The 72,089-nt window shown below is 31.6% G+C and overlaps 2 protein-coding genes across 3 annotated transcripts; one reads left to right on the top strand and one right to left on the bottom strand.

The window, feature by feature from the left end:
• The first annotated feature begins 22,630 nt into the window (after positions 1-22,630).
• LOC115875610 (protein NDNF-like) lies at positions 22,631-56,971 on the top strand. Its single transcript, XM_030891112.1, has 10 exons — positions 22,631-22,885; positions 32,138-32,328; positions 47,621-47,736; positions 49,373-49,610; positions 49,762-49,904; positions 51,916-52,154; positions 52,268-52,480; positions 54,165-54,291; positions 56,599-56,758; positions 56,817-56,971. The coding sequence occupies exons 2-10, from the start codon at positions 32,138-32,140 to the stop codon at positions 56,962-56,964; spliced, it is 1,575 nt and encodes a 524-aa protein (XP_030746972.1). The 5' UTR covers positions 22,631-22,885; the 3' UTR covers positions 56,965-56,971.
• A 5,599-nt stretch (positions 56,972-62,570) lies between these two features.
• On the bottom strand, positions 62,571-71,583 carry LOC115875609 (alpha-1A adrenergic receptor-like). Of its 2 annotated transcripts, XM_030891111.1 has the most exons (6): positions 71,479-71,583; positions 65,958-66,103; positions 65,780-65,897; positions 63,951-64,140; positions 63,102-63,531; positions 62,571-63,048 (listed from the first exon to the last, which is right to left on the bottom strand). In XM_030891111.1, exons 1-6 carry the CDS (start codon positions 71,497-71,499, stop codon positions 62,952-62,954), a joined length of 1,002 nt encoding a protein of 333 aa, XP_030746971.1. In that variant the 5' UTR covers positions 71,500-71,583; the 3' UTR covers positions 62,571-62,951. The 2 variants fall into 2 exon arrangements, with proteins under 2 accessions (XP_030746971.1, XP_030746970.1); XM_030891110.1 differs by having other exon boundaries at positions 62,571-63,531.
• Between the last annotated feature and the right edge of the window lie 506 nt (positions 71,584-72,089).

The raw sequence follows: 72,089 nt of genomic DNA, 5'->3' as shown, positions 1-72,089 counted from the left end.
GTTACGTTATGAGATTCATAACACAACTAATGGTGTTATGAATCTATAACACAACTAGTTGCTATAATAATGAAAAACAACTACGAACATCTAAATATATTAACTTTTCCGGCAATAATGATTCCGTGGCACGTACTGCGGCAAGTTCTACATCTGAAGGGAGACTTTCGGAATCGGTCATCGTAATTTTTAAAATGATTTTTCTGGGCAAATAGTGCTCGCGTTTACTTGACAGGTCAAACTGACTTTTCAGCATAAATGTGACAAATGTCATAGTTAAAGGTGTTAAAGGTGGGCGACTAATAAACGAAAATTAAAACAGCAGTTTCTTATTTTTCGGTTATAGATAAAACGTTGTACATGACACGTGCGTTTAAATATGATTACAACACTCGTGTGATTAGAACGACTCGGTCTACGACCTCGATTCGACGTACGACTCTAATCGATCACACTCGTTGTTGTAATCATGTTCATAAACACACTTAGACTGTAAATAACTATTATGGGATAACAGTCATTTTTATTCACGGGTTTGAAAATTATTGAATTACTGCTATTAAAAAATAGGGGTTGATGGTAGAAGGGTGAAAATTTAGGGTTGTATGTATTTTTTAATGCCACATCGATAAAAAAAAATGGGGTTGACCACCCTTATCACTTGAGGTGTAAAAAATAGATAACAACGTATTCTCAGACCTACTGAATATGCATATAAAATTTCATCTGTGTCTAGCCGTCAGACTGTGTCTAGCCGTTTCGCAGGACTATGGTAACTAAAACTAAAACTGTGATTTACTTGAACAAATCCTGATGTATGAGTAAAAAAAACGAAAAGTTGAATATTTAATAAAACGAAAATTGTTTTATTGAATTTAATTTAATTAATTTCTACATTCTTCCCTCCCATTCACTTTTATACTTCTGCATGTTTAAATTTAAGTGACAGGCGTACCTTGAAAGGAGCAATTATTTAATGTTGCTTGTTGGTTGAACTTTCTGTTCAAACAAAGTATCTATTTTGTAGATTTTAACTCAATGATTCTTAAGCCTAAAAAATATTTTGTGAACAATTAGGTATTTTAATTTATTTTTAACGTTTCTTTTTTGCTTACATAATTACAATTACTTGCTTACTAGTCCTTCTACCCAGATGGTTGAATTTCTTCTGTGAAGTTGAGGGGTATTAGCTATTGTATTTTCAGAATTCTCTCCATTGTTTTCAGTCTCTGTAGTTTTCTTGATCTGTTTTCCATTCCCTGTTTTTTTTTATTTGCTGATTTAATATTTATTCTTACAATTATTATCGTTTTACTTTAAAAGTTGTTTTCTCCCCTCTGCTTGTATTTTGTATGTAATTTCTTTTTTATTTCTTTCTAACAATGTGTTTATTGATTTATTTAGATAAGTTTTCAGGTCTGTTTTGCTCCAAACCAAAGCTCTATTCATAATAACTTATCTTTATATATAATTATATATCTTCTTAGGCGCCAAATAGCACATAGATACTAACGCCGCCTTTCAATATTAACTTACTACTAATACTTGTTCTTCATTTTTTTCATGAGAACTTTTCAACTCATTTAACAATAATTATTGTTATTGATCTCTTATTTATTATTGAGTTTTAGGTTTAATTTACGTTTTTTCATAATCTTTTATTACTTTTCTCAACTATTTTTTTCCTATATATCATTTTCATTTTATTTTCATCTTATATTCTACTTTTGATCCTAGATATTTGAATGTTTGTAAAAATCTTTTCAACCTTTGGATGCACTGTAATTTCTTTCACCTTTCGGGGCTTTGTTATTTTTCTATAACCTTGTCTTCTTTGTCGATTAATCTATTTTTTTACTTTAATATATATTTTTATGATTGTTTTTGTTTATAAATTTGTTATAGTAATTTTTCAACTCCTTTATCTATTTTTATTGCCTTTTTTCGCTTTACAATACTCCAAGATATTGATTTCGAAAATAGGTATTCTTTAACTTAAAGTGACCTCCACAAATTAATGTTTTTTTCTTTTAATAAAGTATATTGAATGTGTTTTTATGATTTTTTCTCTTCTTAGACTCTTGTTTAAGTTTTAAGTCATTTATAACTCTTAAGTTGTTTGAAGTTTTTGCCTTAACTCACTTGTTTACAAATAAAAAACATCTCAAACTTCCTTGCAACTTCCTTGCAATGATACTCACTCCCCGCCGGCATGTGATAGGTACCTCGTACCTTTTATCTTCTTGTTTCGACGAAAGCTCTCCCGTTGTAGCACCGACTGTGAACAGGACCGAAAACGAAGGCCGATCATAAAACTTTTGATTTATTTGAAAACATTTTACAGCGAACGTGACTTCGGGACTAAGTTCTTCTCTTCGGTAATTTAACTCGCGATTTGTACCGGGTGTCTTCATTGTTTATTAGAAACAATACAATGCAGGTCTTTACCGTTGTTCGACATTACTTTACTTACACTCTGCTATTTACTGTACTATACTGAGTGGTGCATCGTCGTTGGACACATAGGAAATCGCCTGCAAATTTTGAACTGCCCAAATATTATACCCCCTGTTGATTTTCCAGCAAAGTAGTAAATAGTTTTCTTAAAGCGTATGCCAAAGTTGAATAATTTTGAAGAATGCAACTAGTTGAATAATTTTGAACAACATGCCAAAGTTGAGTAATGTTGAACAAGCCTATTTTAACTAATTTAAGAAAAACTGCATCTAGTTTTAAATTAAAATTGAACAGGTAACAAATGCAAAACCATGTAAATGCCAACAGACCTTAAATTGACAACCTATGAATGTCAAATTGTATTTTCTATACGTTAGGCTTTTGCCTAATTTGAACAAGTTTTAAATTACCAAAATGTGTGTCGGGGACACTAACCGTAGATACTATAACATAGTAGTAAAAGTAAAGTAAAGATTTCAGTTAACGTCTGCTGCCAGAGCTAATCTGAACGGGGCCTACTTTGTTTACGCGGAATCCGAACCGCGGTCCTCAGCCATATCACGGTCAATGGCCTACTGACTTGGCAAGTGTCTAAATCGACTCTTACTCACGAGATATCCGATCTCATCCGGCCTCGAACCGGCGTGAATGAGCAGTGTGTGTCAATAGATTTTACATTTTTGCCTTTTTTTTTGGACAACAGCACATTACAGAGTTTCGAACCGGTCACCCATCCATCCACTAGTATCGCCTTATTTCGCTTAACTTTGGTATTCTAATGGGAACCGGTGTTCCGACATAGCTAGGCCGTTGCTTTAACATAGTAGTGTAGAAAAGTAGTAACAAATGACATTTGACAATGATAAAATCATAGGTTGACAACTTAAGAGTTGTTGACATTTGCCTGGTTTTACATTGTGACCTGATCAGTTTGAATTTAAAAAAATTGTGTGTAAGACAACTATTAAATTGAAGGATTTTAAGGATATACAATATACAGGGTGGTCCGAACTGTATTCCAAAAACTCCGGCAGCATATTCTACAGATCAAAATAAGTAAAAAAGTTCGTATAAATGTATGTCCTAAAATGCTTAGTTTCGGAGATACAGGGTCTAGAAGTTTGATTTTTATTTCGATTTTTCCAAATAATTTCTGAAGTAACGTCAATATTTGGATGAAAATTGGTATCTGGGAGTCTTGTGACACGAGAAATTTGATTTTGATGTCAAAATTACTCCTATTTGTAGGGGGTGCCACCTACATGTGTTTTAACTGTTTTGAAGAGTAATAACTTTTCGACCGTACCTGTATAGAACCACTGACTAAAAAAATATACATTTCCGTGACTTTTTATGTAAAAAATGTCTCTTGATAAAAATCACTACGAGCAACCGTTCTCAAGATATTTAGAATGGAAATAGTCAATACATGTCATTATTGACAAAAAATAAGCACACGTTGAAATAATAAATTTTTATTTTTTTAAATTAATCATACGCTTTTCTGCGAAAAAATGATGATTAAACAGTTTCTTTTAAACTTTTGACACAAAAAGATTTCAAAATTATGATTTCAGTCTAATTACTATTTAGTCAACATCTTTAATTGATGTCAATGATGACAAGTATTGACAATTTCGATGCCAAATATCTCGAGAACTATTACTCGTAGCGATTTTTACCAAGAGACCTTTTTTATGTAAAAAAAGTCGTAAATGTATATTTTTTTACTCAGTAGTTTTTACAGGTAAAGACGAAAAGTTATTACTCTTCAAAACAGTTAAAATACATGTAGGTAGCGCCAACTACAAATGGGAGTCATATTGACATCAAAATCAAATTTCTCATGTCAAAAAACACCCATCCACCAATTTTCATCCAAATATTGACGTTGCTTCAGAAATTATTTGGAAAAAATCGAAATAAAAATGAAGCTTCTACACCCTGTATCTCCGAAAATAAGTATTTTAGGACATACATTTGTACGAACTTTTTTACTTATTTTGATCTGTAGAATATGCTGCCAAAGTTTCCGGAATACAGTTCGGACCACCCTGTATATTCTATAGTTTTTTATGAATGCTTTTTATAAATTTAAAAAAAATAGGGTTAATATAAAACCGTTGAATAAAACCGTATACTATTCTACTTTTATAATTTTTTTTTATTTTTATTAAAAAACGATAATTCTATCACTCGGCCGGATAACGTGGCAGCTGTGGCCATTAAACCAAAATACTACTACATCTATATCTCTGACTACTACTAACTGCTACTAACCAACGATTTGTTTCGTGTGGTCTGTGGTCTGTTTTTGTTTAAATGTTTCTTTATTTTATTATTCATGTTGGGAATTTATTTTTAAATTAATGTTAATCGTTAGGCAACCTCATAAAATATGTATTTCTTTTGCATAATCAAAATTGTCACTCTAAATTTAACATAGGTAACCAAATTGTCACTCTAAATCGCTGTCTTATTTAGACAGATGTCACTTGTCTTGTCATTATTCAATTCATTATTTGAATTCTCAGAATGTTGTTAAGAAAAATTTCATCTTAAAATAAAATTTTAATCAATCACAATTGTTTATCTCCATCATTTACCGGATTAATAATACAGAAATTACAGTTCATTATTTATACAGGGTCCGGCAATAGTGAGTCGGACATCTGTAGATCCAAGAATAAAAAACTTGAGAATTTTGTTTAAGTGCAAACCTAAAATATGTACGAGCCCTAACAACTATATGTTGGGACAATGTCATATTATGGAATTATTGCCCTGGTTTTTCAAAATGACTGAAAAATATATGTTTAATTTTTTAAATATAAACATAGCCATATATCCTAAACAACTTGACAGTATTTTTATGAATTTGTAAATCAATCCATATTTACAGTAGCGGATTTTGTTCATAAAAGTACAAATTTGCTGACAACTAAATGTTGGGACAAGTATTTTTAAATAATTAATATCATCATAGGCGGCTTTGCTATAAACGTCACAAATGTCGTAAACTGTTTACTTCAGCATTGACAGCTTGTAAGTGACTCGATACTTTGAGTAATGAGATTTACTGTAAGACATTTTAATTTCTTTAATTTTCAATTTTGTTAATTTAATCCAAAGTAATGGTCCGTGGAAAAGCTACAAATCAAAAACTACGCGAAATTATCATTCGTCAATACAGTACGGGAAAAAACAATTCGAAAAGTTTTTGATGATTTAAGTATTCCAAAAACCACGGTCTTTAATATAATAAAAAAATACGGCGAATATACCAACGTAGACGTTAGAGATAAAAGTTCGGGAAGGCCAAAAGTTGTATCTCAGAGAGATTTACGAAATTTAGTAAAAATTTGCAAGTCTGCGTGAAAAAGTACTCATCGCGAAGTAACAGTTAAATGGAATACTGTAACTGGTTTAAATACATATATCAATAGAATGTTGCCGAAAATATATCCACAAATGCGGTCTGGGGTTTTACAAGGTAAACTTTATTTTGTGTGGATAATCAATTACCTGAAGATTATTGATATCTTCTTATTTAGGCCAAAGAAAAACCGCTACTGACAGAAATTCAAGAGAAAGATCGCTACAATTGGGCAAAATCTAAATTTTTGTGGACAGAAAATGATTGGAATAAGGTCATATTTAGCGATGAGTCTAAATTTGATGTTTGCGTTGGAGATCATCGAAAACAAATAATACGAAATAACGCAGAAGAATTTCATAAAGAATTCTTAAAGAGGGTTGTTAAATTTCCTAAGGGGATTATGGTTTGGGGTTGCATGTCAGCAAGAGGTTTAGTGCTCAAGAATTATTTCCAAACGAAGACTATATTTTCCAACAAGATCAAAAATATCAACATATTCTTGAGACTCACTTTTGCCTAGTGCTCAAGAATTGTTTCCAAACGAAGACTATATTTTCCAACAAGATGGAGCATCGTGCCATTCAGCAAGATCAACTAAAAATTGGTTCGGTAATAATAATATAAAACTTCTATCCCATCCTTCAAGTAGTCCGGACCTCAATGTTATAGAAACTGTGTGGCAAATGAAGCAATATTTAAGAAACCACCCTCAACGAACAATTTTTGATTTGCGGACAAAACTGCAGGAAATTTAGGATAATTTTTCTCCTCAAATGTGCTAATCTTTGGTAAATACAATGCCATTAAGAGTTCAGGCAATTGTTAAGGCGAAAGGTGATGTAACTCCGTATTAAACAAATTTCTTGTTGTGCTGTCCTAATATATAGTTGTCAGCAAATTTGGCTTGATTTTGTCAAAATAAGCTATTATCAAAAGTGATTTGTTTGCAAAGTTATAAAAATATAGTAAAATTGTCTAGATCATATTGTAATGTTTGAATTTAGTATAATAAACAAAATAAAATTGAGTCGTTTTAACAAATTACTATTTTTATTGCAAAAAAAGGCCTTGTCCCAACATATAGTTGTTAGGGCTCGTATTAGGATGTATTTCAGTTTAGAATCTTTTTATGCTACTTTAACGACGTTTCGTGCACTAAGAAACTCCAACATCAATGGTGAAAAAATCGTCATTTAATAGCTGTTAGTAAGAAGTTTCACTACAAATATGCGCACAAAGTGCACACACAATTTTTTAACAAGAATTTAAACTTTTTTTGTTTGAAAAACAATCTATTTTATCGGAAAACACTGCGGCTAATTGTGTTTGATCCACCCCAGTGCACCAGTAGGGACATATCAATCAAAAGAAAGGCTTTTTAATAAATAAAACATTGGCGGGCCCTCAGAAGCGACATAATCAGCAAAACCAAACGAAAAGGACCACACACGATCCGGACAACGTAATATGTAAAAGAGGAAATTTCTTTTGTATTCGAATTAATTATTGCTATCGAATTTTAAGCAGGATTGGTGTCGCGCTTTACCAAGTTGCACATCTTACATGCTCAATTTCTGACATACATAAATCGTTTTATTCTAGCCACCGCTAGATCGTATTTATTGCAGATAGGTATGTCACTTTTTATTATAGCAAACGTCTATTAAAAAAATATATTACTACAGAAACAATATGTTCAAACTATAACGAAAATAAATACCATATAAAAGAGCATTAAATGAAAAATATTACACCCAATTTCATTGACAAAACATTATAAGAAATCCAAAACACAAAACACTAACAGAATACACACAATAAAGAGTAGCAATGCCGTCTTTAATAGAACAGCCTTGGGGCGAGATTTATGACGTCACGCTAGTTAGATACTACAGATTAATAAATATGTTGTAGAATACATGGAAAACATAATTATTCCTCAGATTTTTGGTTTGTATTTTAAAAATGATATAGTTTACATGAAATATACATAATATACAGTTAATAACGACAACATATATACCTATTTATATTAATAAATATACTTTGGCAAATAAACTATGAACATACAAATGCAGCAATGTTTGTTTTACTAATATACAAATAATGTATTACATAAGATATTGGGTAAAATGTAAATATATTTAAATTTTGGGGTTTGAAAATCGATCTAATTTAACAAAAAACATTCATATCTACTAATAGTGATGTATTATTATTTGCATTCACAAAATTTATATGTATATTTTGCAAGTATCAATGTTCGAAAAATTATATTTTTCAAATAATACAATATCATCTAAAAAGATCGTCAGCGATGGCTGGTAAAATGAAGATCGCTGGCATTTATATGTAAAATTATTCTAAAAATTTTTGATTTTCTTGGGAATTTTAGGTTCGGGAAAACGCTGATTTAAGTTTTCATTTGTTTTCATTATTTTTATTTGGTTTAAAAAAACGTTTCGGCTAACTATAGCCTTCATCAGTGTTGTGTCATATGAAAAAAATAGTGTCGAATATAATCCAAAAAATTACATATAAAATATTCACACCACATAATGTTTACTGCAATTAATAAACTAATATAAACTTATCAAAAGATTACCACATATTTTTTAGAATTATTATTCTTAACACTAAAACTATCTACATTGACTATAGAGTACGCAGTAAACATTTACGTAATAATTAACATCAGAATATCTGTTGCTATACCGGGTGCGTCTCAAAAGTGGCTCGCCCCTATAACTTTTTTCTTTTTTCAGATAAAAAAAACGAGATTTAGTTTGTTAGGTATATTACATAAATTAGGATTAATTGACGTATTCAATTGTGTTTGGTCACTTTCTGTTTCACCGGAAATGCGTACAATTTTTGATTTTTAAATAGCACTCTCTGTATATTTCTACTTTATTCGATAGACAAATGACGCTCTGAATAGAACTATTAGAGCTACAATTTAAAAATATTTTTACAAGTTACAGAGTGTCCCAAATAAATAAAAAATATCAAAGTTGTATTTTTTTAAATGGAACACCCTGTATATTATTACATTTTTAGTTTCTTCGATTAAAGTAAAGGTAAATTTGATTAAGGTTTATTACACTTAAACCTTACCGTTTTTGAAATATTTTCAATTTTATGAAGTAGTTCCAGAATCGCAGTATAAATTTTAAGGCTTCATTTCTCCGAGGGTATCAAAGTTTTAAATACTAAATATTTACTGAAGTTTATTTATTGATCAGTTATTGTGTTGCAATAATAAAAATTTTATTACCTTATACAGAGTGTCTAAATATTTATTTTAAATAATTATTAGCTTTAAACGGCAATAACTTGTTTAATTTAAATGGAACACTCTGTATATTTTATAGGAATCAGATGCACAATTTAATTGTCTATCAAATTGTATTATACCATTTTTTATCTATCTCTTCAAGTTTCCGTAGAAAATGCATTTTCTTGTAATTTAGAACTCATTTATCAATATACCCATGGAATACTGACATTTTAGATTATTTTTAAAGATGTACCAAATTTTTAAAGAGTACAGATACTAATATTGTCAATATAGCTCGTTTATTTCATTAAAAAATAAAAAAAACTGTTTAAATATTTGTTAAAGAGGACCAATTAATATGATTCCAGTATTCAAACTACATTAATTGACTGTTTGCGTTGATTAATAATAATTGCTCCAAATACTAAAAAACTGAATTATTTATGTTATTTATGTTATATTATTTATGTTATTTATTATTTATTTTATACAGCTGTGTATTAGACAGTGTGGTAAAAAAACTAACACCTTAAAAATGATATTTCATTTTTTGACAAATGCTTATTTATAACAGAGACGTTCATTTTCATAACTTATTATTATATTGATTTCTGATTCAAATCCACATTTATTTAGAATAATTTATTAACGAACACAATTAAGTATGTAATTAATTAGTATTTGGGCGGAAATACTGGTGGTATATTTAATTAATGGTATACTATTTTATAAAGATTTAAATAGTTTTCTTTTTGCATACAAATGGGCTAGTAATATCATCATTTTACTAAAAACAATAATATTACTAGCCTGTACATTTTGTACATTTGTTGTTTTAAAAACAATCTAAAATGTCAATATTTCATGGGTATATTGATAAATGAGGTCTAAATTATAAGAAAATGCATTTTCTATGAAAACTTGAAGGGATAGGTAAAAAGTGGTATATTACAATTTGATATACAATTAAATTGTGCATCTGATTCTCATAAAATATAGGGTATTCCATTTAAATTAAACAAGTTATTGCCGTTTAAAGCTAGTAATTATTTAAAATAAATTTTTAGACACTCTGTATAAAATAGTAATATTTTTATTATTGCAACACAATAACTGATCAATAAATAAACTTCAGTAAATATTTATTATTAAAAACTTTGATACCCTCGGAGAAATGAAGCCTTAAAATTTATACTGCAATTTTACAAAATTGATAATATTTCAACAGCGTTAAGGTTTAAGTGTAATAAACCTTAATCAAATTTACCTTTATTTTAATCGTAGAAACTAAAAATGCAATAATATACAGGGTGTTCCATTTAAAAAAATATACAACTTTAATATTTTTTATTTATTTGGGACACTCTGTATCTTGTAAAAAAAAATTTAAATTGTAGATCTAATAGTCCTTCAACGAACCCAAAACTTACAATTTGTAAAAATCTAATCGTTCAGCTACAATACTCCGTGTCGTATGGGGTGAACAACCCTGTATATTATAGGATTTAACAGTTTATTACACTGCAGAGTTTATACATTTTGTAGGGTCCAGTTAGACCTACTATAATATTGTAAAACCCTAAAATAAAGAAATTGGCGCTTATCATGTTTTTCCCCTGTATTCTTCAAATCAAATTAAGAGGCATTTAGGTGTTTACGTGCACATGTACCCTTATTAATCTCCCCTAATTGATATATTATTCGTCACTTAAAAACTGAATTTCACAAAAATTTCTAATTTAATAATGGTTTCATACTCTATCTTCTCAAAGACTCTCGAAATCGAAGCTTTATCAAAAAAATAAATTAAAAATTGTAATCGTGTCTTCATCGTTTTTTCTTCTTAGAAAGAAATCACGGTAGAGCACGACCCGTACTCAATACCACTAAAACTTTAATGGCACCACCAAGTCTAAGATTGATTGTGTAGCGGTAAAGACCAAGACAGTTTAATGTTTCTTTCTTGTACATTTCATTTAGAAAGGAAATAGTATCTAATCTAGTTGCTAATGTCAGTTATTTTCTTGTATGGGTAGGCAATAGTTGATAATTTATTTTACTATTCTGTTAAGTACAATTTATTGGAAACTCTTAAAAATGTTAAGTTTTTTTATATATTTCTTTTTAGTGTCGCACTGTAGAAATATATAATTTTAAGTACAAATATTAAATCAAAGCGACTTAAAATAATAATCAAAGTGTTCAAATATTTCTAACTGTCATTGATATAATGAATTGAAACTTGGTTTTCCCAAAGAGTCCAAGTGCCAAAATTCTACTTGCGAGAAAATTAAGAAAAACGAATATATTTAGACTTAACAATGTAAAATGAAGCAAAAAAATTGTGTAAATTTATTTATTAAAGCAACTTTACAATAGTTTTATAATAGTGATTAATGATACAAGTTCGATATGAACATCATAATGAAACGCGTGTAACGGTAAGCCACGAGACGATAGCCGATTGGCTTAGTTGCACAAGTTTCATTAAAAAGTTCGTATCGAACGTGTATCATTCAAAATTTAATCTACGACGCGACACGAGGGACGATCCAAAGAGATTTGATTTAATTTAAAATATCAGAGATAACCTCATAAAAATTAAAATTCAAAATTATCAGGTGCCCATATTAGTCGACGCCGTGGTAACCGTGCTTGTTGATTATTTCCATTTTGACTTTGACAACTCAATTATTGATGTTCAATTTTGTGTTAAACGTTCAGTTTTAGCAAAAAGCATAGAAATAATATTAATATGGGTGATTCTGATTCTGAAAGTGTCCCTTCGGATATTGAAGGCATTGTGCAAAACGTTGTCGATTCCCTACTTCCCGAAAAATACAGACAAACGTACGAGCAAGCCTATGTAAAACTTGAAGATTGGTATAAAGGGAAAGGAATCAAGAATAGTAGTAACGAAAAGGTTCTCCTGGCATATTTTGAACATCTTTCAAAACATAGGAAGGCTTCATCACTTTGGGTATATTATTCCATGCTACGTTCAGTTATATCAGTGAAGAAAAATAGTGACCAAAAACAATTGAATATATCAATTAATCCTAATTTATGTCATATACTAACATACGAAATCTCGTTTTTTTATCTAAAAAAATAAAGAAGTTATAGGGGTGAGCCACTTTTGAGACGCACCCGGTATAACACGGCTATTTATAAGAACGCCACTGCCGTTGTTTAATTAATTTTTGTTAGATCTATTAAATATTCCGTTTAGACAAAATTATGCCAAATTAAGTTTTATTTGAATATAATATTCATCAATGTGCGAAAAATCGGTAACTTAAAAGCATTAAAATATATTAATTAGTTTTATTTATACTAACGAAACATTAATCCCTATTCTAAAAATTTATATATGTTCGAATAAAATTGATTTTTTACTATCTTCTCACAGTTTCAACATCCTTGATGTGCCCGTTTTCTAGTAGTGCATTTGTTTTGACGAAATATATTAAGGCTTAGAACACATTCTGATCCATATCTTTAAAGATTCAAATTTGTGCTAATATATTAAAAGGCCTTTCGGAGAAATATATTAAAATGCACCGTAATTACCATAAATCGCTTAAATAGGTTCCAATAGACAGCTATTATACTAAGGACGTTTCCAATGCTATTTATGAAACGGTTTGAATTTTATACCGGGTGCGTCTCAAAAGTGGCTCATCCCTATAACTTTTTATTGTTTTGGATAATAAAACGAGATTTGGTATGTTAGTAGATACATGATATAAATTAGGATTCATTGACGTATTCAATTGTTATTGGTCACTTCCTGTTTCACCGGATATGACTACCACTTTTGACTTTTAAATGGCACCCTCGCCTCGCCTCGGTATATTTCTACTTTATTCGATAGAAAATGACACTCTGAATTAAATAACATATGTCAACTTTTGACATTTTCGCATATGGTTTATTTGAAATTGTAACATGCGGTTCGTAGCGACGATTTGACTCGAATACCAAATATGTGGCACCAAATTTTCCGAAACTTTTTCGAATTCCTTTTTCGAAACTTTCGATCTTTTTCGAAATTCGAAAATCGAAAGTTTTTCCGAATATACCAATGAGCTACCTTTGTTCCTTTTGAAAAAATTGAGATATGATTAAAAATACGATTTGGGCATCTTTTAATCGGCCGGGATAAGACAACAAAGAAAAACATTTGACTACCAAATCTATTTTTCCAAGACCCCTCGATTAAAAATTAGTATTTTTAACACCTAGATTGAAATTCGAAATACGATTTTTTTTTAAAAAGATGTCAAAAGTTGATATATGATACGTCATTCTATTCAGAATTTCATTTTCTATCGAATAAAACAGAAATATACCGGGTTTCCGGAACCGGAGGTGTTTTTCGGAACCGGTAATTTCGGTACCGCGCCTCTTAGGAACCGAGATTTCCCGTTCTTTTCGGTACTTTCGGTACTGACTAATTTTTATTCAATGGTTGTGCAGTTCATCAATCACAAAGCAAGGGATGGCTTTTCAAAGTAAAATGTCAGTCATGAAAAAATTAACATGAACACAAGTAAAGGAAAAAGTATAAGTAACTTAAATTACACATCAAACAACATAAACCAACTTAACTGAATTTGAGACAAAAACCCTAAAATATTGAATTAAAAATGCAAATATCTATTAAAACATAACATAATAAATATTATAAAAACTCAAAAGAGAAAAGAAGCAAGTACAATTAGAAATAGCATCATTATTTATTTAGGAGAGTTTGATTTCGACCGCTAGAAATTACCAAGAACTTTCTCACGTAAAAAAAAATAATTATTGTTACCGAAGCCCGGTTCTGTGATGGCCAAAAAGATCTGAATCCTGATTGGTAGTATTAATTAGAGATTCTGGAACCGTACTAAAATATGTTCGTTCGTATGATTGCGGAGTTCGTCAATTAGCAAACAAGGGATAGTTCTCAAAAGTAAAATGGTTCTCTACCGATATTATAAGAAAGTAAACATGAACACAAATAATGAGTCGAAAAAAAAGAAAATGCATAGCTTAAAAATTATATCAACCAACTTCAAAACCAACTTAACTAAATTTGAAAAAAAAAATTGCAAATGCCTATAAATACATAACACAAAAAATGTAACTAATACATTCAGCAATATTATACTAAATAATAAAATAACATAATTAAACTTCAATATTTGCTAATAAACATAGAAACTTCAAAATAACTTCTGAAGTAAGAACAGTAAGATTCACCACTACTTATTTAGAAGAGTTTGATTTCAAACTGCTAGATAGTATCAAAACTCTTTCGCACGTAACAAAAAATATGTTTTTAGTTATTTTACCGAGTCTCGAAAGTACCGAAAGAACCGCGAATTAATAATTTCGAGTCCCGGTTCTGTGATATCTCAAAAGAACCGGGAATTCCCGGTTCTTTCGGTACCGAGATTTCCCGGTTCTGAACCCTAATACCAATGGTGTCATTTAAAAATCAAAAGTTGTTGTTATCTCCAGTAAAACTGGAAGTGACCAAAAATAATTGAATACGTCAATCAATCCTAATTTATGTCATATACTAACATACCAAATCTCGTTATTTTATTTGACAAAATAAACAAGTTATAGGGGTGAGCTACTTTCGAGACGCACCCGGTATACTAGATGGCTCGAAAATTCCACCTCTAAACAGTAATTTCGGCCAAAAATTAGCAGTTAAATCAAATGTTTGCCCTGTAATCATGCTGGATAAAGCAAAAGGAGAATTTAGGAGTACTAAGCACTATAAGATTCAACTTAGTCTAAAAATATTTTTAATCACTTTTTTAAGTACTAAAAAGAAAAAATATATATACAGGGTGGTCCTAATTGTATTCCGGAAACTTCGGCAGCACATTCTGCACATAAAAATAAGTAAAAAAGTTCGTATAAATGTATGTCCGAAAATGCTTAGTTTCAGAGATACAGGGTGTAGAAGTTTCATTTTTATTTCAATTTTTTCCAAACACTTTCTGAAATAGCGTCAATATTTGGATCGGAGAAATTTGATTTTGATGTCAATATGACTCCTCTTTGTAGGGGGCGCCACCTACATGTGTTTTAACTATTTTGAACAGTAATAACTTTTCGTTCGTACCTGTATAAAGCTACTTATTAAAAAAATATACATTTTTGTGATTTTTTACGTAAAAAATGTCTCTTGGTAAAAATCTCTACGAGCAACCGTTCTCAAGATATTTAGAATGGAATTAGTCAATACATGTCATTATTGACAAAAAATAAACATGTTGAGTAGATAGTTGACTGAAATGATAAATTTTTTTGTTTCTGTTAAATTTTTCGCACAAAAACACTTCAAATTTATGATTTTAGTCTAATAACTATCTAGTCAACATAATCAACATGTTTAATTTATGTCAATGGTGATAGGTGTTGATAATTTCGATTCCAAATATCTCGAGAACCATTACTAACTTCACCAAGAGACCTTTTTTACGTAAAAAACTTCGTAAATGTATATTTTTTTACTCAGCAGCTTTATACAGATATGGACGAAAAGTTATTACTTGTCAAACCAGTTCAAAAATATGTAGATAGCGCCCCCTACAAATAGGAGTCATATTGACATCAAAATCAAATTTCTCATGTCACAAAAACTCCTAGACACCAATTTTCATCAAACTATTGATGTTACTACAGAAGTTATTTGGAAAATCTGTATCTCAAAAATTAAACATTTTAGGACATTCATTTATACGAACTTTTTTACTTATATTTATCTGCAGAATATGCTGCCGAAGTTTCCGCAAAACAGTTCGGACCACTCTGTATTAAATTATGTATAAATTATTATAGTATATAAAATATGAGAGTCTAATACAAACATTCGCAATTCAGAAATGGTCCTTTGATATACTAATGTGAAAGTTGAAGGACAAGTTAAAAACTGGAAACAATACTAACAGAGTGTAGTTGGTAAAATCATGGGAAGTAATTTTATATGGACCGTAAAAATAATGAGATCAGATTTTTCAGAAAAAAAAAAACTATTTGAACTAGAAATGAATAATTTTAGAAAAAGATGTTAGTTCATCCATGAGTACTCAAATTATTGATATATCTGATGTTCATCAATAAGTTCCAATCAGGCAAATGGTACAAGAATTCTATAATTTTATTATTTTGGTAAACATTTTGTAGTCAGGCTAATGCAAGTTTTTTTTCTACAAACAAGATAACTATTGTCATTAAACAAATTGCATAGGGATACTTCTACTAACGACAGCGTTATCACAACAAAGTTATCAATTTGTGTACGTCAAGCGGGAAGATTTTACTATCTTAAAATACCTACCTACGTGTATCTACGCTTATTATAATGACGTCTATTTATTCACATCCTACAAACTTGTGCCGAAATATCTTAATTAAAATTGTAATCATTGCAACAATAAACGTAGTCAATTTTGATGAAAATTATCCTTTTTATATGTTGTAAAATAGATAATTTAAGGCAGGTCAAATAAATATGAATCATATCGGCATTTGACGATTTTTTTTTGAACTAAATGAGTTTGGTGTTATAATAAATTAGAATGTATTAGCTTTTTGATGTTTTACATATATTTTATAAATAACTTTTCTCTTTATTATTATACAGGGTGGTCCGAACTATATTCTGGAAACTTTGGCAGCATATTCTGCAGATAAAAATAAGTAAAGAAGTTTGTATAAATGTATGTCCTAAAATGCTTAGTTTCGGAGATACAGGGTGTAGAAGTTTTATTTTTATTTCGATTTTTTCCAAATAATTTCTGGAGTAAAGTCAATTAAATATTGACTTTATTTTCTGGATTAAAGTCAATTAATACATTGGATGAAAATTGGTGGATGGGTGTTTTTTGACATGAGAAATTATATTTTGATGTCAATATGACTCCCATTTGTAGGCGGCGCCACCTACATGTGTTTTAACTGTTTTGAAGAGTAATAACTTTTCGTCGGTACCTGTATATAACTACTGAGTAAAAAAATATACATTTGCGACTTTTTTTACATAAAAAAGGTCTCTTGGTAAAAATTGCTACTAGTAATGGTTCTCGAGATATTTGGAATCGAAATTATCAATATATGTCATCATTGACGTAAATTAAACATGTTGACTAAATTGTAGACTGAAATCATAAATTTGAAATCTTTTTGTGTCAAAAGTTCAAAAGAAACTGTTTAATCATCATTTTTTCGCAGAAAACTTTAAAAATTTATTATTTCAGTCAAATAACTATACTCAACGTGTGCTTATTTTTTGTCAATAATGACAAGTATTGACTATTTCAATTCTAAATATCTTGAGAACGGTTGCTCGTAGCGATTTTTAGCAAGAGATATTTTTTACATGAAAACTCAAGGAAATGTATATTTTTTTAGTCGGTGGTTGTATACAGGTACGGTCGAAAAGTTATTACTCTTCACAACAATTAAAACACATGTAAGTGGCGCCCCCTACAAATAGGAGTAATTTTGACATCAAAATCAAATTTCTCGTGTCACAAAACTCCTAGATACCAATTTTCATCCAAATATTGACGTTATTTCGGAAATTATTTGAAAAAAATCGAAATAAAAATGAAACTTCTACACCCTGTATCTCCGAAACTAAGCATTTTAGGACATACATTTATAAAAAAATGTTTACTTATTTTTATCTGCAGAATATGTTGCCGAAATTTCCGGAATACAGTTTCGCACCCTGTATATAAGCGATACCAATTAAACTTTTAGTATATACGTAATCGAGGGCGCGATTTTTAAATTCATTGTTGCCAACCATGGACATATTCGGCGCCGGACTGACTAACTGTAATTTAAATTTCCCGCTGGGGATTCAGGTGGTAGATCTGCCGTAAAAAATGCCAAGTTGCCGCATTTATTTATTTTTTTTCTTTTACATTATCATTCGTTTTTTTAGTTTTGTATTAAGCGTTTTTGGTTTAAATGAATTGTGTTGCGATACTTTAAGCTTAACATTTTTTACAAGCAGTCCTTGCAGTCGAACATTGTTCTTTTTAAAACCTCTTTTAGTGCGAAGTGTTCACAAGATAGCTTAATAGACGAGAATAGACAAAAAGTAGTCTTTTGAAATTCGCGTCGGCCATATTTGATCCGACATTTTGAATTTTGCGAATCCGACTTCAGATTCATAATCAGCAACCTAAAAAAACCCTGTACCGATTTTGGTTAAGATCCGTGCGTTTTTCGAAAATCATGACTTGTGGTAGGTTTTTTGAGGTTAGAAAAAATGAGACATGCTGGCTCAATTCTGCAGGTTTTAAGTTTATCAGATTTATTTACATTAGGTTATAGTGTTCTACATAAGAAAAAAATACTTTTTTCTGCTACATTTTCCTGAATTTTTATGGATTTTCACCAATTTTTAGAAAAAAAAACTGAGAATGAATCAATCCTAGTTTATGTCATATACTAACATGCCAAATCTCGTTATTTTATCTGACAAAATAAAAAACTTATAGGGGTGAGACACTTTCGAGATGCACCCGGTATACTAAGTGGCTTGTCTAATGTCAAGTTGCCGCATTTATTTATTTTTTTCCTTTTACATTATCATTCGTTTTTTTTAGTTTTGTATTAAGCGTTTTTGGTTTAAATGAATTGTGTTGCGATACTTTAAGCTTAACATTTTTTACAAGCAGTCCTTGCAGTCGAACATTGTTCTTTTTAAAACCTCTTTTAGTGCGAAGTGTTCACAAGATAGCTTAATAGACGAGAATAGACAAAAAACTCATCGCAAACTTATTAGAATATTTTGAACGGGAAAGTGGCAGTAATGACCCTTTATATAAGTGCTTAAGTGCTGTTAAGGAGCTTAAGTGCTGTTAAGGAGGTGAGTTTTGTTGATGTAAATAATAACTGTTTATATAATTATAATTAAATTATTTTTGTTTCTTAAAATATTTTAGTTAAAAGAAAATATGTAAAAGTGGGCAACGCTGTGCCAGTCAAGCTTAATCACGTGACTAAAAGTTTATTTGCTATGATATATAGATTTGTTTCAAGGTTATAAAACTTACATGAAATAATCATATTCATAAAAATAAATAAATAAACAAACTAACAAAAATAAAACGAATGAAAAAAAGTCACTGAAATACAAATAAATTTTAAAAATAAATTAGAAAATATTAAAAAAGTAAAATTACATCCCGGCAATTCAGAACAACTTGTATATTAGTCTATATCATTCAGCATTTTGATTTTTTAAGTCAGCTGCCCAATAAAAATAAAGTGTTAAAAATTTGTTTTAAAGACATTTTGAAAACACAAGTTTTTCATTAGGACCGCAAGTGTGACAAAACGGTTACACACATTTTAATTTTAAATTGACACTTTTATTTGGACGAATGTCTATTATTTTAAGCTAGCAATAGACCTTGGCTTTCTACAAGATAGTGTATCTACTTATAAATATACATAATATATTCTCTGATGATAGGATACTATTAGGGAACACATATACAGGGTGAGTCTTAAATTAGTGCAAATATTTTCAGATATAGTGTATTTCGACCCGCGAAACACCATACACAATTATGGTTTTTTTTTGGGAAAAAGTTGGAAATTTGGAATTTTTTGAAAAAAAAATGGAATTTTTTTTTAGTTTTTAAAAAATCATTTTTGTTTAAAATTTTCAAAGGTAAAGAGAAAATATGTTCCGAAAATATTTGCACTCATATAGACGTGAAAAAATACAAAACCGCAAGACTACAAGAGTCTTGCATGCTTGGTCTTGCGAAACTCTTGCACTGGTCGGTCTAGGTCTTACAGATCAAACTCTAGTCTTGGTCTTAGGTTTATGCAAGACAAAGACCAAAATCACACGCCCGGTCGGCCAGATGGTGTTTGAAACTTAGGATCCAAACCCAATTGAATTCTTATATTTAATGTAGGAAATTATTTTCTTTTAATATTTACGATAAAGTATTTTTCCACGGAAATAGTACAGTAGAAATTCGATAGTTCAAATGTTTGTAGTTTGTTTATGGTACTGGTTTCAGCTATTATAAAGTTGAAAAACTGAAAATTGTATATTTTTGCAGAAAAATTTTCGTTACTTACTATTTGGAAAGGCCCCTTCCAAGCACTAAATAAACAAATATTTTTTCATAACTGATTTCAAGTAAACAAAAGTAGCCTTGATTTTAGCTATTCTAAAGTTGAAAAACTCGAAAAGGATGCATTTCCGCAAAAATTTTTTTATGACATTACTATTCGAAAGGACTTCCAAATATTAAATAACCAAATACAGGGAGGCGCCAAGGAGAACGACAGTTTGTATTGAAATGAAATTTTGTGAGCATATGTAGGTTAATTTAGAGCACTTTTTAAAAATATAGAGAGTTCTACAGGGTGTCCCCAAAAAAAGTTACAAGCTGGGTTTTTTGTAATAGAACACCCTATATATTAATTGATTTTCGGATTTTAGGAGAAAAATAAAGGTGAGTTTTATCAGAGAATGATCTCAGTTGATCAGTTTACGACTAAAATGTAAGGTATTATTAAATTACAATAAAAGCTACCTAAATTAGAATTTACCCGGTATAGCCTAATATGTAGTTATACTATACATTATACATAGTTATGCTATATTAACTATAGTACTTTAAATCAAATTAAAACTTGATCCAAAAAATTATACAGGGTGAGACAAAATTAATATTGAACATTGGTCATCTTTAAAAGCATGTTACTCTTTTATTTTAAATGGAACATCCAGTATATTATTCCGATATTCAATGTAGAATTCATGCCTTTTCAAAATACTGTTAAGGTTGCCTATCCCTCAAACATAGATTTTCCTAAATATTTTCATTTACATGATTTGATTTGAGTAGATCTTTATTATTTGATAAACACTAGGTGGCTGTGATATATCTGACGTTACTTCAACATAACTGTCTAATTAGTCCAACATTAACAACTAGTTATAATTTTGTGTTAGTTAAAACAAAAAAAACTGTCAGAAATTTGCCGAAAATGCAAACTTATCCTACCAGAGAGAATTGATATGATTCTATTAGTTGGTGAATGCAGTGTGCATTTACCAATTAATAGAATACTTAAATGCTCCTGATTTTATGTAGTCTGGGTTTTTTTTTATGGGGATATGTTAAAGACAGTGTTTACAAAACTCGACCAAATATTGTCGACAACATGAGAGAAATTATTGTAGCTGCTTTTCGAGGTAGAACTCCACATATGCCTTTTAAGATGAAAAGAACCTTTTGAAAAGAAAATCATTTTATGCAGTTAACAGGAAAGGAACCATTTTGAGCATTTGATTTAATCTAGCTAATCTTTGTCACAAAATTATAGGTTTATATCTAGTTTTAATTCTGTATTAATTAAAATATGTTTTAAACGTGTATCTTTTTATTACCGTTGAGTATTTTACCGAGTAATTTTTGTTAAATTAACAAAAGGTATATTTCACAGCCACCTAAATTTTTTCAAATAATTAAGATCTAATGACGCAAATCATAAATATTTAAATATCTAGGAAAATCTTTGTCTGAGGGGTAGACAACCTTAATAATATTTTGAAGATATATAAATTTCCCACTGAACACCGAAAAAATATACTGGGTGTTCCATTTAAAATAAAGGAGTAACTTGCTTTTAAAAGTGACTAATGTTCCATATTAATTTTGTCTCACCCTGTATAACTTTTCGAGTCAAATTTCAATTTGGTTTAACATACAATGGTTACAGTAATTAAATATCAGGCTATACAAGGTCAACTAAAATTTACGTAGCTGTATCGAAATTTAAAATTTACTCTTCATTTTCACAAAATGTGATATATGTCGAAATCCTTACAGTTTAGGTATATGCTTCTGTAATAAAACTCACATTTATTTTTACCTAGAATCCGAAAATCAATTAAAATATAGGGTGTTCCGTTAAAAAAAAACATAACTTTGATGTGTAACTTTTTTTTGGAGACACCCTGTATAATTCTATATATTTTTATAAAATGCTTTCATTTAACTTAGATATGTTGCTAAAATTATATTTCGATATAAACTACCGTTCTCCTTGGAGCTTCAGCGGCCTATGAGAGGCGCCACCCTGTATTTCTTACATAAGTGATTTCAAGTAAATGAAACTTGAGTCAAATTATGTATTTATTTTATTATTTTTTTTTTTACTTTCTGCTACCTACTTTTAGATATGCCAGCTTTTATACAAGCAGTTATTAGGAGTATTTCTTAATTCATATTTATAAATAATATTGTTCTGTTTTTCATTGTTATTTTTTATACATCTATTATGCAATTTTAGTGATAATTATAGGTTTGAAAACACAGTAAAAAATACTATCAAAGTCTATTTTGATACTACAGGAGAATGAGTCGTCTTGTCAGAAATCCACAGTGGTGGGGTGAGATGGCAGGACTACCACGACAACGGATCAGTAAGGATCGGGAACGAAAGAAATTTCACACCACTACGTCCACTACGAAAAAAGATCTTTGAAGAGCTATTCGAGTCCGCGTGTATGACACACGGCGACCGACGACTTGCGGGCAACTTGCGAGTTGCGACGAGATTGCGACAGAAGACGCGAGCGACTCTTATAATAGAGGGATTTCTGGAAAGGGTGGTTAATAGTGACCGTGAAAATACTGGATTTATTGCCTGTTTGTGGTGTTTTGCTATAAAATCTTCTTCGGAAAAGGAAAAATCAGAGAAAAAAGGTATTTATATATTATTTTTTATTATGTCGCGTATTTTTGTATTAAACGCTAAGCATTATGCAAAATAATTAAGCCTATTATTGCTCTAAATATTGATATCTTATTCTATGGTTTAATTAAAATACTCTAATTTTAATTATTAAGTCGTGTTTTCTTATAATATATCAATATTTTTTAAATAATATTTTTCATTAAGTAAATTTCGCATGGAAGGCTCTGCGAGGGGTAGTAGTATACAGTGAGAATAAAAATACTGGATTTATTTCTGTAGTGTTTTAAAATAAAAATTTCGGTCGAAAAATAATAAAAATCAGTCAAAAGACGATAATGCAATTTTATCGTCGTATATAAAACAATATTTTTTCCATAGCGAGTTACGTTTTAAAAAATATTCAGAAATTATTTCAAGGAATTTATTACGAGTAGAAAAAATATTGTGCTGGATTGACGTTGGTTTCTATGTAATTTCACAAATAAATAAAGCTGTCTCTTTAGTTATCAGTTTTGAGTCAATATTTTTTAATTCTCTTTCGTGTCGATTGCTGATTGAATTGGAGGCAGAAATGGCTCAAAACGAAATAAGTAAATTACCAACAGATATTCAGGCTGAGGCGACAAACGCCATATATCCAAACTACTTCCATCTAAATCCCGAATAACTTATGAAAAGGAATACACGAATTTGCAAAAATGGAAGCAATTAAAAAACGTGCGAAAAGAAATAAAGTGTTTAACCTATCCTCACTGTTAAAGTATCATTTAATCTACCTTTGCGGTTAAAGTACTATTTTATCTACTATTTTTGATAGATATAAGGCAATTTTAACAGTTGCTATGGAAAAAAGGTATTTATGTATTTAAGCTTTTTTTTGTTATTTTGTATATTTTCATTAAAAACTAACTATTATAGGCAGAAAAATCTATAATAAGCTTAGAGCTCTAAATATTGATATTATTTCTACAATATTATTAAAATATATTTTCAGTTTATCAAAAATGTTCCACTTGCGATTTAATTTTGTTTTCAGTTATTTTTAAGTTTTTTCTTTAGTATGTTTTTTAAATGTATATTTCTAAATCTTGAACATTAGTGGCGTTGTTTGGAAAAGTCAGAAAATAAATAATTTTTATTCATATAATTTTTTGTTATCTAGTTTGTAATACGAAATTAACATATTTATTATGTTGTTTTTATTAAATTATTATTACTCATTAATCATAAAATTATGAAAATTTAATAAATCTCTTAGGAATAAATGCTTTTTTTTATCTTATTAGTATTTTTTTAAATGTTTATTTAATTTATAACTTTATTTTTTTTATCTGTCTGTATATTTTTAATTTATTTCTAATTTTATTTATTTATTTGTGCGTAGATCAGAAAAAAAAAACAAAAAAAGAATAGTTAAGTAAAATTTACATATATTTATTTTGTTAAATTTATTAATTTAAAAAGGGAATAAATGATGCTTATATTATATTTTGTTACATAGTTATTATCAAATTAATTACTTTAAGGGAGACTGCTATTAAAAATGTTACCATCCCAAAAATCACCTATTTTATATTTAACTTGCCACTAAAATGAACTAACTTGCATTGAGAATCACAATCCTTGTTAGCAATATTGTTCGACATTGCTGTTTATCATTACAATCTATCTTTTAAATGACTAATAAAACAAAATACAAGAAAATATCTCTATCTTTTTAAATCCCTTATAGAACAAAATACAAGAAAATATTTCTATATAAATAACAATTAAATAACGCCCATAATATCAGTAATACAATAGACAATAAAAAAGGAAATTAACACTTTTATGTTTACCTCTTATTTACTTCGATAACTGTTAATTTAAATGACTAAAAGACAGTTGCAATTATTTACTACTAAATTGCAGTTATTACTAAATAAATATACTGTTGTAATTTTTATGACAGAAGAAAATTGTATTGAAAACCTATACTGGTACTAATACTTTCGTATAATAATATTAAGGATAATATTTATATACCTATAAATTAATAGAAATGCGTTTTTTTTAATTAGTAATATTTTAAACTTGGTAACCCTAGAATTTCAGTTAATTTCCTGATAGTTTATACCTATTTTTCCATTTTCTTGTCTATGTTTTTTAAAACCTGTTTTTTACCAACTCTTTTAAACTAAAACATAAGGGCAGCACTAGGTACTTTGACAATTAAATCTTCTTCTTCTCTTCTTCTTCTTCTTTCTCAGCCTGGTTGGATCATCAGCCTTTCTCACTGTTGGATATAGGCTTCTTCTACGGTTTTCCATGCTTCGCAATCTCCAAATCATCGCCAATCTCATCCATTGTCTTCCTGGCACTGTTCTGATGAACTGTGGAAAATAATCATTAGATTTTCAGTTAATTATATCAATCACATTTCAATTGAAAAATGATAATGACCAGTCACCATCTTGATTAATAAATATTTAAATCTCCCGCGTTTTCTAAAAGATTATTTGTATTAGAATTTGCTGTCACAGTTTTATTGTTGTAGCCAAGTCCAAGTCCATAGCTTATAATTTCACTAAGCAGATTGTAATTTCCGGATACTCTTTCTCTTCCTTATGACGGAGAGTAAGCCGTGTAATTTTTGGATACCAATTTTTAACTTACTTAAGACTCTTGTAGTAAAATCTATATCATTTAAATGGCATCTTAATAACTTTTATTTATTTCCATTCAGTTTTAATATACACCATAATGCTATTAATTCCACAAAAATATAAAGGGTGTGTCTTAAATAAGTGCAAATATTTACAGGGGTGGTACATTTTGACCCCAGAAACCTGTCTAAATATGAAGTTTTTTTCGTGAAAAAAATTTTGAAAATTTCGAATTTTTTGAAAAAAATTTTGGAATTTTTTCAAATTTTTTAGTTGAAAAATGTAATATCTTCATTATGTCAACATAGGTAGTAGACTAAATTTACAAGAAAGAAAACCCAGAGAAAGATCCAACGGTTCTCAAAATTTAAGCGAAAAGTATTTTTTTTAATTTTCAAACTAAAATATCTCTGTTATTTTGGACTTATTCAAAAAACGGTAAAGGGAAAATATTTGCAATACCAACCCTGAAAATATTTGTACTTATTTAAGACTCACCCTGTATAATTATGTTTCCCACTGAACATATATTACATTAACTCCTTCAAATGCTATAGTTTTTAGTTTTATTGTCTTCAGACATATCTAACTTCTTTCCCATTGAAATCTCATGGCACAGTTTAATTTTTCCCACTCAAATCTTCTGAGACGCTACAAAAGCAGTTACAAGAATGGCCACAAAACAGTAACTGACCAACAAATCCCTAGAATGGTGGAAAAATTCACAAGGGCAGAGACAGACGAAAAACTTCGTAGTAGATACTTTCTTTATCTATTACATATTCAATATAATGCATATACAATATGATAAGCAACGATAAGCAAAGACAAGGAGACTGTCAAAGCTGTGGGTCTACTAACATGGCAATAGGCATCTAAAGCTGATAAGTTTATGGACAAAGCCTGTATGTGCTGATTTGGTCAGTCTGAAGAAGAAAATAGAAAACTCTTTAATAAACAGTTAAAACTCTTTAATAAAGAGCTATGTGGAGGGTTCAGTCTCCAAGTTATTAGACTGAAAAGGATAGAACTAGAGAGCTAGCTAACAAAACTAGAACCAGCTAACAAATCTAATCTAAATTCATTCAAAAAGCTCTACAAATTTCAATGAAGTAGTAAAATAGTAATAATAATAAAAAATAAAAATAATAAAAATAAATTGTAATATGATATTTATAATCTAATGTTTTTAAAGAAAAGAAAAAAATAACTGATTGTTATAAAGTAAAGTGATTTTTAAGCATATGCACTAAATTACAAAACGTATTTATTTTTCTGCAATCTTTACATCATATTTCCTGTTTGCAAATGCAATATTTACAAACATCAGTAGTACATATTTTGTTCGAAAATATATCTCCCAAAGCAGCTAGCGAATATTATGTTTTTTTTACTTCATTGTCTTGGTTGCACTCACGAAGCTCGAGCTTAATGCGAATTTCTGGTCAGATACGTAAAATATTCTTTATTATAACCTCACGCCAAACTATAGCTCGGTCGTGCCGAAGTCATAAGTAAATGTCAAAGAATTATTTTTAGTTATAATAACGGGCAACGTAAGAATATCTATGAAATGTATCAGAGAGAATTCGCAAGCCTACACGGTACTATAATGTGCTTCGTATCTCAATTACTTGAGTCTTAAGGTGCGTCCACATTGGTCGTGATCCTGCTCGCGCCCTTGCTTCTGATTGTGCTTGCGTTGCTTGCGCTTCCTGTTGGTCGTGTTTTTCAGGATCTTTCGACTCGGAAGCGACGGCGCGGCGTCCACATTGTAATGTAGTGCTTGCGTTCGTGCTGTTCGGACATTGATGATACCGAAGTATTTTTAATAGCGGTGCGATCAGTATTGCAAAACGAAGGAGAAAAAGAGAAAAAAAGGCGGTGTTGGATGTCTAATAATTTGAAAAGTAGATCCCAGCACAGTCAAAGTACACATCTACGCGATTTACAAACAGACAGAATATTTTTTTAACATTTTTTATCGCATGTCCGCTACTGATTTTGAAAGAATTATTAATTTAGTTGGCCCCCGTATATGAAGAATAAATACAACTTTTAGGAAGTGTATTACGGTTAAAGAAAGAGTTAAATAAAGATTGGCCATAACATTAAGACTCCTTAGAACTAGAGACTCACATGCCTGTTTGGGTTATTTATTCAAAATTTCCAAGCAAAGCATTTCAAAAATAATACCGGGCGTATGCCAAAATATAAATAAAGTTCTCAAAGATCAGATTAAGATAAGTAGTCAATATAAACATAGTGTTCTATTTTCGCTCTAGTGTCTCGAGCGCCGCGAACATATCGTTCCGACTGTTTGCCATGTTTTTCGTGCTTCACGTGTTTGTTCGGTCTGCTCGCGAGCTATGTGAACGCAGCTTTACTTATTAAGTTAACGTCTCTTTTTTGACGACGCGACAGCGCTAATCTGGAAGAGATCTGGTTATTTACACTTACCACAAACCTCAGTCATAATGGAACGTCTATGGAATCTATGATCATCTAAATCGATTTTTTTAACCATATATCTCATCAGGTTTTAGTGTCAGTTAATAACTAACCAAGGTTGCTTTTTTTAAAAAACATTTTTTCAATAAAATCTATATATTTTTGGGTACAAATCCCTCATTTCTCTAGACGTTAAATTTATTCTCGCAGTTAAAGAACTATTTGCTCAATTCTAAACCAAACACTTAACCAAAAGGTTCTGTATTTCTCGGTGCTATATGTCTCCATATTTTTTCAGAAGATATCTAAATGCATTACTTACTTACTGCCATTAAACTACTATTCGTTGACGAGTACTGGTATTTGACACGCATCAAAAGATAGTTACCCAAGGCGCTTTCTTTCATGAGCTTTTCTGTGCCTGTAAAGCTCGATACGTGATGTTATCCCTCTTCCGCACTCCGGACATTCAAACATCTGATTACTTTGTTGCCTCTTTACTATTTGGTTGTCGTTGTTAACTGAGTTTATAATTCTTCTCCATTGCATTCTTTTGTGCGTTGCTTCCTCCTACTGAACCTGCATGTTTGTCCCCTTTAAGTTTCATGGAAAATATCCTTGTACCTTTTGAGTTGTCCACCCGGTTTTCTCTTACCCTCTACAAGATCACCGTAAAGAAGATATTTCGGTAGGCGGTTTTCTTACATCCTGCATATGTGACCAGCGCATCTTAAGCGGGATTTAGTAGTGGTACCATTGGGTTCCTAACAGTTCTCTAATGTGTCTCTGTTGCAACTTGTTTAACGAGTTCATGTGCCGACGGTACGGCACCCAGGTTTCGCTTCCATATAACATGGTGGGGATTACTATTGCTCGGTACACTGCAAGTTTCGTTTTTGTGATCAAGTCATGATTGTAGAAAACCCTGTCTATTCATTTCCAGAATACTCTTGAGGTGCTGCTAACCCTGTGCTGAATTTCAAAGTCGATATTGGCATTTTCCTAAATCAAACTGCTGATGTAATTAAATTCCGCTACATATTCCAATAGTTCTTCTCCGATTTTTATAGCATTGTTATGATATGCTTTTAGTTTTATCGATGTTTAGCTTAAGGTCCAAAGCCTCGTGCCCGTGTATATGTGTTCAGCATTTCTTATAATAATTGTTGTAACGTTTTTGCAACTAGAGCGCAATCATCAGCGTATTGAAGTTCTGTGATGAATTTTATACGTGTTTTTGCCCTGAGTCTTTCTATGTTGAACAGACCGCCGTCGTATCTGTATTTAATGCCCATCGTCTTTCCTGCAGTTTGTTGTCTACTAAATGCATAGTATACAGTAAGAAGGCATATGAGGTTAATTAAAAAGTTAAAAAAAACTATATGAAGTCTCTACTATACTGTAGAACTTTCGGCAGACGTCTGTGATTTTAGTGTAACGATTTGAAATGACTAAATTTCACTCTTATGTTTTATTTCAATACTTAGTTTGCTGTCCGATGAATAAGAATAAGTTCAGGTTACCTCTAATTGTTGATATAATAACGCTTTAAAACTGTAAGGTAAGGTTTTTTGGAGGGACTAGAGGAAGCAGCGGAAGCCAGCATCAGCGACATCGGGAACTTGGCAAAGAGCTAGAAGTGCTTTAATGCAAAGAAAGAATGAGAGGAAGCTTTAGTACAATAATACAGGGGTATCGCAATGGGTCCAAAGCCTCCGAGTGAGGGATCAAACATGATCCCATACCCCAGCAACCTAGCCTAACCTACGTCTAATTGTAATAAAGAATATTCAGGTGAAAAAAAAATAGAATAATGCAGTGAATTTAATAAATGTGAAACGACAATGGTGTTTTGTAATAATCTTTATACCGGGTGGTGCATCAGCGTCAGAAGCCATGCTAATTTTGAACTGTCCAAATACTGGCTGCCCTATTTAGTCGTAAATAGGTTTTTTAAAGGTCTGCCTATGCCCAATACACATGCCAAATTTGAAAAATTTTGGACCAGCCGAGTTTAATTAATTATTTTCAAAATATCAATAGTATCCATCATTTAGCAAGTAACAATATCATTACAGACAGAGATAAGTTCATCAGAAATAAGAGAACCAATTAATGAATACATACCCACAAGCTATGTAAAAAAAAAACAAGTTATTAAAGATGCCGAACTAAAACTAACTTTATCGAAGCAATAAGTAGTAAAACTACAATTTAAGACAGCAAATAAGCCAATACAATAATTTAAAGTGCGATAATATTTACCCTGAAACGACGGATGAACATATTTTATGTTTAACTGTAACAGCATTTTCCTTTTAACATTGAAAAATATTAGACGTGGATGGGAATGTTTGCATTTATGATTTGGAGATAATTTGTGTTTGCTTGGGCTAGCCTATACTATATTTTGTTCTCGATTACGGGAATGCACTCGGGTAAACTTTTAGAATTTCCATAATATGATGCTTTTATTAACGTGTTATTTACGATCTATCTTATATTACAAGCAAACATTAAAATGTGAACCAAACACCTAAAAATAATATTGGTTCTTTATACTTTTCTTTCAACTTTACCTACTAAATACAGGTAGTACAAAAAAAAAATCGCAACAAATGGGAAATATTTTATAATTTAGCTTTCTTCAATTTCACAGCATCTTCAATTTCATTATTAATCATATCATGATGTTGTGCGACATACTACAAATATCTAATGGTGTACTGATCTTGATTGACCAAATATCCAAAAAAGTGAAAGACAAAAATTGTTCAGAATTTGATTTGATATCTATTTATCAAGTTTCATAAATATACAGAGACTTCAAAAAAACACACATTTTCAATTAATTTACGAAAATAAAAACAATTAAATGATTTTTTTTATTCAATTTCAATTTTTTGATTCAATTTTTATCCAATAAGTTATATTTTAATGCAGTAATTTTACTTTACTGTGCCGCTATAAATTCAAAAATATATATGAATTTTTAGTTATTAAAACACTGTAAGAAAATACATAATATGGTAATACCGGGTGAGTCTCAAAAGTTAACCTCTACAATTTTTTTATTTTTTCAGATAAAAAACGATATTTGGTATGTTAATGTATGACATAAATTAGGATTGATTGACGTATTCAAATATTTTTGGTCACTTCCTGTTTCACCGGAAATGACTACAACTTTCGATTTTTAAATGATACCCCCGGTATTTTTATTTACTTTATTCAATAGAAAATGACACTCTGAATAGAATGACATATCACATGTCAACTTTTGATATTTTCGCACATGGTTTATTTGAAATTGTAACACGCGTTTCATAACGACAATTTGACTCGAAATACCAAGTGTGTGATATCAAATTATTCGTAAAAAATGCTTTTTCCAAATATGCTAATGAGCCACCCTTGTTCCATTTGAAAAAATTGAGATATGATTAAAAATACGATTTGGGCATCTTTTAACCGATCAGGACAAGACACGAAAAACATTAGACGATCAAAAATATTTTTCTAAAGCTCCTTGATTAAAAATTAGTATTTTTTACACAGCCATGGCACTCTAGATTGATATTTAAAATACGATTATTTTTTAAATTATGTTATTCTATTCAGAGTGCCACTTTCTATCCAATAAAGTAGAAATATACGGTGGGTGTCATTTAAAAATCAAAAGTTATAGTCATTTCCGGCGAAACAGGAAGTGACCAAAAACAATTGAATACGTCAATCAATCCTAATTTAGGTCGTATACTAACATACCAAATCTCGTTTTTTTATCTAAAAAGAATAAAAAAGTTATAGGGGTGAGGCACTTTCGAGACGCACCCGGTATATCGGCACTTATAGCATTAAATTATGTCGCACTGATAGTGAGTTTTACCCTAAAAAAGTTCAATCGAATCGCTAAACGCACTTCAAAGAAAATGATAAAAAAAAACTACGAAACAGCAGAAACAAAAACAGAATCGAACCTATGATGATATAAAAAATACATTTTATTTTTACGTGAGGAACCTCTATAAATTAAAGTAAAATGAAACACTAATTTAGTACAATACACCAAAACACTTACTTTTAACACCGAACGCTAACGTTTCGCTTAGCGTCATAAGCAGAAGATTAAAAACTGACATTAATTGAAGTTTTATATTTCAGATGATGTTCAAATACGGTTTAGCTTTAATGTTTATCTTATTTCTGCTGGAAGAGTTGAGCTGCAAGAGAACAAGGAAATCAAAAGCCTCGAAGTTACAAAAGATTCCACATCAATATGAAATCTTTCAATCTAAGTGGCTTCCAAGTGACATGCAGGTGACAACGTTCCTGCATAAGGACGAACCTAAGATGTAAGTTGAACTAACCCAATTTTAGCTACTCTAATTATGTTTAACATCTGACTTATTTAAATAGTATCATAAAAATCGTAAAATGGAAAAGATTCCTCTGAATACACTCGGAATAAAAATAGATAACCTTATAAATATACACACACCAGAAAAGTCTAGGGATATTACAATTTTATCCAGCCATCGTGAGTAATTTTATTATTTGCATTTCTGATATAATAAAATTAAAATAAACAAATAGTTTACCGGACGCGTATAATAGTTTGGACCGCGTCCCATACGTGCTCGATGGGGTTGAGGTCAGGAGATTGTGCTGGCCAGGGTAAGATGTTTAATTGATGAGCATTGATAAACTCACTTACCACTCTGGCTGTATGAGGCCGTGCATTATCATGCATGAGAATGAAGTTTCTCCCAAAATCATTGGCATATGATAACAGGACAGACTCAAGAATTAAATCACGATATGTGATTCCTGTTAGAAACCTTTCAAGAAAAACGAGATCGGTTTTTCGGCCTAACTGGACTCCTCCCCAGACGGTAACTGTTCCACCTTGATAAGGGTGCACTTCCTGAACATAATCCAACCGAATAAGATTTCCCGGTTCTCTCCATACCCTAAGCCTTCTCGAATCCGGATGAATTCCAAAGCGTGACTCATCCGTGAATAGAACATTGGCCCATTGTTCATTCGACCACTGAACATGATCTTGAGCCCACAAATATCGTACCTCTCGATTTCCTCTCGTTAAGGGTTGAACTCTCCAGGGGCGTCTTAAGTTGACCTCTCTTAATCTACTGCGAACAGTGTCAGGACTAACGGTTACATTATGTGTTTCCTGGAGAATTAAACTAAGCTCTGGTGCTGTAAGAGTCGGTCGGCGTCGAGCATTTAATTGTAAAAAATGATCTTGCTGAGGGGTAGTAATGCGATGTCGCCCTGTGTGCCTTTCAGCAACATCACCACTTTCACGGTAGCGTGCACTTAATCGCGATATTACACTTTGCCTTGTATTTAATGCTCTAGCTACGTCGATTTGGCGCATTCCAGCTTCGAGCATACCCATGGCCCTTAGTATTTCGTCTCTGTTAAGATGTCTACGCTCCATAATGTCGTTTAATACTAAACAGAGTTATTTGAATCAATTCTGACCAGTTATCATAAAAACATAGCCAGTACAGGTTAAATTCGAACAATTGATGCTAGGTGCTTTTTATACATTTGACAAAAAAATGCACAAACACTTCTGCAAATATCCCAAATTTAGAAATAACTAGTGTGACTACTTCGTTTCAATCGAAGTAGAAAGAATCGGCCTACAAATATGTGGTTGTTTATTCAAAACATTTATTTTTAACTTTAATAAAATGATATCCCTAGATTTTTCCGGTGTGTTTATTTAGGTACCTAACTAATACAATTTATTTGTAAAAGAGATAGATATAAAATTTGCTTATTTTAAACATATTAACAATATTCAGTCACTGAGTTCGTTGTAAAACATTTTCATATTGAACGTATTCAAATCTCAGAGATATCCTGTTACAGTAGTGCAGGAAAATTTTGCTGACGGTGCGCGCTGGAAGTGCATTTTAAATCACAATGTGAGAAAGTTTATACTAAAATACAGCGGTCTGTTTAAAAAATGTGTGTGAATGGTATTTTTAATTATATTTATTCAGAAACTTATCATTTACTATTTTAAAATTAATTATACAACCCAATTTATATATGCACAATTATTATTAACAGATTTAAAGTATTCTAAAATAAAATAGAACATATTCATACGCTCAGATGCAAAAAAAACGAGAGAGACGGAATTTTTTTTCGTGATATTTAAAATGGTATATATTTTTATTTTTAGTCCTATTTTCAAGACTTTTTTAGCAAATTGTATATAAATTTATTAACTTTTATTAGTAAACTCAGTTTTTTATAAACATAGTAGTTGACTTATCGTACAGGAATAATCGAAAGGTTGTTTTTTACCCTAAGTATAAAACAACCCTAGCGACACTGGGAACAGTATCTATGAAAGTTCAAAAGGAACCAAATCCAAAAGAAACTACAAGAGAGACGGCTGACACTTGCTTGAGATCGTCCTCCAACAGTGCCATAGAAGCTACCACCTTCTCTAGCAAGGGTCGGGAGCTTACCTCTAGACCCAATAAGTGACAGAAGCTACCGTTTCGTCTATCAAGCGGGCTAGACAATCCTCTGAGAGTAGGTCTTAGCGGAGCAGAAGCATGGAGATACCTCCGACTACTCCACGAAGGACATGCTCCAGTGAAGGCAAAAGCGAAAACACTCCTCCGAAAAGGGAAGAGTAAAGAAACCAAGAAACAGCCTGATTCATCTCCATCAAAGAGCAAGAGAGGCTCTCTCGTCTTCTCCGACAGGGAGAGAAAAAAGCCAGGATGGAAAGCCGCCCAACACCGGGAGGCAAGTTGGGACGTATCACCAGCTTTGCCGGTATTGCTGGACAACTGAAAATGACGGTGCTGCCAAAGGATTTCCCAGAGATTGCTTTGACCACCGACCACAAAGCGTCTCTGGAAGAAGCTACACTGGACGAAGTAATGACGATCGGATCGCAACACAACGATCTACAAAATGTGGGTCAGCTGCGTTTTGCGTGGATATACTTTAGGGTGGGCATGATCCTCATAGATTATATCTCAGGGATTGGCGAACTGGTTGGTGGAAATCGCACCGAAGCTTAAAAATTGGCAAGTGCCGGAACTGGTAGCAGTGAAGGGATAAAACATCCCTAAAGGGGCGGTCATAAAAAACGATACTATTAACCCTTTTTTGTATTTTGACTAAGATTTTGTATTTTGACCGTCCCAGGTGGGACTCTCCACTGCGGCCACGAGCGCCTATTGTAGCTCAGTTTCTACAAGCTATTTAATAGAAAAAGTGCATTAAAGTTCACCCTCAAGACCAAGCCTTTTAACATAGGCCGTTATGTCGCAGGGTGATATGTCTTCTAGGTCTGATAGGTCTAGCGTGGGTTTGCCAAACACCTCAAACCTGGTCCTGCCCCCAGCAGGGCAGGTACACATAACGTGCCTTCATTGTTTCGTCATCTTCCATACAGAGTCGGCATTCGGCGTCTTCCACGTTTGTGTGTGTGTCTGTTCTACGTTTGGATGGCCCTGCTAGGATTGTCTTGGCATGTTCCATTCCGGGACTGTCATACCAGTCCCGAAACGTCGCACCCCTAACCCATTCACAGAGCCTGTCTCTTGCGAGATTTTTTGGTACGCTAAGTATCGGTTCTGGGCCCACGAATGGCGAGCCTTTCTATTAACCCTGCATAAGAAGCCAAATATTAAAAAACTGAGTTTATAAATTAAAGTTGACATTTATAAACAATTCGCTAAAATACTCATGAAAATAGGACTAAAAATAAAAAATATAACACGAAAAAAATTTTCCTTGCGTTTTTCTTGCATCTAAGTGTAGTAACTTAACTTTGTTGTTTTTTTTTATTAAAAAAAACATAATGTTAAAATCAAGAACAAAGTCCAAACCACTGTCACAAAAAAATTCTTTATTAGTGACCGATTTCGGCCTATTCCAGACAATAACAAAGTTTCGGCAATACGACAAAACAACGTTGTTTTGTCGTAGGTATGCAATTAATTTTATGTATAAAGTAAAACGATCAGCTGTTTTTGATTTGGCTCATAATGGCTGGAATGGTCTGATGAGTCTGGAATTGCGAATGATGGCAGAATTGCCGATGATGGCTGCCGAAACCGGTCACTAATAAAGAATTTTTTTGACAGTGACATTGTTCTTGATTTTAACATTAAGTTTTTCACCATGGGCCATCACTTGCGTGTGTTAATTTCAAATGCAAGTAAAGTTACTTTGAGACATCGTCAATAATATTGTCGCTCCTTGCATTCTGCTGTAACGCAAAGGTTTTTTGGCTCCCCTCACACTGCCTTCACATTCCTAAGGGAATGTACCTTAAGAGGTGTCCGTAGAGAAGAAGACAAAAAATCTTTAAAATTTCTTCCTATAAAAAATCTTTGAGGTAGCTTCTGAAAACAGATCATATTTGATCTTAATACAGCCATTAATAACCTATACTATTGGTATTTAACAAAAAAAATTCTTCGGAAATTGATTTTTCTTGGCCTCATTTAAAATTTTACAATCGAAAACGCGACTCAGACATAAAAAACGAGCAATCGTCGCCTTTTACAACTTGTTCAAAAGAATCTTCACCTAAAAATATGCATAATAAGGGGCAGCAACGAAAATAAACTAACGCAGTCTGCCGATCCCGTCTAAACATACGTTTAATTTTAAGTCTTAACCTAGACCTATCCCAATTAAATATGCATTTGGCAACGGATCCGAACTGTTTTAATGGAGAGGAAGGAGCATTAGGACTATTTGACAAGGGTCTCCTGTTAACATGGGCCAGATGGATACTAATCAGTTTCATTAACCTTAAAAATTAAAAAGGTTAAGCAAATAGCAAGGAAAAGGTGGTTTATTAATCGCGTAAATCATATACCGATCTGGTCATCGAAACTGCGTGGTCTGGATTTTAGCGTGTAAGACAGCAGTGGCGGATACAGAGGGGGGCCCATGGGCTTAAGGGAAAATCAAATGTATTAAAATGATTACAGTTGAGGGTTTGAAACCTTGGTGTTACAATAGCAAAGTAAAATACTAAATCACAACAATACACGAAAACTCTTTTACTTTTAGACTGGACGCACGTTTTGCTAACCATATAATAACTAACACTATCTAATATACTCGCCCAGTTGGCTCCGAGTAGGCGTGGCAAAAACTAGCCAAGGGTGTCAAAACCAACCGAGCTTAACAATTAATTAACAAAACTAGAGCAGTAGGAACAGAGAAATGGGAGAAATTGGACCATTGTCTCTGTTCATACTATCTTTACATTTATTAATTTTGACACTGCCATATGCCTGTAATTTGAGACTTGCTTAATTAATTTTAAATTATTAATAACTATACAATGTTCTTTATCAATAATATGTTGAGCAACGCAAGATTTATCCGGTCTACCATATTATATTTTCTGAGCCATATGTTCTTTAAATCTAGTTAATATTGAACTTGTAGTTTGTCCAACATATTTCTGATTGTTTCTGTCTTTACATGAAATTTCATAAATACCCGACCTTTCCAGTGGAGGTGTTTTATCTTTAGGATTACCTAATATTTGTTGTAATTTATTAGCACTATACACACGTTTATAATTGACATTCTTAAAAATTATTTTTAAACCACGGGATAACTCTCTATCAAACGGGATTGAAAGATATTTTGACGTATCTTTCTCTACTTGAAGAATCGAATTTTCAGAAATCGCAAACTTATACCTACGTTTTCTAATAGTTTTATCCACTAATGAAGAAGCATATCCATTACACTCAGCTACAGTTCTAATATTATTTCGGTCAATTTCATATATTTCACAAATTACTTACTTTTAAAACTACTTTTGCTTGCTAGCGAACATCAGTTGACTCTTCTTAATGCCGTTTCTAAAAGTAGGTAGTATTTGTTTCGCAAAATAATATTTTTACGTTCGTCGATATCAGAAGTATTAGACGATACAATCCGATAGCTTTTAAAAATACCTAAAAACACTTTTAAAGGCGGCAATAAAAAATATCAAATGCATATCAGCAGCTCCGCAGAATTTAATCTGAAAACATAGTAGCAGAAAAAGGTTTAACTGTAAAAGAAACAACACAGCCACCCATTAATATTAATTTCTTAACGTCAACAATGTTGCAGTCATCTACTTCAAAGAAATATTACTTATCAGAATGCAACAAAATCAAAACGGTTGTCTGTCTTGACAGATAGGAAAAAGAAGCCATCCGAAGTCTCCATCAGACTATGAATGATACATTGTTCAAGAAATGGCACACAATAAGCCTGTACTGAAATATTAGACTAGATATTTTTAGGAACAGTTTTCTATTTTCAGATTGCACCTTAATATTATTAGTTCTGTTATAGAAGTTAAATGCTATATGTATATTGCTTAATACACTTTTATAATCACTTTCATGATCATTATCAGTATTTCCAGCTTTATGACTTCCGTTAATCACAGTCATCATCATCATCATTTTCAGTTTAACCAACCATTTCCAATTATTGTGTAGCCTCCCTCACATATTTATATACTCTCTTTATAGTTGGGCCCATTCTTGTCTATTATTTGCTATGACGACTATGTCTATTATTTGCTATATCCCTGCTAATTTCCTAATATCATGGTCCATCTCAGGTCTGGTCAGATGAAGATTTTAGATTTTAGACCAAAAAGATTTTAGGTCTCTCAGTGGCGTATCCAAGGGGAGGCAAAGGGGGCAATTACCCCCTCCAGACACGACGCGCGCCGGTCCTATTTATATTTTAAACAATAATTTAAATACCAGCTTCGCAGATATTTTTACAGAAGCAAACAGAAACATGAACGAATTGTTTGGACAGGAAATAAAAAAACAGAATAACTAGTAGAGAAAAAAACAGGCCAAATTTTAAAACTGAAACTGCTCAAGATTATTAGAGATTATCAATCTTTATTCCTTTTTTAGATTACGTAGTATTCCATTTGGAAGAACGATTTGTTAAATACAAAGACATACTACGGTCATTTCGCTCTCTTATATTCCCTCCCTAAATAAAAATCCGATTATGAAGTATCGCATCTAAAATATATGCTATAGATTTTTATAAAAACGACTTAGAAATCTCTTCATTTTCTGTAGTTTCGGCTGAATTTAAGCTCTAGCATAGAATATTTGAAGACTATGCACCAGAAGACTACCCAAGTTCCGCACTCAATGCCCTGTTAATATTTGACTAAGAACTACTTCCTAACATATTTATTTTATTAAAAAAAAATTGCACTTTACCCGTTAGTACGGCAACACCTGAAAGAACATTTTCAACCCTAAAATTGTTAAAGTCCTACCTAAGTAACACCGTAAGTAAAGACAGACTAAATGGCTTATCCCTTTTGTATATGTATCCACAAATATCTGTTAGTACAGAGGAGGTACTTAATGAAATGCAGGCAAAAGCCAAAAAGCCTGGATATTGTTATTTAATTTTATTTGTATCTGTGCTTTTACTTTATTCACTTGGCCTTTTGTTTGTTTCTTCTTATTTTGTTATTTGTTTCTTTAATTTTTAGTTAATTTTTGTCTAAATAGATTTTAAACAGTGTCGGCGATAGGCAGCAGCCCTGTTTAAGACCTTTGTTTATGCTGAATCCCTTTGATACTGTTTGTCCTTTCTTTACTTGGCTAGTGTTGTTCTTATAAAGTTCTTGGACAGCCTTAATTAATGTTATGCTGATATTCGTTTTCTCGAGGGCTTCCCACAATTTAGACTGGGGTACACTTATGCTTTCTTGAGGTCTACATAGAGGAGATGTATTTCTTGATTTCTTGCCATCTTTTTCTCAATTATCTGTGTCAGTGTAAATAAATGGTTCACCGTGGATCTACCAGCTCTAAACCCCGCTTGTTCTTCAGCCTCCATATCCCGGTAGTCTTCCTCAATTCTCTTTTTGACCAATTTTCCATAGACCCTTGAAACAGAGTTCAGCACGGAGATTCCTCGATAATTATCGCAATCGTCTTTACTACCTTTCTTGTGTATTGTTATATATGATGTCTTCCATTCTTTCGATATATTTTCACCATTAAGGCACTTTTGGAAAAAACTAGCGAGCTGCTTATATAATTTATCCGTACCGTACTTTTATTAGTAATTCTGGAGGAATTTCACCTGGACCAGGCGATTTTCTATTTTTCAGGGTTTGGCAAATTTGTTTTACTTCTTTGATATTGATCCTCTGGAGAGGCTGCGGTTCTTATTTCAATGTCGGATTGTGGCTGCAATGTTTGTTGGTATTCGGCCCTTTCTTCGGTCAACAGTTTAGCAAAGTATAGAAAAATTATTAAACCATTTTCCTAAGAAAAATATTTGTTATTTATTTATACCTACTATTTATCATAGTACCTAGCTGTAATTAGGTAGGTCTGTACTTACTTGTTAATGTAAAAAAATATATATTTAGGTATAATACTGAGTTATTGACCCCCCAAGCATGAATCCTGGATACGCCACTGAGGTGTCTTAATTCCTCGTGGGTACCCTGCTTTAATTTTTGTGGGCCATCTGTTGTCCGTCCTTCATGCCAGGTGTCCTGCCCATTGCCACTTGAGGGATTTGATTCTGTGGATGACATCTATTACCTGGATCTTTTATCGTATCCGCTGTATTCTTTTACGGTCTCTTTCGTCTGAAGTTTCCTTATAATGTCCGTTTAGGGTGTCCAGGTTTCTCATGTATAGGTCATGACTGGTAGTACACATTGGTCGAATGTTTTCTTCTTGAGATAAATTGACATTCTAGATTTAAATATAATTGAGTTTCTTTCACAAGCACTTCATGCCAACTGCATTCCTTTGTTGATCTCTGGTAGTAGTGATCCCAAGCTTTGTATTAGTAGTCCCAAATATATATAATCACAGTGATACCTGCTTTATATATTCTTGTTTCATTGTGCATATTCGTCCTTCATTCCAATTTTATTTCGTTTTATGCTGTTTTGTGCCTTCTTGCTTCTGCTTGTTTTCTAATGTTCTAATTCTTTTTGAAATCTTTCTAAATCTCTAGTCAAAGAGCCTACTGAAGCGTCTCGCTGATCTTTTTTTTTTAAATTGCGTCTGTTATTAGTTCTTCTGTCTTATCCATTTTATCTATTCTCTTGTGATCTATTGATCTTAAAATCTATTGATCTTTTGATCTATTGATCTTAAAAACTTTGATACCCTTAGAGAAATGAAGCCTTAAATCTTTTACTGCAATTTCACAAAATTGAAAATATTTCAAAAACGGTAAGGTTTAAGTGTAATAAACCTTAATCAAATTTCCCTTTATTTCAATCGCAGAATCTAAAAATAGAATAATATACAGGATGTTTCATTTAAAAAAATAAAACTTTAATATTTTTCACTTATTTGGGATACTTTGTATTTTGTAAAATTATTTTTAAATTGTAGCTCTAATAGTCCTTCAACGAACCCAAAACTTACAATTTGTAAAAATCTAATCTTTTAGCTACAATGTGTCGTATACAAGTGTCGTATGTGGCGAATAACCCTGTATATCATACAGAGACAATAATCGCTAAACAACAAGCTATCGTCAATCATCATAGCAACAGCCAAATTGAAAAAAAATGTCACATTAATTATTTTTTATACTCTTATTTGTTTAAGTCTATATGATAATAAGTAGGTAAAGTTAGTACATAATTCGTTTGCATGTATTGCTTCGCCAACCATACAAAAACGTCTTTTGCATTACACAAGAAATCAAAAACTTTGAAACAAGGTGGCTATTTATCAGTTGGGTGGTGCACATATATTTAAGAAGAATCTTCTTTAAATCTGACTCTCCCCTAGCTATTTTTAATTATTCCAATTCAGGTTAATGTTTAAAACAGCACGTTATCAAAACTTAATCATAGAATATTAAAAAAGTAACTTTAACCAAAGTAAAATACCATGTTACTGTTGTATTTCTATCTTCTAGGAGTTCGGCTAAGGATTTCGTGCAGTACAAAAACTGAGGAAACGATTTTAGAAGATAAAACATTTCGGTTAGTCGCCGTTAGGGCGTCCGATTGTTAAAAGAATGACAGAAAGAAATAGATAGAAAAAGAGAGGGAGAGGGAAGATCTCGGGGTCAAACATTCGACCCGTTCTAAATCTGGCGTGTCTCGATGTTTTAAAAATGCGAATTATAAATAGGTTAAAAAGGATTCTTTTATTTTGAAATGGCCGCCTAACCAGAGCCGTTTGTGGAGCGATCAAATGCGATAAATGGGTATTTTTCACACCGATAATCAAACAATTTTTGTTCATGGTTCCATCACTCCATATTGATTTAATTTATTTCATATGGCATCATCGACAAAAACATAAAATAATTAAAAATGTCATCCTTAAATATGTAACTATTTTTTGTATAAATCGGTACCTTCAGCTGTTGAGGATATCTGTAGTTTGACTATGTAAGATATCTGAGTATCTAGGATTTTTGAGGTCTATCAGCCAAGTTGTAGATTATTTAACCCTATTGAACAAGTTCCCCAGGTTAACTACTCTGATTATAGTCACTTTTAATGTTGTTAGAGAAATCGTTCTCATTCGTGACGAGGGATGATTGTGGGGAACGTCCCCTTATATGAGCATATTATATGAGCACAAATGAGCATGTACAATCACAAACAAGACCATATTTTACATTTTTTAAAGTGATTCTTTATTTTTTAGTCTAAGTAGCATAAGATTTGTACAAAAATAGTGTTTCCTCTATTAGACGGAGAGCTGGCTACATAAAAAATCTTATCATCGTTACATGGCTAATTTTTCTTGTGAAGTATCCTTTTATGTAGCCATTATGAAATAGTCGGGGCTTAAAGCGGGGGCGGGCAATCGAAAGGGTGAAATTTTGACACTGAAAATATTATAAGGTACACGAGTTATAATTGCGAAAATAGTTCTTATTTATTATTAAGAAACGTGAAAAATTGTTGGCAGACATTTTTCTCGTGGCTAAAATGCCGGCAGACAAAGCGAATGAGGCATGAAACTTTGACAAAAAAATATCATCGCATATATGCGTGCCGATTGGTGGAACGTCATGTTTATTTAAAAAGCCGTATGCAAAAGGGTAGACAAAAATTGATTGTAGCTCAATCAGCGGTAGACATTTATCAAAAGCCCGATATTACTCTACAAGGTGAGTCTTGAATAAGTGCAAATATTTTCAGAGCTGGTAGATTTCGATAAAAGAAACATTTTCTCTTTACCATTTTCCAAACTAGTCCAAAATAACCGAGTTATGCAAGTTTGAAAATTTAAAAAGAAATTGATTTATTTTTAAATAATTTTGCAAGTCACCTGTTTTTTTTTTCTGTATTTGCATCCATGCTTTTAGTATCTTAACCATAGACATACCCCGCTGGCAAGCGAAACCTTTGGGTCGGCGCGGCGTTTACATGTATAGGAGTGAGTCGTTATGGTAATCTAGTAAGTCGGAGTAAACAAAAATACGAAGTATTTATTACATAACTACTTAATCTGATGCTAGATTCCATGCGCTTGGGAAAATTCTCGCCTTCTCTCTTTATTCAGTACATCTTATTTTACTAAGCGTGTTGGCCGTACTCTTCGTACACATGAAAACCGGCATCCAAAACCAGAAATGCCGACCCTAGTATAAAGGTAAGCATGGTAGGTTAAGGAATAATTATACCGTGGGTAAATTTGCGGTGAACAGGCAGTTCTAAAAAGTTTTCTTAAATATACAGAAAAATTTAAAAAAATGCACGATTTTCAACATCTTTTTTGCGAAAAAAAACTCATAGACGTGTTCCTGGGGTCGAAACATATCACCCTAAAAGTATTTGCACTTATTTAAGACGCACCTATAAACGTTTTCCGAAAACGCTCGCCGCGTTATCAATTGAAACATAATACATGAAGTCCATCCCCATAATCCATGACATTCCATCAATCGGCATGTATGCAAAGAATAGATGTATGCCATGATTTTTTTTCCAAAATTTTATGCCTCTTTCGCGTTGTCTGCCGGCATTTTAGCGACGAGAAAAATGTCAGCCAATAATTTTCCACGCTTCTTAATAATAAATAAAAGCTATTTTCGCAATTATAACTTGTGTACCGGGTGTCCCACTAAGAATAGCTCTCGGCTGTATCTCGGAAAATATTAGCCGTAGGGCTTACAAAAAAAAAATATTTATAACTAAAAGGGCTATGAGAAATTGCTGGAAATTATTTTCAAGTTTGTAAAACGGTCGCTAGGTGGCGCAACTGCTATGGAAAATAAGAAAATAGATTTTTTACAGAATTTTGCCTAGATAATGGGTACTATAAATAATAGCTTCATAATCTTCAGTTAATTTTGAATTTTTATTGTTAGAACCATTTTCCCATATCTGCTAAAATAAAGTGGTGGAGGAAGGTTAGATCTATATTTATTTAATTGTTAATAACTCCGGACTGGATGATCAGAATCCAACAAACGAGGGCTCGTTTAAAAGAGCGTTTCTTATTCTATATTATATCATAATAATAATAATAATAATAAGGTTTTTAACGCAGACGCTAGGGGGCGCTTTCTTACAATTTAACAAACATAGCGCGTTTTTTCAAAAAAAAATAAATACGATAGTATGTGCTATTTTAGCTGGTAGTAAAGAGGAGTAAAAGCTTAAAAAGTCAGCGGAAACCGCATCTTCATATTTTCTTTCAAACCGAAGATATTAGCAAAATTATAATAAATACCAAAAAATAAGCCCTTAATTACCTTATTTTTACAATACAGTATCAGTAGCCCTCTTGATTAGGCCCATTCTAACAAAAAAATAAGATAGAAACAGTTAGTTAGATACCAGAATACCATAATACCAGATGTATTAATATCTAATAATTAAGATATTAAAATAGTGAACAAGAAACGATGATTCAGTGAAGTCATGGTAGTCAAATTGTTATTAGATCAACATTTTGATAGTCTTAGCAGCGTTCTTTTATCTTTTAAATGATTTTTCAAAATGCCTTTATTATTTGAAGTAGTTGAAGTTGTTGACATTTTGAAAAAGTAATCAAAAGATAAAAAAAGCTGCTAAGACTATAAAAATGTTGATCTAATAACAATTTGACGTTTATATTATTACGTCAACAGGAACTTTTTTCCAAAGCCTACCATGACTTCACTGAATCATCGTTTCTTGTTCGCTATTATTAATATCTTAATTATTAGATATTAATACATCTGATATTATGATATTCTGGTATATCGTCGATTTTAAAATAAACTAACTGTTTCTATCTTATTTTTAGGTTAGAATGGGCATAATCAAGAGGGCTACTGATACCGTGGTGTAAAAGTAAGGTAATTAAGGGTTGATTTTTTGATATTTATTATAATTTTGCTAATATCTTCGGTTTGAAAGAAGATATCAAGATGCGGTTTTCGCTGCCTTTTTAAGCTTTTACTACTCTTTACTATCAGCTAAAATTACATATACTATTGTATTTAATTTTTTTGAAAAAACGCGCAATGTTTGTTAAATTGTAAGACAACGCCCCCTAGCGTCTACGTTCAAAAGCTTATTATTATTGTTTATATGGGACAATATAGAGTAAGAAACGCTCTTTTATACGAGCCATCGCTTGTTTGATTCCGATCATCCAGTATAGAGTTATTAATATTCAAATAAAAACAGATCTAACCTTCCCCCACCACTTTATTTTGGTAGATAGGGGAAAATGGCTCTAACAAAAAATATTCAAAATTTACTGAAGATTATAAAGCTGTTACTTATAGTACACCTTATCTAGGCAAAATTGTGTAAAAACTCCATTTTCTTATTTTTTGTTGCAGTTGCGCCACCAAGCGGTCGTTCTACAAACTTGAAAATAATTTCCAGCAATTTCCCATAGCCTCTTTAGTTATATATATATTTTTGTCCGCAGCCGCTACGGCTAATACTTTCCGAGATACAGCCGAGAGCTATTCTTAGTGAGACACCCTGTACCTTATATTTTTAGTGTCAAAATTTCACCCTTTCGATTGGCCGCCACCGCTTTAAGCCCCGGGATCGCGCTGGCAGACATGGCTATTTCATAATGGCTACACAAAAGAATACTTCACAAAAAAAATAGCCATGTAACGATAATAAGGTTGTTTATGAAGCTAGCTCTTAGACTATATACTATTTTTGATAGACGATATTATCGTTGATTGAAAGAATTTCTTCAATCAACGATAGTAAAGAGATATAATTTTTGTAAAGTGAGTTCCGCATCAGAGCACCGTATACCATATTTGTTCAAAACTATGCCATATAAATAGCTCTTGAAGAGTATGTATAAAGCAAAGATTCTGTCAAGAATTTTAAGTGTCCTACCTTTATAGATTTACACTTAAGATTTCATAGTTTGATTAGTGTTTCTATTTATCAATTCCATTCTATCAACTGATTATTAAAATAATGTTTAATAAATTATTGAAGGATATATTTTTTTGCATTGCTCTAAATGCGTATGGTTTCTTATCTGTACTACTACAAACTACAACACTGCGTATTCTAACAGTGATTCTTAAAAAGTGCTAATGCCTATGTCCACCTAAATGTTTACACTTGGCGAGCCAAGGAACTCAAATCTTAAAAATGTGTGAATATAGATTTTCTTTTCACTGTAGTCTATAAAATATTATTTAAAATTAGTGTAAACTATTCGTACATGAAAAATAACGAGATTTTGGTCTAGTTTTCATAAATTAGCACCTCACAAAACATGAGCTTTCTGTCCACTGGACGTTGTACTCATATTTCATGATGTTTTATTTATTTTAAAGTGCGTTTAAAATAGATGTAAATACTTTTGATTTATTTATAACGAAAATATTTCTGATGGAGTTAATTATGAATAATAGGCATAGTTCATATTACGACTAACATTTTCGAAATATTGTTAAAATATTTCGATTACAGACCAATAAAAATGACGTTCTCTCTGTCTTTTTCGTTTTACTTGCCTGAGTGACAAATTAATAAGTTATTTTAAAGCAACGTATTTTGAAAAAATCTTTCATAAAAATATAGTAAAAAATTTAGTTAATAAAAAAGCATTTCTTGACAAATTGGTGAAGGCAAATTATTTCTATAAGTGAATAAAGTTGTTAAAAATATCACACAGGGATATATTAGCAGTTGCCACATACTTAAATAATTTTGTAAATAGTTTGTGTCTCTCTGTTAATTCTTAGAAGTGATTCTGTTGTCTTAAAACATTCTTCAATAAAAAGTTGACTCATCAAAATTGCAAAACAAATTATTCAGGTCGTTCAAGCTATTGACCACAAAATCCAGGCTCTCTGTGATTTTTTTCTTTAAGAGCAAATGTATTATTACTTATGCTAATAATTAATAATATTACAAATATCACAAAATTAATTTACACTTCCTTAAATGCACTATTTCATAAATCATGAGTCGCATTTTGTCTTAAAAACGAAAATAATGTTAAAAATAAAATTTAGTAGTAGATACACGATTAGTGAATAACGAAAGTAGAACAAGACCATTTGCTCTAATACACTATTATGTATTATGAATATTTTTTTTTATAAATTAGATCTATTTTTTATACTTTTCAGATTTTACTACTGGTCAATGGACAGTAACAGATCACTTCACGTTATCTTAATGTCGTGCTCTTCACTAATCAGTTGGACTATGTTATACCTCAACAATAATAATTCATCATTATCAGGTTTGTTTAACTCCAATTTATTTTATTAAATATCATAACTATTTTAATATTTTATATTTGCTTTGAAGGTTAACAATATATTAGATAAAAGATAGATTTATATTTTTTACAATTACAATGATTCATTGTCGACTTGCATTGTCTATTTATTTTAACATGCACAACCTTTCGATCAAATGTATCACTAACTGTTATCAAATTGTGTTTACACTTGACAAAAGCCAGTATCTGAGACGGCTCCACAGAGGCCAGCTCTCCATCCTCGACATCAGCCGTACCAAAGTTCATGGCACGAATGGTCGTCATCTCGGCGCACTCCGTGATAAGGTTTTCTGGTGTTTCCCCATTTTCCCCACAGAATCTGCATTCGCCGTTGTTTCTCAGCTTCAGCCTACTGAGGTGTTCGTTGAGGAGACAGTGTCCTGTTAAAAACCCCGTGACAATCCGAAGATTGTTTTTACTTAAATCAAGGAAAACCTTTGATTTTCCTCGGTCATAAGTTCTGAGGAACTTTTTCGAGGGTCTTAGACCGTTGGAGGACACCCATTCAAAGTTACGGATGGAGTCTTCCAGATTCTTCAGTTCCGCTTTCAGTTAGTTCCCGTTTGGAAAACAGAACGGCTCTGGTCCAGTTAGTGGAGTGTTCGCTCCTTTCCTAGCTAGATCATTTGCTTTTTTATTGCCTTCTATCCCTTGGTGAACAGGCACTCAGAGTAGGAGGACTTTATTTTCTTTGCCTAATTTGTTGAGCTTCTCTAGACATTCTTTGACCAACTTCGAATTGATGGTTACTGAATTGATCGCGTTTAGTGCTGCTTGACTATCGGATAGGTTGACAATTTCCTGTTGTCGATAGTTCCTATCTAAGATAAATTGTACGTATTTTTTTACGTACGATTTAACAGAAATTTACGCGATCTTTCGATAGCGTAAATTTCTGCCTGAAGGATACTGGAGTAGGTGCCCATTGGTTCGGAGTATTTAGTTTTCGGCCCAAATACTCATATCCCTGTCCCTGCTTTGGTTTTGGAAGCATCAGTATACAACGTTATGGTATGGTCTTTTATATGCTGAGTAAGCGTTTCTTCCTTCCAATCCATTTTATTACTCAGTACTACAGTGAGGTGTTTCTCAAAGTTGTAAATTCTTGGTATGTCATCCACTGGGAGTTGGAGAGATGGAATTTTCTTTTTTCTATTTTCTTTTTTTTTTTTGTTCCAAGCCCACATTCAAATACAATGTTTCTGATAGACACATCACTCCATTATTTCAAGAATATGTTTTGTTGTATAATATAAATACTATATATAGTATATATAATAAGTATAAACTACCTAACTGTGAAAATGAGAAAATAAAACCAAGAAAGTTTAATATCAACCAGTTATCTTTTAAATGAAACATGGTCTACCATATTTAAAGAAACAGTTATCAGTATTTCTTGTACTATGTAATACCATTCATTCTAATGTGTTTTAGCTACTATAGTATTTCGGGTCTATCCTAGTTTATGATAATACAACTTTTTTAACAGAAGAAATAAAAAAAAAAATTTTCATATCTTCTGAAACTGTTTAGAACAATAATTGAAAATACTTTATATTCTTTGTAATATTGAATTGCGATTTTCTTTAAGATGATATAACGTCACTCACTTACAAAGAGTCTACCAAAGATCTGGGCACGGAGACAATTACATCAAAACAAGGCATATACGTATTAAGCATAGTTTCTAGAGAACAAGAGACTTACGCTCATATATACATAAGTACAGAAGATGGCGGACCTCAAGCCTTGCGAAGCTCACAACAAAACAATCTGAAACTTTCCAAGAAAGGGAAGAAAGACTGGTTAACTGTCAAATGGCAACCAAGGTAATAATTTATTTGGTTAAAGTATATTTTCGATATGAATCAAAATGATTTCTATTTACCAAGTATTTTACTAGATTATTTATAAAATTTTATAAAGGTTTATGAAATAAGAATGTACATATAATGTTATTTAAGGACTAATTGTTTCTAGTTTAGTTGATCCACACAAAACATTCTATTGTCTCGCCATCAATACAGAAAGTCATTATAGAACAATGTGTGCTGCTGAAGTGGACATTATTGAACATCAGCATGATGTATGGGAGCAAAAATCTACTCACATAAAGAAAATAAGTAAGTACAATGTAGACGAATGATAAAAAGTAGTTTAGTTTTGATTATATGGCACAAAAAACGCCAAACCAAACCTTCATATCGAGGTTCGATATATTTTGTTATATGATGGTTTTTTAAACGCTAAGTTATATGAATTTTTATATTCTTTCGAAAGTTAAAATAATAGAGTTGATTGAAAGAATTGGGAAGATCCGCACCCTAACCTAATGATTTGAATTTTTTTCCCCTTACGTCTCAAGTGCTGTACGGTGGAGCCTCTACTCGTTCTGCGGCCAACGCATAAAACACTCATTCTCTCTCAGAATCTGCATTCGCCGTTGTTTCTTAGCTTCAATCTACTGAGATGTTCGTTGAAGAGACAGTGTCACGTAGAAAATCCCGTGACAATCCGAAGACTGTTCTTACGTAAATCTAGGGAAATCTTTGATTTTTCTTGGTCGGAAGTTCTGAGAAATTTCTTGGAGTGTCTTAGACTATTGGAGGATTCCTATTCTATGTTACGGATGGAATCTTCCAAGTTCTTCAATTCCGCTTTAAGTTGGTTTCTACTTGGAAAGCAGAACGGTTAGGTGGTTTTATTAGTCAAGTGTTCGCTCCTTTTCTAGTTATCTCTCTAGTTTATCGTTTGTTTTTTATTGGCTTCTATCCCTGGGTAGGCTGGCACCCAGAGTAGGAGGACTTTATATTCTTTGACTAATTTGTTCACCTTCCCTAGACATTCTTTAACCAACTTTGAATTAATGGTTACTGAGTTGATTGCTTTTAGTGCCGCTTGACTATCGGATACGATGGCTATTTCTTGTTTTCGATAGTTCCTATAGATAAATTGAATGCATTTTTTGATAGCTTTCTGCTTCAAGGATGCTGGGGTAGGTGCCCATTGGTTCGGAGTATTTAGTTTTCGGCCTAAATACTCCTATCCCTGTCCCTGCTTTGGTTTTGGAAACATCAGTATACCACGTTAATATGGTCTTTTACATGCTGAGCGTTTCTCTTTTTCAATCCTTTTTATTGCTCAATACTACAGTGAGGTGTTTCTCAAAGTACATTCCTGGAATGCCACCCACTGGGAGTTGAAGAAGTGGAATTTTCTATCTTCTGGAGTAGTAACTAACATTCCAAAAATAATAATCACTAATTAATGGGTATGTTGATAGGATCAAAATCAAAGCCATGTTTTAATGCTGAAATTGTTATTAATCGTTACTGTGTTCTTGTAAAGCGAATATAAACAACAAAATAAACTATTGAGATGAGTAAAGCTTCATTCAGAACCTCGCAGTTGGTGGAATAAATGAGTGGTTTCAATTACACTAAAAACAAAATATCAGGAGAGGATACACATTAATGATAAAGGGATTTTCTAAATTCTGTCCTATTTTAAACCATTCCACAGGGTGTTTCAAACTTTTGCCAAAGAACTTTAATTTTTAATTCAAAAAGAGTGTAATAATTCTAAGGCTTCATTCAGAACCTAGCCAATTAGTGGAATAAATTAGTGCTTTTAATTACACTTTATACTTTTTAGTTTATGATCATTCATAATGTTTAAAAAACACAATAATTAAAAATAATAGAAAATCCTAACAACAGCTTGTTAGTTGTATGCATAGAAAAAACCTAATATTTAGCTTATAAAACAATCAACTTTTGATTTCTAACTACAATTTCTGTTAACGGAAGATAATCAAAGGCCAAAATGACATTTCTCGCAAATTTTGAAGTATAATTAGTGGAAAAGTTAAAATCTGTAACATTAATTTTACGTTCTGAATGCTGACATTGAAATTAAGAAAACAAACTTCTACGCTAATAATTAATAGCTATAACTAATTGCGAGGTTATGAATAAAGCGTAATAATTTAACTACAAATTCCATTAAGCATCAAAATCGGACCACTATAACAAAATGTATTATGTAATAAACTTCAAAATACTTTATACTTACTTAAAAATTTTAAGGTTTCTGTTTTTTGTGCCGGTCACTATATTTTATTTCTTACTCCAGGAAAGCCTAATTCATTCCTAGAATGCGTCGGGCGCAAAACTCAAATCAAAATTCCTAATATCAACGAGGGAATCACTTATTACTTTGATCTGTTTGCCCTCAACAAGCAATCAAATTTCACGTATCTCTTGGATTCAACAACGAAAAAATTTGATTCAAAAGACAAATTCATCCCACTCAAAGATGGTAAATTTGTCAGCGCACGAAGAATCGACAACAAAGCAATTTTCAGGTTTAAGGTTTGTGAAGTTCTGTTTTGTTTATTTATTTAGAAGAACTTATTACTTCATACATTTTATACGTATAAATTTACTACTTTTATAAAGATATATTTTTAGACTAAAGCTTTTAGGTGGGAAGAAAGTCTGGAAAGCATTTGCATCTCTACGTTATCCCTTGTGGAAGTTACATTTACTTAGATGTTAGGCTCAAACAGAAGACTGTTTTTCGACAAATTAGGATAGACAGATTTAAAAACATAACCATAAATAATGTAACGAAAGGAAATAGATATATTGTGAAAGTGATTGCACCACAAAATGAATTTACCAATACAGGAGTGGAGGTATATAAATCTAATATAAGAAAAAAATATTTTTGAAATTAAATTAGGGGATGATTCCAATTAAAGTCATAGAACCACCCTAAGGCATTGCCATTTCAATATTTTTGTCTGATTTTGATATACAGTCCGTTAGAGGGCATCCATTTTTAAAAGCCAAATACATTTTTTAAGAAATTTTAAGACTCGATATTCCAGATTGAATGAGATTTTGTATAACTATGTTTTTTTTTCAATAACAAGGGGCCGTCCTCTGCCGGAAACACTGCGACCTGTGAGGCCTATTGTGTTTGTCCCCTTTCTATATCTGCACCCATTCTCCTATCCCTATACCCTGCACTAACTTATGCAGGTCCTTGATAGGATGGGAGCATAGTTCCTCTGGTTCTAACTTAGCTTTCCCAAATAAAAAGTGTCGCTTGATCCAGAGCCTCTCAGTGACATATTATGTGCTCCGCTGTTCCAGGATCTTTATCGCAGAGTCTACATCAAAGATTTCCTCGATACAGGTTGAGGTTGTTCAGGTAACACTTGACAGCCATGTGTCCTGTCAAGAGGCCTGTTGTCTAAGAATTAGCAGTTCTTTTGCGGTTTTAGAGCTAGGTCCTTGGATAAAGACTTTGCTATGCCTGTGCCCCTCTCTGTTTCTCCAGTGGATGTTCTACATTTCCTTGATCCAGAGTTTTATAACTATGTTTTACTAGGACCTTTAAAATTTGACTTCCACAACAAAAACAGAGAGAGTACGAGAAAATCTGCCCTAACCCCCTACGTAAATTCAAGCAGATATGTTTTGCAACTTCACAAACCACTGATTTTTTTTTTTCGTTAAAAGATCCTTCTGTTATATTTATTATAATAGAAATTGAAAAAATAGAAATTTCAAATAATATTTGAAAATAATGGTTTTATGAAGCTTCTATGGAAGTGTTAAAATCTAGTAGGCGAAAATTTGGAATGTTGTTAAATGATAATAAGCTTTATAAAATAAAAACTAATGTTTGGCTATATTTTTGATTGATGCTCTCTAACCAAGCACTTTTGTATAGGTATAAATATCCAGTTAACCTATTTTATAATTACTGGTGAATAAAGTTATAATTTTATTTTTTACCGTAATACTTTAATAATTTCCTCTCATATTTATAACACATTATTAATAAGATTGTTGATCAATATACTTTTAGTTTGTGAATCGATAAACTTTTATCTATTTCAGTCAATATCAGAGTCTAAAATAAGTGCAAATATTTTCAGGACTGGTATATCTCGATAAAAGAAACATATTTTCTCTTTACCGTTTTTCATATATGTCGAAAATAATCGAGATATTTTACTTTCAAAATTAAAAAAAATATATTTTCTCTTAAATTTTAGGAACCACTGGATCTTTTCTAGGTTTTCTCTCTAATCTACTATCTATGTTGCCATATTACGGAGATGTAGTTTAAATAAAAATGTATTTTAACTAAAAATTAAAAAATCCAAATCTACAATATCTATTTTTCGTGAAAAAAAACTCATAAACGTGTTTCTGGGGTCGAAATATATTACCCCTAAAAATATTTGCCCTTATTTAAGGCCCACTCTGTATAGGAAGAGCCATTAAATTGGGGGCCTTTTTTGATAACTTTTTTGACTAAAACACAGAAAATTTTACATATTTAGGCGTATTTTCTTTTTTAAGATATTTGCTACTACTAGGTCATACCTGTATTCTCCTATACCTACAATGCCAGAAAACATATCAGTGATTGAATATGAGTCGATGAAGAAGTGCGACAGTGTGACCATCGGTTGGATGCCAACTCTAGGTAAGATTTCACACTAGTTACACTAATTACACTCAGATTTACACTAGTTATTTTGCGGTCAGATGCAAAAAAAACGCAACGTTATAAAAATTAGTTTCCCATTAGATGGTTTAATTGTTAACCTGGGTTAGCAATAGAAAACAAACAACCAATCACGGCGGGTCTCGATCTACTTCAGGAAACGTGGGAAGCTAATTTTTATAACACGAGCTTATATTACAGGGTGGCGCACCTCATTCGCCTCGGTTGATTATACGAAAACGGAAAGATATAGAAACAAAATATTTTAGGAGTATATGTGGAGAGACAATGTGCACACTTTAAAATTATTTTGAAATATACAGGGTGTTTCAGAACTAAGATCCATACCAAAGTTATATTTTTTCTTATGGAACACCCGGTATTTTATTTCATTTTTGGATTCTTGGGCCCAGAAGAAGGCATTGATTATAAGGTATAAATATGTTTAAAATCTTTAGTTTTTGAGATATTTAAAGATATTTAAATTTGCATGCCACAATAGAATATACTATTAATACCGTGTACATTACTTTTCAGAATTAATTCTTATGCTGAGTTTAAAGGTAGAGAAATAAACTTTACTGAAAAATGGTATTGATTCCTTAAATTTATACAGGGCTATCAAAAGTTGCTGATCTATTTTAAGAATATATTTTATATAAAAACTTTTTTATTTCAAATGTAACACCCTGTATTTTTTTTAAATAAATCGAAGCAGATGCTCTTTCAAACTATATTAGGGTTTCCTATACCTATCTAGCTCAGATTTTGAATAAAAAGCGATTTTTAAATAAAATTGTAATCAAGATGGCTGGGGTCGCCATGGCAATTTTCTAGTGGCAGTTAGTAACTATTTTCAAAGTCGACATTAGTTTATGGACATTATTATTTATAATTTATTACAGTTTACTTAAATTTACCTACAATAGTTTAATAAGAAAATATTCATTATTATATCAAGAAAAATAAAGCAGTATCTGCTGGCAGAACGAATAGATATGTTACTAGTGATATTATTTTGTGAGGAAAATTGCTTCTTGGTCTCAAGGGCTTATTCTCAAAGATATCCAAATAAGAATCTTCCTGATAAGAGCTTCTTTGAAAAACTTCTTGTTCTATTTCGCCAGGTAGTGTGGTTTATAAAAAACTTATTAGGCAGAAATCTGTCGTTGGAAGTTAAGAAAATGAATTTGCCGTAATTGGCTCTTTTATAGAATATCCATGTATCTACAAGTCATAGTAAAATAATTCAAAAACTACTTCTTCGTTTTTCTTGATAGAATAATAAACACATATTTAATAAATATTATTTATTAAACTATTGTAAATAAATTAAATAAAAGTAAACTGGGTATAAATTTAAATAAGTCGATAAACTAATTTCGATTTTGAAAATAGCTACTAACTGTCACTAGAAACTTGCCATGACAATAATACTAGCCATCTTGATTACAATTTTATTGAAAAATCGCTTTTTATTAAAAATCTGAGCCAGATAGGTATAGGAAACCCTAATATAGTTTGAAAGAGCATTTAAATCTGCTTCGACTTATTTAAGAAATACATAGTGTTGCATTTAAAATAACGAAGTTTTTATGTAAAATAAATATTTAAAATAGACCAGCAATTTTTGATACCCCTGTATACATTTAAGAAAGGAATAACATTTTTCTGTAAAGTTTATTTCTCTACCTTTAAACCCATCACAAGAGCTAATTCTGAAATGTAATGTTAATGTGGGTGTTAATAATCTATTCTATTGTAGCATGCAAATTTAAATATCTTTCAATATCTCAAAAACCAAAGATTTTAAACATATTTAACCCTTATAATAAATACCTTTTTTGGGTCCAAGAATCCAAAAATGAAATAAAATATTGGGTGTTCCATAAGAAAAAATATAACTTTTCACAACCGAGGCGAATGAGGTGAGCCACCCTGTATTTACCATACTATTTCCAGAAATGTTTTGCGAAATGTTTCAGGAAATATTTCCTGAAATATTTCGTAAAACATTTCAGGAATACTGTAGAGGCTGTTTTAAAGTTGGTTTTGTCCAATATATTTTGCAAATTTCAGAAAATAATTGACTGATTTTTATTAACTTACACTTGTAGACAATTCTACACTGAATATTTAATATTGTATGTATGTGATGTCTATTCATATCATATATCAAATATTCTCTTTAATAGTTTTCTTTTAAACGAACCTTTAACTAAACGGTATTGATTATTCCGCCAAATATGGTCTAAAAAAAGTACTAACAGTGCTGAATTTGTTTAGATCGTTACAACAGTACGTATTGCTTAGTGGTGAAAGAAGGCAATGTGAAAGAAAATGAAGAGTACAACCAACCAAACCAATGTGGACTAGAAAACAGATTAAGGAAATCTTTAGATTTTGCCTGGAAACGATGTTTTCATACAACTACCTACGAAGACCAGTAAGTCCATTTGTGTTGCTCGTTGATATAAACTAATTATATTGGTTTTGAATTTAAGGCCTATAATAACACAAAAAATCAGTAATTTAAAACCAGGAAGAAGTTACAGTGTGTTGGTATCAGTCAGGAAAGAGAAAGGAAGATCATTGTCATATAACATACTTCCAGTGTCTACTCTAAATTCTTGTCGAATAAATCCGTATTGAAAAATAATTTGGGTTTTATTCTAACATCTGGAATTACAGTTGTCTTTATTAAGCTATAGAAATTTAAATTTGATAAAGACTAATGGTATTTATTTAAAAGTAAAGTAAAGTAAAAATTTCAGTTAAAGTCTCATTTTTGCTGCTTGGACGGGGCCTACTTTGTTTACGCTCGATCCGAACCGCGGTCCTCGGCCATATCATGGCCAAAGGCCTACCGACTTAGAAAGTGTCTAAATGAACTCTTACTCACGAGATATCCGATCTCATCCGGCCTCGAACCGGCGCGAATGAGCAGTGTGTATCAATAGATTTTACACTTTTCCCTTGAACAACAGCATGATACAGAGTTTCGAACCGGTCACCCGTCCATCCACCAGTATCGTCTTATGTCGCTTAACTTCGGTAAAATGGGAACCGGTGTTTCAACGTAGCTAGGCCGTTGCCCCTGGTATTTATTTAGAGGAAACATTATGGTCAAACAATATGGAATTTTAAATAACAAAAGTTCTTAATCTTAAGTACTCTGAATCGCTTATTATCAGTATTTACAGAATCATCATGAAACAGATTTATAAAAAAAACACTGTTGATTCACGGGTTATACTACAAATGCTAGAAGTAGAAAAAAGAAAAATATAGATTTTAATAAAAAAAACTACATGGGGGGGGGGTGATTTTTTGTCTAAATTTAGTTTGGTTAGTTAGTTTTGAGTATATTTCTTACTTTTTATTTGCGGCTGACAATATTTAAGTTTTGCATTTTTTACTTTATTTTTTGAATTTAGTTTTAAAGCAATGTCAAAATATACAGGGTGAGTCTTAAATAAGTGCAAATATTTTTAGGGGTAGTATATTTCGACTAGGGAATGCAATCCCACAAATGCTGGATCCCGCAAATGCGGGATCCCTCCGAGATTTCGCGGGATCAAAGTTGCGGGATTTACCGTGCGGGATCCGCGGGATCAACACATTACTACTGAATCGATCTCGATTAAGATCAAACCGCTTCGTTCCGGGCCGATGCGCCGACGCTCGGAACTCGGGGATTCCCCTTACGGCTTGGCCATTAAAAATAAGTGAAACAAACAGGCTAGTTCTTAGATTTCTTTCTGGCGTATGTGCGTAAGTGAAGAAATGCGTTTATAGTACTTGTGGACAATTTCGTCAAATACATTGCCGGACATAATTATTGGGACAAGCAAAATTTTAGGGTAAATTTAAAGTTGAATATCTCTTGAACTAAAAAAGATTTTGGGATGCGGTTTGGACTAGATTTTAAATGAATCTATTGTGATTGCTGATGTGGTTTTCGAAAATATATTTAACGAATTCTCGTATACAGGGTGTTTTATAAGAGTGTGAAAATTTGATCAAGAATCTTTTTTACCGCAAATTTACAATTTTAAAAAAATCGAAATTTTTACCAAGTACGACGAATCTGTATTGAAATTAGAAAAAAACAATTTGATCGGTTTTTTATTTTTTTTTTGTTTTAAGGAAAATACGACGTTTTTTCGAAAAATATGCATTTTTAGTCATATGTATGGCCCTAAATGGTACAAAAAGCTTAGTACATTCTGTATATGTCAAAAAATTATTGATATAGAGTGTATCTAAAAGCAGATAACTAACACAAGTTAAAAAAAACTTCAATCAGAATAATATTTTTATTTATAAAATAAGTAGATAAATTATAATAAAATTTAAGTTTATTTAATTTTAAATATATTTTTTGAACACCCTGTATACATCGGTGTCCAAATTTCTGTACAGCTAGTTTAAGGTACACGCTATATCAATATATTGTGGGCCTATGCAAAATATTAGGCTTTGTACCATTTACCATTTGTACCATTTAGGACCAAATGTATGACTATTGTTTACAGTCCCGCAATTTTGCGGATCCGCGGGATTGATTGCTTTAATCCCGCGGGTTTGCGGGATTGATATTTTGGTGCGGGATTGCATTCCCTAATTTCGACCCCAGAAACACGTCTATGAGGTTTTTTTCGCGAAAAAATATTTTTGAAAATTTGGAATTTTTTGAAAAAAGTTTGGAATTTTTTGAAAAAAGTTTGGAATTTTTTGAAAAAAGTTTGGAATTTTTTGAAAAAAAAATTAGATTTTTTTTTAGTTAGAAACATAATTTCTTGAGAATATGGCAACATAGATAGATTAAATTTACAAGTAAGAAAACCCAGAAAAGGTCAAGTGGTTCTCAAAATTTCAGAAAAAATCTAGTCTTTTTAAATTTATAAAACAAAATAACTTTTCAAAATAAAATAAATTAACTCTCTAAAAATGTTGGACTTATTTTAAAACGGTAAAGAGAAAATGTATCTCTTTTATCGAGATCTACCAGCCCTGAAAATATTTGCACCTATTTAAGACTCACCCTGTATAATAAATCACTGTTATATGTATATCTAAATAAGATGTAAATACAAAATTAAACTAAGAAACTTTTTAGTTTAATTTGTGGTTTGGTAGTACCGTATGATCGAAAAAAAACGGCGTCCAGTTGGCTTGGAAATGACGATCGATGACATTTCCCATATAATTTTACATATAAAATGACAGCGATCTTCATTTCATGTTCCATCGTTGACATCGTTTCATTCCATCGTTGACGCCGTTTTTATTCGATCATACGGTATTAGCCTTTAGTAACTACTAATACTAATAATAAATAAATAAATAAAACGCTTTATTGTCCAAAAAGCCAAAATAGCTTCATCGACAAAGCATTTACAAAACAAACAAAATCACAAAAAATATACAATACAAATCATACAATTCAAAAAAAATAAGTCATTAAAATTACAAATAGAACATACATGGACATTGCAGAACACAAAAAAAGGCGTGTCAATAAAATTTTACAATAGGAAAATTGTAAATGGATATAATCATGTAAGAGTTATAAAATATTAAATATTAAATACTAGACCTTTAACCAGTGTGTGAGATGATCAAAATTTAAAATTCAAAATTTTTCATGATTAAACATCAACAAAAAAGTCGTTTACCGCATATAGGGCTCTCCCCAGTAAGTATGATTTCAGAGCTTTGCGAAATGCGGGAAAGAATGAAAGCGACTTGATATTCAAAGGCAGATTATTGTACATTTTTTTTTTGGCATTGTACAGTATTGAGAATTTAACTAGTTCTGAGGTCGGGATTGGCAGATAAAGATCGTGCTCCTAAGTGGATAGTTGTGAGATGGCCTTTTTTTAAATACTGAATTATAAATCAGCAAATAAGTCAAAAAGTATTTGGAAAATCGTGAATAACAACCGTGCAAACAAACAGAAACAAAATCCCTCAATGACAATTGGTCCCGATGCATTTAATGATTTTTTCTCTAGTGTGGCGGATGTCTTGGTCGGAAATGGACAGTGTTCTACACAGGATATTCCATTTCGGATTACTCATCTGCCGGATGAGGAATTCAAATTCGGAGATGTGGGTTTTAATGAGGTTAGGGACGTAATACTTAACTTAAAGAATAAAGATTCGCGTGACAAATTTGGGTTCAGTGTTAGGATTATAAAGATGATAAGAGAGCTTATCCTTATACCGCTAACAAAAATAATTAATTTGTTCTTTAGGGAATGCATTTTTCCATGTTGTCTCAAGGAGGCTGTTGTGGTACCGGTATTCAAAAAGGGGGACAAGAATGATATATCTAATTATCGTCCGATTTCACTGCTTCCTGTTTTTTCAAAAATCATTGAGAAATGTATGGCCTCAAGAATGGCGTTATTCCTTGAAGAGAATTTATTGCTGAACGACCAACAGTTCGGCTTCAGGTCCGGACGCAGCACTGTGCTGGCTGTTCTGGACCTCGTGTCATTCATCTTGGATGGCTTTGAGGGTAGGGAACATGTTGGCGCGGTATTTTGCGATTTAAGTAAAGCCTTCGATTATGTGTCTCACGAGTTGCTCATTAAAAAACTCGACTATTATAAATTTAGTGAGGGTAGTGTTGCCCTTTTGAAATCCTACATGGAGGACAGAATACAGAGGGTGGTCGTTGATGGTGTGTGGTCGAACCCAAGACGTCTTAAAAATGGTGTCCCACAAGGCTCAGTACTGGGCCCTTTACTTTTTTTGATTTATATAAACAACTTACCACATATCCGACGTGACGACCACTACGTTTTGTTCGCAGATAATACAGCGGTTTCGGTCAGAGGAAAAGAGCTAAAAGACCTAGAGGGAGGCGCGGATGACGCCCAAGCGAGGGCGGCTGACTGGTTCCGGAAAAATAACCTAGTTTTAAATGAGGTCAAAACAAATCGTGTAATTTTTTCTTTGAGGAGTGTGCCTGAGGACTATCGCTTCTCCAGGGAATCTGTTCCATTTTTAGGGGTTCAGTTGGACAGTGAAATGCGATGGAATGCTCATATTGAGCAACTATGCAAGAAGCTAAGAAGCGCGCTCTTCGTTCTGCGTAATTTGTCAGGTACTGTTTCCTGTTGCATATTGCGGACGGCTTACTACGCTCTTTTTCATTCTGTGATGTCCTACGCTGTTTTGTGCTCAGTGGCGCAGGGTTTTCGCGCTTCAGAGGAGGGCTGTGAGAATTGTCGGAGGATTGGGCTACAGGGATGATTGCAGGGAAACCTTTAAGATGTTAAATATACTTACTCTCCCAAATCTTTATATATTGGAAAATCTATTATATGTGATAAGCCAATACGGAAAAATATCCCACAAATGCTCAGCACGGCTCTCATGACACTCGTAGGGCGGAGCACCTGAGTATCCCTATACATAGGTTAGAAAGGTCTCGAGATGGACCTAGATACTGGGGTGTGAAGTTTTACAATAAACTCCCGGATGGGTATAAACTATTGTCCGATAAGGTGTTTAAGGGCTGGTTGCTTGAAAATCCACTGTATGACTCGAGGGAGTTTCTTTCAAGTGATATACATATTAATCTCACTTGATAGAAATTCCTTCTACAACAGAATGTGGGAACTGGAAACTCCCACCCTATGTTTATATTACAGTGTATTAACTAGAGTAATTGTCATTGTGTACCCACATCCCACATCTAATATGATGGTCTTAACTTTATGTCTTTTGTGTTAATTTTTAAGTTAATTGTGTTTTATATATGTATTTTATTTTATATTTTGACTTATGTACGCCACTGGCCAAATGGTATTGACATCAATAAATTATTCGATAAGAATAAGGGTTTTATTATTTATTTAAAGGAAATAAATCAATACAGCAGCTGTACCTAATGGCTATACGAATATATACTGTACTAAATTTAATCTAATTTAATAAAATTTCCGTATAATGATTTTATCTATATCTTTTAAAATATCATGATATCGATATGGTTGATATGGTTTGATTTGCGCTGCCTAATCTAAGGTAGATTGTAATAGTGCAAACTTAATATTAGTTATCTATACTCCAGAGGGTATAAATTGATTGTAGATATCAAAAATTATTATATTAATTATTGTATAATGAATAAAACTGAAACAAGGAAAATATAAAACCAATATTTTAACAATAATTTATTTTATCTTTCTGTGATATTTTACTTTTAAACTTAACGAATTAAAGTATTTTTTTGTTTATTTATAAAAAATAAATATTTTGTGCATCTAATACATTCTCTAAAGCGTGTGGCAACCTATATTATTTTAATCTTTGTGTTTTTTTTATTTGTTTCCTAATACATTAATATAAGTAAGATAAATAATATATAATCAATTGTTACCTCATTATATTAGTTTGAAAATATTAATGATAAAGACAGTGAGTAAAATATTATTTACTAAAACTTTTCTGTTAATGTACATTTTTGAAAGTTAGGCGCTTGTGGAAACTTTTCACTCGATCCTAACCGTTGTTCTATGGTAGCACACCTATTTTTATACCCCATAACACCCTCAACGACGGGTTTCCCTGTTTCGAAATCCTCAAATTCCGCGTTTGTGAAACAACAGCAACATATTTTACAGACAAACTCTTTTAATTTCTTTATGGCGTAGAGAGTCTGGTTCAGGTATGCATACAAAAATGGATTCATAGCACAATTCAATAGATTTAACCCTGTAAAAATCAAAGTTAATGTCCATATTGTGTTTCCTCTGCTCACAAAATACATTTTGTACACCCAAAACAACCAGTAGGGCATACGGCAGCCGATGAAAGCAAAAATCAATATAATTACTATCTTAAATGTTCGTTTTTTTCGTTCCATATGGACGTTCTTCCTTTTTGGAGTTGGTCTGGCAATTACTTTTATGGGAGCATCATTACTGATCTTGCTACAAGAAATATTCTCAGAATCATCAGCCCTTTCGGCCATCTTGTCAGAAATGGGTTTTCTATGTCGCCACACGATCACTGCTATTTTGAAATAAAACCAGAAAAACATGCTTATGACTGGACAGAAGAACAGCATGTTGATGATCACATAGTAAGCTTTAATCCAGTTTCTTGATACTGTAGTTCCTGTGCAGAGGTATACATCGCCACTTGGAATGCGTAAAGGTATGTGGAAATAGAAAGTTGCCATTGGATATGATATACCTAAAATATAATATTTTATAGAATAATCCACTTTTCGTTTACAAATGACTATTTATAATACTTTAAAACTATATATTTTAGCCATAGGCAATCTGAGTATTTATAACATTTTAGTAACAGTTATCACTTTAGGTAATTTATTATTGTAGCTAAATTTTATTAATTTACTAACTAGTGGTCTTCTATCATTTTGATCTGCTTAGATCTTCTGTGCAACAAGTAACAAAATCGTAAATAGTATAGAAATTTGATATTAAAGTATGACAAATTGATTCTGAATGAACACCTCAGTAGTTTAAAGCTAAGAAACAACGGCGAATGCAGATTCTGTAGGGAAAATGAGATGAGAAATGAGAGAAAATGAGAAAAATTTAATGAAGTCAACTAATTTCACCATATTTAATAATAAAAATATTTACCTATACATATTATCCAAAGTACTACTGCTCCTACTAAACATTTCCGCCAAGAAGGATTCCATTTTTTGCTTAGAGCATAAATGATACTGTGGTACCTATCTAATGCAATCACCACGAGTGCGATAGAACTAGCTAAATTTCCAACAACTTGTCCAACAGGAAGAGCATGGCACATAAATTCACCAAAAGACTGTAAACATATTAAATATAATTTTTATAAGTTAGCCACATTCGGGCTTGGAATCTTTGAACAACACTTCTTACAACAGAAAAATAAAACACTAATTAACCACAATAAGTACACCAAAACACTTTTACTTTAACCATTAGCATTGTAACGTTTTAATAAAACGATACTATTGGCAACCCAACATACACCCTACCGAATTAGTTCTGACTAATTTCGGACACTCTGTTGATCGTACTTGCCCTTGTCGGCGCAGAACTAGAGCATCTTTTTGACTATCGGAAGTCACCATTTTTGATTCAGATTTCGTGGCTTAAACATCGACATACTTATCTGAAGTCATCCGAAAAAGTTTCAACCTTTTTACCCTATTAACCTTTGAAATGTAGGTCTAATGGTTCCTGGCATTTGGGGAAGGAATCAATTTTAAGATTTCATGGGTATTTTTGTGGTAAGTTTGATCTTCATCATATTTTTATTCTTTTGGTTCAACCTTATCTCTTTACAGATTTTCTAAAAGTAGTTTTCGTTGTCCTGTCATGAGTTTAATTTTTGAGTAAACCCTCAGCATCGTGAGGTAAGTTCTAAAATTTCTAAAATGCATTTTGTGCATAAGTTGTGTCGTTTCTAGGGTTTTACCGTCCAGTTACATGGCGAATTATATGTCGTGACTGGTGGTTTGAGGTACGAGAGCCTGTATCTATGATCCATGTTTGATTTCCACATGGCTGTTGGTATTGTAAGGGGCTGTTCGAGGCTGTGGTACATTGGGGATGAGCTCCCACACCTAGCGTTCACACACCAGAAGGACGAGCCAAAGCCTGGAATTGCACCGGATAATCAGGCCAGATTTCATATTTTTTGATTAACTCATTTCAAATCTATTTACTTACTGTTGACGAATTACGTAATTAATTATGTAATTATTAGATATCATTTTTGGATTTCATTATTAAAATATAATTTTCTTAATTTTAAATATACAAATTTTTATATATTTTAATATCTTGTCAAGTATTTTGTGATGGTGTCACTTGACATATTTATTTAATTAACTTTTGATTGATTCACGGAATTATGTGCGCACACAACAAGGTTCATGAACTGCGTTAGTTTGAGGTACTTATTTAACTTTATTTTGCGTAATTTAATATTAATATGTCAATGATTTTTAATCAACAGAACAAGTAATACTATTTTTTTTATGTCATACATTTAAATTTTAATTACTTATTATTCTTAATTATTAATTCATTTTAAAAACCTAACTTCATCCATCAATTGCTGTCCTTGTCTAAAATTTTTTTAATTATAAATAAATTTAAGTTGGGGTAAAGAGATCTGTTATTTCTGAGTGAATGTCCTGGCGCCCAATAATTATTGTTTTATTGATTAATTATAACACCTAATAAAAAAATAATAAAAAAAACGAACCTACGACTGCTCGCAAAGACGAAAAGCTGCCGTTTGCATTGTGTCAAGAAAACGTTACAGCATCATGAGGAAATGATTAAAACTTCTGAGTGTATTGTGGTGAATTACTGTTTTTGGTATTAATCTGTTATACCAATTAACTAAAACTATGCTAAAGATAAATGTAAGTATTTCCGCTACTTTTTATAATTAAATATAATAAAATTACCCATGTTATTAACTCTTTTCCTAGAAGGTCCAGGTAATTCATTGCAAAAAGAATAACAGTCAAGAGATCCGACAAAGCCAGTGATATCATGCATGTTTTCTGAAGATATTTATATTTTCTGCAACAGAAAAAACATATTGTAACATGTGAAACTAGAATAAGTTACGTACAATCATACCTTATAGATACTGATCTGATTACCAATATATTTCCAATAGCTGCAATAACTGAGATTATCAATATGTACCAATAGTGTACGTGTCTGTTTACTTCAATTACTCTGAGAAAATCTTCAGTGACGTTGCTTCTTTCTGAGTCATCAATCTAAAAAATGGTAAAATCTTCATCTTAAATTGTTGTATTATTCCAAAATTATCTTTCAACAAAACAATTTAAGCACAATCACCAAAGCTACTAGATTAGTAAACAACTATCTAAGATTCGATCAAACAATCTAAGATGTAATAATAATTATCTGCTCCTTTTGTTAATTGTGTATTTCATATATCTAAAACAAAATCCTCTGAAGACTCTAGTTTGTAATCTGGGGATAAATTATAAAATGCAGAATTTTGCTTTGGATTAACAAAGAATACATTTTTGAATATTTTTTATCAACTAAAACATAATCCAGCGCATAGAAACAAAGCAAAATTTCCGTAATTACCGATAAACTAATAATATACTCAAAAAATTATTTGCATTTGTCATATTGTCATTTAGGATACTTGATCTATCTTTAGGTGTATAACATGATTTTTTTTTGGCGATATGACGTCAATTATAGTTACCTATAACACCGGTTGTTAGGCTTTTTATTTATATTCAAGATAACGGGGATAAATAAATAACATTAATAAAATTAAGGCATATTAGTTTTATGGTCACTATTGCAAATATTTTAAAAATCAAAAATATCCCCTTTATGTAATAAAAAAAACTAATTTACGTGTCTTGAGCTAATATGTCAAATTGTCAAATATTGTCCAACAAGGTAAAGAAAATTACAAAATAAAGTAAAGTAAAATAAAAGTATAATAAGATAAAATCAAGAAATTCCAAGAATCTTTTAGAAGATTTCGATTGACTTTCTCTTCATTTATTACATATTATGAATTTATATTCAAGTTAAAAATTTCGAAAAACTTAAAAAAACAGGATAAATAATAAATTAATTTAATTTTATATGTACAGGGTGGTCGAAATTGGTCTGTTTTAACAGAGAAACCCTATTTCCTGACTAGATAGAGCAAAACCAACATAGATGTCATGGCTCGTGTCATGGGCTCGATCTCTGAGTCATGTTTAATGGCGTAAATCGCCTGTTCATCTGCCAAATGAAATACGGAGTCTTTTTGAGTTTTTTACCATTTTGAAAATTGTCCATAACTTTTTTATTTCGCGGAATAATAACATTCTGTAAAAATGTTCTTAAGGCATTTTTTTAAGCACAATCCAGTGGCGTAGTAAGTTTTTTTCTATGCTTGCTCTTTGTGTCAGAAATAATAAAAAATATAATTTTTTAAATGAAAATCGTAGTTGGCTAGGAAGTTAAAAAAATGATGGCGTTTAACCCTTTCCAACTATATAAAGTTATGGGTATTTATTTCTAAGAATGAGAGAAATATTAGGGTGGTTATCTTTATATCGAAGCGGGCTTTGATTTTGAGTTGACATATTTGCCTAATTATTTTCTATCACAATTTAATATTCTATATTCTTATTTATCTGCATAATTAAAGACTTTTGAAAAGGTAAATTAACATTCTATTATTATTAGTAATAGTAAATATTAGTATTAGTAATTACAACTTAAATCGATACAAAGAATAATAAACAAAGAATAAAACTAAAAAACGTATTTTTTGAGTGACGAATATAGTTTTCTAAAATCAAAGAGCACCTCCTTGTTTAATACACAATAAACATCTTTTGCGCCCACAGTTACAACGATTTATTAGGCGAACTGGTTTTTTAATTTCCCCCATAAAAAAGTCGAAAGAAGTTAAATCACAGGACCTAGCAGGCCAAGATATAGGCCCCTTGTTCCAACCCAATTCTCTCTAAATTCTCCATTTAATAGTTCAGTTGTAACCCTGGCGTTTTAATTGTAATTTGTAATACTAATATAGTATGTTGATTTACCTTTTCAAAAGTTTTTAATTATGCAGATAAATAACAATATAGAATATTAAATTGTGATAAAAAATAATTAGGCAACTAGGTCAACACAAAATCAAGGCCCGCTTCGATACAAAGATAAAAAAAACCTAATATTCCTCTCATTCTTAGAAATAAATACACATAACTTTATATCGTTAGAAAGGGATAAACGCCAGCATTTTTTAAGTTCATAGCCAACTATGATTTCCATTTAAAAAATTATATTTTTTATTATTTCTGATAAAAAGAGCATGTATAGAAAAAAACTGACTACGCCACTGGATTGTGCTTAAAAAAGTGCCTTAAGAACGTTTTTACAGAATTGTATTATTCCGCGAAATAAAAAAGTTATGGGCAATTTTCAAAATGGTAAAAAATTCAAAAAGACCCCGTATCTCAGTAGGCAGTGAAAATATAAACAGAAAGTTTACGCCATTAAACGTGTCTCAGAAATCGAGCCCATAACATCTATGTCGGTTTTGCTCTATCTAGTCAGAAACTAGGTTTACTCTGCTAAAACAGACCAATTTCGACCACCCTGTACAGTATGTCCCCGGACTGTCTTAACAAGAAGAAAAACTGTTTTATTATTGACATTTTGAGAAAAATCCGTTCTTCATAAAAAAATTTGCTTGTTCTAAAACGATTAATCCCGTTTATGGTTGGTTGGTTGAAGTGAATCCCGTTTATACTTTCCAAATTTCCATTCAGTTTTAGAGAAAATAAAAAAATTAAAAATAAACATAAAAATGTAGTTGATTTTTCTTAACTCCTATAAATCTAAACGCGTTTCTATGGTAATAGAACTTCGTTTTCATTCTTTGATAAATTATAATTGACAGGATTTTAATTAATGTCATATTTTTTGCTGTTTTAAAATGTTAGACAAGCACAAAAATTATTTAGTTTAATGCTACGGAAAGTGTGATAATAGTTATCAGAAAATGTGATACTTTAACATCATAAAAAATATGACGTTAATCAAAATTAATTATAATGATCTATCAAAGAATGAAATTCATGGAATCAGTGGAATAAATTAGTAGTTTCAATTAGCCGTAGAAGTTTGTTCGCCTAATTTTAATGTAAGCATTCAGAACGTCATAATTAGCGGTAGTAATTTTCAATTATTGGAAAAAGTTAACAAACCTTTGACTTTTCCACTAATTATACTTCATAATTTGCGATCACCCGTCAAGAAAATTATTGGCTAGAAATCAAAAGTTTATTGTTTTATAGCTAAATATTATGCTTTCTCTATGGATACAACAGACTACCGCAAGTTGTTGCTGGGATATCCATACATATATAAAAGCTCAAGGGGTTTTTTGTCACATCCATCCCGCCAAAACCGCTTCACTAATCTTGATGATTCTTTTTTTAAATGAAAGGTATATATGTGTAGATTTGTTATGAAGTATTTTTATATCGTTGACTCGCTATTTCTTTATGTAAAATGACTAAATATTAAAACACACCTTAAAAACACCTACACACAATACCTCCAGAAATCAATTATTTGTCATTGTCAGTGATGTGTCATTTAGATTATATATCAGGTTTTTAGATATTTTAGGGGTCAGTTCATACCACCAGCTTTAGATACATCAATATTAGCACAAAGGTTTGTTTAAAGGACATTAGTGATTAGTGAATTAGTTATGCAAAGCAATTTTAGAAAATTCATCCTCTTAGAGTATCAAATTATGTCGAACAATTTGTTGTATGAAAATTCCTTACTATCTGGTCTAGAAGAATGAAATTCTACAGAAAGAATTAGAAGAGATTATTGAAATTCATCAACCAAATTCAAACCTTCGTGACCTCTGGATTATACACATAAAAATTTGCACAAAGTGTTATTTAAAAGACATGAGTTAATTATTTGGACATAGCGAATTTATGAAATTCATACCCATAGGAAGTAGAATAGGGAATGAAAGTTTGTTGTATGAAAATGCATTATTATTACTGTCCTCCATTCATGCAGTTGTGCAGCCCTGAACTGTTCAAGAACGCGATACTTTCACTCCATTCAATTGAGTCATAAAGTTCAGAACTGTTCCGCGCCATATGGATATCCATATCCTAGGCTATCGCGCGCAGCTTCTTTCAGAACCGTTCTGAGTAGCCCAGGGCGTAAAGTACTGGAACTTGAAATTCGAGAATGGAGGACAGTATATAACATCTAGAAGTGTAAAATTTTATACAAGGGTTTATTTAGTGACATCAATAATATGAGCGAAATATTTCTTCTTCAAACCATCCTTCTAGGAATAAAAAATAACGTATAAAGAGGGTATATGTGCTCTTGAAAAATAAAAATAAATCGGTGGAGTATTCAAGAAAAGCGATAATTGGAAACTAATGTCAAAGCTATTTATTTTAGTAATACAGTTTATATGGAACCATAGGTAGGGTTTGGTTTGGATCTATAGAGGGTAAATAGTCATTTCAGTATTTATTATTTTCGAGAGATTTTCTATTTTCAGATTTTGCAAAATTTCGACTTTGGTTCGATTTCTAAAACACCCTATACCCGTTATTAAGAAATAAAAAAACACATCAACCCTCTGTCCAACCATACATAATTAGTTTCAGTCACAAATCATTTTGGGGCCAAAATTGAACTTCTTTGAAATACTTTGATTTCGATAACAACTTCTAGAATTATTAAGATTATTTAACTTTCTAGATTTCTTTTTAGTTTTTAGTTAAAAACCATAATTTCTTGATAACATGGCAACATAGGTTGTAGGTAGATTAAATTTACTAGACAGAAAAACCCGAAAAGCTCCAGTGGTTCTCAAAATTTAAGCAAAAAATATTTCTTTTTTGGAATTTTTTAAAGTAAAATAACTCGGTTATTTTACTTTAACGGTTTTGGAGTTATTTGAAAAACGGTAAAAAGAAAATGTTTCTTTTATCGAGATCTACCAGCCCTGAAAATATTTGCTCTTATTCAAGACTCGCCCTGTATAATACCCAGAAAATCGACAATTGCTAACTTTCATATGAAATAGGAGTAGCTGAAAAACTTAAAAACATAGTTTAAATAGTGCATTTGTAAGGTTCGCTAGCTCTATCTATAAATAAGTAAACAATCATTTAAATCAATGCATAAACAATTCAAGAACGCGAACGTAGTCGCGGGAAAAAGCTAGTTTTATGAATTTTAATTGTGTTTTTTAGACATTGTGAATGATCGTAAACTAAAAAGTATAAAGTGTAATTGAAACCACAAATTTATTCCACTAATTGGGAGGTTCTGAATGAAGCTTTAGATTCAACTACATTTTCATGTTTTTTTCTAATTTTCTCTAAAACGGTATGGAGATTTAGAAAAGTATAAACGGGATTAACCATTTTAGAACAAACAAAAATAATGAGATACTCAAAAAACCAAAATATTGAAAACTATTAAAATATAAATAAACACAAATATTACAATAGTACTCAGACTTTCTTATTATTACATTATTTGTTGACAAATACTCAAAAAAGTTCCATAAATATTACGAAAATTTTTATCTCACCCTTGTTATACCGGCTCCCATTTCTTAACCAGACATCCGAGCGGCACCGACTGATACTCTAATTGCTAATTGATTAATTAATGTCGCTAATACTTACCTTATTGCCCGGGATTATGTCTATAGTGTTTGCATACAACCCGCTAAATATATTATACGGTAAAAGATATCACCAAAAATATCATGCGAGATTACAATAAGTAATATTTTTATTATAGTATATTGGAGATACAAATATACACTGCGAACAAAAAGTATAGCATAATTTAATTGCCGTTATTTTTTTTAACCCTCTGTTGGGCTATTTAAGAGTCTATTACGCTGTACTTTCGGGTTGCTCTCAGGGGTCGGGTAAAGCGGGTGTGTGGCTGAAGGAAATATATACTAAGGGCTGGGCAAAGGTTAGTCTTGGGTCGAGATTTCCGTATGTAAGAAGAGTACAATGGCGTTTATAATGTACTGAACAAAGAGAGGACAGTAAACACGTTGCCAAACGTATGAAATAAACCGAGAAACTGTGCACATCGCTAAGAGACGTGGAAGGGGATATAGCAGATTTGTCGCAGTTGACCGGTCGACCCAATCAATACCTCTGTCAGTACACTTAAAGTTCT

The sequence above is a fragment of the Sitophilus oryzae genome, unplaced genomic scaffold, assembly GCF_002938485.1.
Source record: "Sitophilus oryzae breed Bouriz unplaced genomic scaffold, Soryzae_2.0 scaffold_1390_pilon_pilon, whole genome shotgun sequence".
Lineage (NCBI taxonomy): Eukaryota > Metazoa > Arthropoda > Insecta > Coleoptera > Curculionidae > Sitophilus > Sitophilus oryzae.
This window is presented reverse-complemented; position numbering and strand designations above follow the sequence as displayed.

Coding starts and splice junctions, on each gene's coding strand:
- LOC115875610 (XM_030891112.1), top strand. CDS start 32,138: ATGATGTTCAAATACGGTTTAGCTTTAATGTTTATCTTATTTCTGCTG. Junction 49,905..51,915: donor TACTCACATAAAGAAAATAA/GTAAGTACAATG, acceptor TTCTTACTCCAG/GAAAGCCTAATTCATTCCTA. Junction 56,759..56,816: donor ACAACTACCTACGAAGACCA/GTAAGTCCATTT, acceptor TTTGAATTTAAG/GCCTATAATAACACAAAAAA.
- LOC115875609 (XM_030891110.1), bottom strand. CDS start 71,499: ATGGGAGCCGGTATAACAAGG. Junction 65,898..65,957: donor ATCAGATCAGTATCTATAAG/GTATGATTGTAC, acceptor TTTCTGTTGCAG/AAAATATAAATATCTTCAGA. Junction 63,532..63,950: donor ACTTTGGATAATATGTATAG/GTAAATATTTTT, acceptor ATTATATTTTAG/GTATATCATATCCAATGGCA.